The following is a 72,089-nucleotide window of genomic DNA, read 5'->3' as shown; positions in this document are numbered from 1 at the left end:
ACCAAAAGTGATAGAAAGTTCAAACATGGCCCAGAACGGCGTATAACGCCATAATATCACGTTTTGGGCACATTTTGTTTTTTATCTCCAACATGCTCCAAGATGACATTTGGCGCCGGAACATCACATATATGGTCGACAGAATTATCGGAACCAAAAGTGATAGAAAGTTCAAACATGGCTCAGAACGCCGTATAACGCCATAATATCACGTTTTGGGCACATTTTGTTTTTTATCTCTAACATGCTCCAATGTTACATTTGGCGCCTGAACATCACATATATGGTCGACAGAATTATCGGAACCAAAAGTGATAGAAAGTTCAAACATGGCTCAGAACGGCGTATAACGTCATAATATCACGTTTTGGGCACATTTTGTTTTTTATCTCCAACATGCTCCAAGATGACATTTGGCGCCTGAATATCACAAATATAGTCAACAGAATTATCGGAACCAAAACTGATAGAAAGTTCAAACATGGCTCAGAACGGCGTATAACCTCATAATATCACGTTTTGGGCACATTTTGTTTTTTATCTCCAACTTGCTCCAAGATGACGTTTGGCCCCTGAATATCACAAATATGGTCAACAGAATTATCGGAACCAAAAGTGATAGAAAGTTCAAACATGGCTCAGAGCGGCGTATAACGTCATAATATCACGTTTTGGGCACATTTTGTTTTTTATCTCCAACATGCTCCAAGATGACATTTGGCGCCTGAATATCACAAATATGGTCAACAGAATTATCGGAACCAAAAGTGATAGAAAGTTCAAACATGGCTCAGAACGGCGTATAACGTCATAATATTACGTTTTGGGCACATTTTGTTTTTTATCTCCAACATGCTCCAAGATGAAATTTGGCGCCTGGATATCACAAATATGGTCAACAGAATTATCGGAACCAAAAGTGATAGAAAGTTTAAACATGGCTCAGAACGGCGTATAACGTCATAATATCACGTTTTGGGCACATTTTGTTTTTTATCTCCAACATGCTCCAACATATCATTTGGCGCCTGAACATCACATATATGGTCGACAGAATTATCGGAACCAAAAGTGATAGAAAGTTCAAACATGGCTCAGAACGGCGTATAACGTCATAATATCACGTTTTGGGCACATTTTGTTTTTTATCTCCAACATGCTCCAAGATGACAATTGGCGCCTGAATATCACAAATATGGTCAACAGAATTATCGGAACCAAAAGTGATAGAAAGTTCAAACATGGCTCAGAACGGCGTATAACGTCACAATATCACGTTTTGGGCACATTTTGTTTTTTATCTCCAACATTCTCCAAGATGACGTTTGGCCCCTGAATATCACAAATATGGTCCACAGAATTATCGGAACCAAAAGTGATAGAAAGTTCAAACATGGCTCAGAACGGCGTATAACGTCATAATATCACATTTTGGGCACATTTTGTTTTGTATCTCTAACATGCTCCAAGATGACATTTGGCCCCTGAATATCACAAATATGGTCAAGAGAATTATCGGAACCAAAAGTGATAGAAAGTTCAAACATGGCTCAGAACGGCGTGTAACGTCATAATATCACGTTTTGGGCACATTTTGTTTTTTATCTTCAACATGCTCCAACATGTCATTTGGCGCCTGAACATCACATATATGGTCAACAGAATTATCGGAACCAAAAGTGATAGAAAGTTCAAACATCTCTCAGAACGGCGTATAACGTCATAATATTACGTTTTGAGCACATTTTATTTTTTATCTCCAACATGCTCCAAGATGACGTTTGGCCCCTGAATATCACAAATATGGTCAAGAGAATTATCGGAACCAAAAGTGATAGAAAGTTCAAACATGTCTCAGAACGGCGTATAACGTCATAATATCACGTTTTGGGCACATTTTGTTTTTTATCTTCAACATGCTCCAACATGTCATTTGGCGCCTGAACATCACATATATGGTCAACAGAATTATCGGAACCAAAAGTGATAGAAAGTTCAAACATGGCTCAGAACGGCGTATAACGCCATAATATCACGTTTTCGGCACATTTTGTTTTTTATCTCTAACATGCTCCAATGTTACATTTGGCGCCTGAACAGCACATATATGGTCGACAGAATTATCGGAACCAAAAGTGATAGAAAGTTCAAACATGGCTCAGAACGGCGTATAACGTCATAATATCACGTTTTGGGCACATTTTGTTTTTTATCTCCAACATGCTCCAACATGTCATTTGGGGCCTGAATATCACAAATATGGACAACAGAATTATGGGAACCAAAAGTGATAGAAAGTTCAAACATGGCTCAGAACGGCGTATAACGTCATAATATCACGTTTTGGGCACATTTTGTTTTTTATCTCCAACATGCTCCAACATGTCATTTGGCGCCTGAATATCACAAATATGGTCAACAGAATTATCGGAACCAAAAGTGATAGAAAGTTCAAACATGGCCCAGAACGGCGTATAACGCCATAATATCACGTTTTGGGCACATTTTGTTTTTTATCTCCAACATGCTCCAAGATGACATTTGGCGCCTGAACATCATATATATGGTCGACAGAATTATCGGAACCAAAAGTGATAGAAAGTTCAAACATGGCTCAGAACGCCGTATAACGCCATAATATCACGTTTTGGGCACATTTTGTTTTTTATCTCTAACATGCTGCAATGTTACATTTGGCGCCTGAACATCACAAATATGGTCAACAGAATTATCGGAACCAAAAGTGATAGAAAGTTCAAACATGGCCCAGAACGGCGTATAACGCCATAATATCACGTTTTGGGCACATTTTGTTTTTTATCTCCAACATGCTCCAAGATGACATTTGGCGCCTGAACATCACATATATGGTCGACAGAATTATCGGAACCAAAAGTGATAGAAAGTTCAAACATGGCTCAGAACGCCGTATAACGCCATAATATAACGTTTTGGGCACATTTTGTTTTTTATCTCTAACATGCTCCAATGTTACATTTGGCGCCTGAACATCAGATATATGGTCGACAGAATTATCGGAACCAAAAGTGATAGAAAGTTCAAACATGGCTCAGAACGGCGTATAACGTCATAATATTACGTTTTGAGCACATTTTATTTTTTATCTCCAACATGCTCCAAGATGACATTTGGCCCCTGAATATCACAAATATGGTCAACAGAATTATCGGAACCAAAAGTGATAGAAAGTTCAAACATGGCTCAGAACGGCGTATAACGCCATATCACGTTTTCGGCACATTTTGTTTTTTATCTCTAACATGCTCCAATGTTACATTTGGCACCTGAACATCACATATATGGTCGACAGAATTATCGGAACCAAAAGTGATAGAAAGTTCAAACATGGCTCAGAACGGCGTATAACGTCATAATGTCACGTTTTGGGCACATTTTGTTTTTTATCTCCAACATGTTCCAACATGTCCTTTGGGGCCTGAATATCACAAATATGGACAACAGAATTATGGGAACCAAAAGTGATAGAAAGTTCAAACATGGCTCAGAACGGCGTATAACGTCATAATATCACGTTTTGGGCACATTTTGTTTTTTATCTCCAACATGCTCCAACATGTCATTTGGCGCCTGAATATCACAAATATGGTCAACAGAATTATCGGAACCAAAAGTGATAGAAAGTTCAAACATGGCCCAGAACGGCGTATCACGCCATAATATCACGTTTTGGGCACATTTTGTTTTTTATCTCCAACATGCTCCAAGATGACATTTGGCGCCTGAACATCACATATATGGTCGACAGAATTATCGGAACCAAAAGTGATAGAAAGTTCAAACATGGCTCAGAACGCCGTATAACGCCATAATATCACGTTTTGGGCACATTTAGTTTTTTATCTCTAACATGCTCCAATGTTACATTTGGCGCCTGAACATCACAAATATGGTCAACAGAATTATCGGAACCAAAAGTGATAGAAAGTTCAAACATGGCCCAGAACGGCGTATAACGCCATAATATCACGTTTTGGGCACATTTTGTTTTTTATCTCCAACATGCTCCAAGATGACGTTTGGCCCCTGAATATCACAAATATGGTCAAGAGAATTATCGGAACCAAAAGTGATAGAAAGTTCAAACATGTCTCAGAACGGCGTATAACGTCATAATATCACGTTTTGGGCACATTTTGTTTTTTATCTTCAACATGCTCCAACATGTCATTTGGCGCCTGAACATCACATATATGGTCAACAGAATTATCGGAACCAAAAGTGATAGAAAGTTCAAACATGGCTCAGAACGGCGTATAACGCCATAATATCACGTTTTCGGCACATTTTGTTTTTTATCTCTAACATGCTCCAATGTTACATTTGGCGCCTGAACAGCACATATATGGTCGACAGAATTATCGGAACCAAAAGTGATAGAAAGTTCAAACATGGCTCAGAACGGCGTATAACGTCATAATATCACGTTTTGGGCACATTTTGTTTTTTATCTCCAACATGCTCCAACATGTCATTTGGGGCCTGAATATCACAAATATGGACAACAGAATTATGGGAACCAAAAGTGATAGAAAGTTCAAACATGGCTCAGAACGGCGTATAACGTCATAATATCACGTTTTGGGCACATTTTGTTTTTTATCTCCAACATGCTCCAACATGTCATTTGGCGCCTGAATATCACAAATATGGTCAACAGAATTATCGGAACCAAAAGTGATAGAAAGTTCAAACATGGCCCAGAACGGCGTATAACGCCATAATATCACGTTTTGGGCACATTTTGTTTTTTATCTCCAACATGCTCCAAGATGACATTTGGCGCCTGAACATCATATATATGGTCGACAGAATTATCGGAACCAAAAGTGATAGAAAGTTCAAACATGGCTCAGAACGCCGTATAACGCCATAATATCACGTTTTGGGCACATTTTGTTTTTTATCTCTAACATGCTGCAATGTTACATTTGGCGCCTGAACATCACAAATATGGTCAACAGAATTATCGGAACCAAAAGTGATAGAAAGTTCAAACATGGCCCAGAACGGCGTATAACGCCATAATATCACGTTTTGGGCACATTTTGTTTTTTATCTCCAACATGCTCCAAGATGACATTTGGCGCCTGAACATCACATATATGGTCGACAGAATTATCGGAACCAAAAGTGATAGAAAGTTCAAACATGGCTCAGAACGCCGTATAACGCCATAATATAACGTTTTGGGCACATTTTGTTTTTTATCTCTAACATGCTCCAATGTTACATTTGGCGCCTGAACATCAGATATATGGTCGACAGAATTATCGGAACCAAAAGTGATAGAAAGTTCAAACATGGCTCAGAACGGCGTATAACGTCATAATATTACGTTTTGAGCACATTTTATTTTTTATCTCCAACATGCTCCAAGATGACATTTGGCCCCTGAATATCACAAATATGGTCAACAGAATTATCGGAACCAAAAGTGATAGAAAGTTCAAACATGGCTCAGAACGGCGTATAACGCCATATCACGTTTTCGGCACATTTTGTTTTTTATCTCTAACATGCTCCAATGTTACATTTGGCACCTGAACATCACATATATGGTCGACAGAATTATCGGAACCAAAAGTGATAGAAAGTTCAAACATGGCTCAGAACGGCGTATAACGTCATAATGTCACGTTTTGGGCACATTTTGTTTTTTATCTCCAACATGTTCCAACATGTCCTTTGGGGCCTGAATATCACAAATATGGACAACAGAATTATGGGAACCAAAAGTGATAGAAAGTTCAAACATGGCTCAGAACGGCGTATAACGTCATAATATCACGTTTTGGGCACATTTTGTTTTTTATCTCCAACATGCTCCAACATGTCATTTGGCGCCTGAATATCACAAATATGGTCAACAGAATTATCGGAACCAAAAGTGATAGAAAGTTCAAACATGGCCCAGAACGGCGTATCACGCCATAATATCACGTTTTGGGCACATTTTGTTTTTTATCTCCAACATGCTCCAAGATGACATTTGGCGCCTGAACATCACATATATGGTCGACAGAATTATCGGAACCAAAAGTGATAGAAAGTTCAAACATGGCTCAGAACGCCGTATAACGCCATAATATCACGTTTTGGGCACATTTAGTTTTTTATCTCTAACATGCTCCAATGTTACATTTGGCGCCTGAACATCACAAATATGGTCAACAGAATTATCGGAACCAAAAGTGATAGAAAGTTCAAACATGGCCCAGAACGGCGTATAACGCCATAATATCACGTTTTGGGCACATTTTGTTTTTTATCTCCAACATGCTCCAAGATGACATTTGGCGCCTGAATATCACAAATATAGTCAACAGAATTATCGGAACCAAAACTGATAGAAAGTTCAAACATGGCTCAGAACGGCGTATAACCTCATAATATCACGTTTTGGGCACATTTTGTTTTTTATCTCCAACATGCTCCAAGATGACGTTTGGCCCCTGAATATCACAAATATGGTCAACAGAATTATCGGAACCAAAAGTGATAGAAAGTTCAAACATGGCTCAGAGCGGCGTATAACGTCATAATATCACGTTTTGGGCACATTTTGTTTTTTATCTCCAACATGCTCCAAGATGACATTTGGCGCCTGAATATCACAAATATGGTCAACAGAATTATCGGAACCAAAAGTGATAGAAAGTTCAAACATGGCTCAGAACGGCGTATAACGTCATAATATTACGTTTTGGGCACATTTTGTTTTTTATCTCCAACATGCTCCAAGATGAAATTTGGCGCCTGGATATCACAAATATGGTCAACAGAATTATCGGAACCAAAAGTGATAGAAAGTTTAAACATGGCTCAGAACGGCGTATAACGTCATAATATCACGTTTTGGGCACATTTTGTTTTTTATCTCCAACATGCTCCAACATATCATTTGGCGCCTGAACATCACATATATGGTCGACAGAATTATCGGAACCAAAAGTGATAGAAAGTTCAAACATGGCTCAGAACGGCGTATAACGTCATAATATCACGTTTTGGGCACATTTTGTTTTTTATCTCCAACATGCTCCAAGATGACAATTGGCGCCTGAATATCACAAATATGGTCAACAGAATTATCGGAACCAAAAGTGATAGAAAGTTCAAACATGGCTCAGAACGGCGTATAACGTCACAATATCACGTTTTGGGCACATTTTGTTTTTTATCTCCAACATTCTCCAAGATGACGTTTGGCCCCTGAATATCACAAATATGGTCCACAGAATTATCGGAACCAAAAGTGATAGAAAGTTCAAACATGGCTCAGAACGGCGTATAACGTCATAATATCACATTTTGGGCACATTTTGTTTTGTATCTCTAACATGCTCCAAGATGACATTTGGCCCCTGAATATCACAAATATGGTCAAGAGAATTATCGGAACCAAAAGTGATAGAAAGTTCAAACATGGCTCAGAACGGCGTGTAACGTCATAATATCACGTTTTGGGCACATTTTGTTTTTTATCTTCAACATGCTCCAACATGTCATTTGGCGCCTGAACATCACATATATGGTCAACAGAATTATCGGAACCAAAAGTGATAGAAAGTTCAAACATCTCTCAGAACGGCGTATAACGTCATAATATTACGTTTTGAGCACATTTTATTTTTTATCTCCAACATGCTCCAAGATGACGTTTGGCCCCTGAATATCACAAATATGGTCAAGAGAATTATCGGAACCAAAAGTGATAGAAAGTTCAAACATGTCTCAGAACGGCGTATAACGTCATAATATCACGTTTTGGGCACATTTTGTTTTTTATCTTCAACATGCTCCAACATGTCATTTGGCGCCTGAACATCACATATATGGTCAACAGAATTATCGGAACCAAAAGTGATAGAAAGTTCAAACATGGCTCAGAACGGCGTATAACGCCATAATATCACGTTTTCGGCACATTTTGTTTTTTATCTCTAACATGCTCCAATGTTACATTTGGCGCCTGAACAGCACATATATGGTCGACAGAATTATCGGAACCAAAAGTGATAGAAAGTTCAAACATGGCTCAGAACGGCGTATAACGTCATAATATCACGTTTTGGGCACATTTTGTTTTTTATCTCCAACATGCTCCAACATGTCATTTGGGGCCTGAATATCACAAATATGGACAACAGAATTATGGGAACCAAAAGTGATAGAAAGTTCAAACATGGCTCAGAACGGCGTATAACGTCATAATATCACGTTTTGGGCACATTTTGTTTTTTATCTCCAACATGCTCCAACATGTCATTTGGCGCCTGAATATCACAAATATGGTCAACAGAATTATCGGAACCAAAAGTGATAGAAAGTTCAAACATGGCCCAGAACGGCGTATAACGCCATAATATCACGTTTTGGGCACATTTTGTTTTTTATCTCCAACATGCTCCAAGATGACATTTGGCGCCTGAACATCACATATATGGTCGACAGAATTATCGGAACCAAAAGTGATAGAAAGTTCAAACATGGCTCAGAACGCCGTATAACGCCATAATATCACGTTTTGGGCACATTTTGTTTTTTATCTCTAACATGCTCCAATGTTACATTTGGCGCCTGAACATCACAAATATGGTCAACAGAATTATCGGAACCAAAAGTGATAGAAAGTTCAAACATGGCCCAGAACGGCGTATAACGCCATAATATCACGTTTTGGGCACATTTTGTTTTTTATCTCCAACATGCTCCAAGATGACATTTGGCGCCTGAACATCACATATATGGTCGACAGAATTATCGGAACCAAAAGTGATAGAAAGTTCAAACATGGCTCAGAACGCCGTATAACGCCATAATATAACGTTTTGGGCACATTTTGTTTTTTATCTCTAACATGCTCCAATGTTACATTTGGCGCCTGAACATCAGATATATGGTCGACAGAATTATCGGAACCAAAAGTGATAGAAAGTTCAAACATGGCTCAGAACGGCGTATAACGTCATAATATTACGTTTTGAGCACATTTTATTTTTTATCTCCAACATGCTCCAAGATGACATTTGGCCCCTGAATATCACAAATATGGTCAACAGAATTATCGGAACCAAAAGTGATAGAAAGTTCAAACATGGCTCAGAACGGCGTATAACGCCATATCACGTTTTCGGCACATTTTGTTTTTTATCTCTAACATGCTCCAATGTTACATTTGGCACCTGAACATCACATATATGGTCGACAGAATTATCGGAACCAAAAGTGATAGAAAGTTCAAACATGGCTCAGAACGGCGTATAACGTCATAATGTCACGTTTTGGGCACATTTTGTTTTTTATCTCCAACATGTTCCAACATGTCCTTTGGGGCCTGAATATCACAAATATGGACAACAGAATTATGGGAACCAAAAGTGATAGAAAGTTCAAACATGGCTCAGAACGGCGTATAACGTCATAATATCACGTTTTGGGCACATTTTGTTTTTTATCTCCAACATGCTCCAACATGTCATTTGGCGCCTGAATATCACAAATATGGTCAACAGAATTATCGGAACCAAAAGTGATAGAAAGTTCAAACATGACCCAGAACGGCGTATCACGCCATAATATCACGTTTTGGGCACATTTTGTTTTTTATCTCCAACATGCTCCAAGATGACATTTGGCGCCTGAACATCACATATATGGTCGACAGAATTATCGGAACCAAAAGTGATAGAAAGTTCAAACATGGCTCAGAACGCCGTATAACGCCATAATATCACGTTTTGGGCACATTTTGTTTTTTATCTCTAACATGCTCCAATGTTACATTTGGCGCCTGAACATCACAAATATGGTCAACAGAATTATCGGAACCAAAAGTGATAGAAAGTTCAAACATGGCCCAGAACGGCGTATAACGCCATAATATCACGTTTTGGGCACATTTTGTTTTTTATCTCCAACATGCTCCAAGATGACATTTGGCGCCGGAACATCACATATATGGCCGACAGAATTATCGGAACCAAAAGTGATAGAAAGTTCAAACATGGCTCAGAACGCCGTATAACGCCATAATATCACGTTTTGGGCACATTTTGTTTTTTATCTCTAACATGCTCCAATGTTACATTTGGCGCCTGAACATCACATATATGGTCAACAGAATTATCGGAACCAAAAGTGATAGAAAGTTCAAACATGGCTCAGAACGGCGTATAACGTCATAATATCACGTTTTGGGCACATTTTATTTTTTTTCTCCAACATGCTCCAAGATGTCATTTGGCGCCTGAATATCACAAATATGGTCAACAGAATTATCGGAACCAAAAGTGATAGAAAGTTCAAACATGGCTCAGAACGGCGTATAACGTCATAATATCACGTTTTGGGCACATTTTGTTTTTTTTCTCCAACATGCTCCAAGTTGTCATTTGGCGCCTGAATATCACAAATATGGTCAACAGAATTATCGGAACCAAAAGTGATAGAAAGTTCAAACATGGCTCAGAACGGCGTATAACGTCATAATATTACGTTTTGGGCACATTTTGTTTTTTATCTCCAACATGCTCCAAGATGACATTTGGCGCCTGGATATCACAAATATGGTCAACAGAATTATCGGAACCAAAAGTGATAGAAAGTTCAAACATGGCTCAGAACGGCGTATAACGTCATAATATCACGTTTTGGGCACATTTTGTTTTTTATCTCCAACATGCTCCAACATGTCATTTGGCGCCTGAACATCACATATATGGTCGACAGAATTATCGGAACCAAAAGTGATAGAAAGTTCAAACATGGCTCAGAACGGCGTATAACGTCATAATATCACGTTTTGGGCACATTTTATTTTTTTTCTCCAACATGCTCCAAGATGTCATTTGGCGCCTGAATATCACAAATATGGTCAACAGAATTATCGGAACCAAAAGTGATAGAAAGTTCAAACATGGCTCAGAACGGCGTATAACGTCATAATATCACGTTTTGGGCACATTTTGTTTTTTTTCTCCAACATGCTCCAAGATGTCATTTGGCGCCTGAATATCACAAATATGGTCAACAGAATTATCGGAACCAAAAGTGATAGAAAGTTCAAACATGGCTCAGAACGGCGTATAACGTCATAATATTACGTTTTGGGCACATTTTGTTTTTTATCTCCAACACGCTCCAAGATGACATTTGGCGCCTGGATATCACAAATATGGTCAACAGAATTATCGGAACCAAAAGTGATAGAAAGTTCAAACATGGCTCAGAACGGCGTATAACGTCATAATATCACGTTTTGGGCACATTTTGTTTTTTATTTCCAACATGCTCCAACATGTCATTTGGCGCCTGAACATCACATATATGGTCGACAGAATTATCGGAACCAAAAGTGATAGAAAGTTCAAACATGGCTCAGAACGGCGTATAACGTCATAATATCACGTTTTGGGCACATTTTATTTTTTTTCTCCAACATGCTCCAAGATGTCATTTGGCGCCTGAATATCACAAATATGGTCAACAGAATTATCGGAACCAAAAGTGATAGAAAGTTCAAACATGGCTCAGAACGGCGTATAACGTCATAATATCACGTTTTGGGCACATTTTGATTTTTTTCTCCAACATGCTCCAAGTTGTCATTTGGCGCCTGAATATCACAAATATGGTCAACAGAATTATCGGAACCAAAAGTGATAGAAAGTTCAAACATGGCTCAGAACGGCGTATAACGTCATAATATTACGTTTTGGGCACATTTTGTTTTTTATCTCCAACATGCTCCAAGATGACATTTGGCGCCTGGATATCACAAATATGGTCAACAGAATTATCGGAACCAAAAGTGATAGAAAGTTCAAACATGGCTCAGAACGGCGTATAACGTCATAATATCACGTTTTGGGCACATTTTGTTTTTTATCTCCAACATGCTCCAACATGTCATTTGGCGCCTGAACATCACATATATGGTCGACAGAATTATCGGAACCAAAAGTGATAGAAAGTTCAAACATGGCTCAGAACGGCGTATAACGTCATAATATCACGTTTTGGGCCCATTTTGTTTTTTATCTCCAACATGATCCAAGATGTCATTTGGCGCCTGAATATCACAAATATGGTCAACAGAATTATCGGAACCAAAAGTGATAGAAAGTTCAAACATGGCTCAGAACGGCGTATAACGTCATAATATCACGTTTTGGGCACATTTTGTTTTTTATCTCCAACATGCTCCAAGATGACGTTTGGTCCCTGAATATCACAAATATGGTCAACAGAATTGTGTTAACCAAAAGTGATAGAAAGTTCAAACATGGCTCAGAACGGCGTATAACGTCATAATATTACGTTTTGGGCACATTTTGTTTTTTATCTCCAACATGCTCCAAGATGACGTTTGGCCCCTGAATATCACAAATATGGTCCACAGAATTATCGGAACCAAAAGTGATAGAAAGTTCAAACATGGCTCAGAACGGCGTATAACGTCATAATATCACGTTTTGGGCACATTTTGTTTTTATCTCCAACATGCTCCAACATGTCATTTGGCGCCTGAATATCACAAATATGGTCAACAGAATTATCGGAACCAAAAGTGATAGAAAGTTCAAACATGGCTCAGAACGGCGTATAACGTCATAATATCACGTTTTGGGCACATTTTGTTTTTTATCTCCACATGCTCCAAGATGACATTTGGCCCCTGAATATCACATATATGGTCGACAGAATTATCGGAACCAAAAGTGATAGAAAGTTCAAACATGGCTCAGAACGGCGTATAACGCCATAATATCACGTTTTGGGCACATTTTGTTCTTTATCTCTAATATGCTCCAATGTTACATTTGGCGCATGAACATCACATATATGGTCGACAGAATTATCGGAACCAAAAGTGATAGAAAGTTCAAACATGGCTCAGAACGGCATATAACGTCACAATATCACGTTTTGGGCACATTTTATTTTTTATCTCCAACATGCTCCAAGATGACATTGGGCGCCTGAATATCGCAAATATGGTCAACAGAATTATCGGAACCAAAAGTGATAGAAAGTTCAAACATGGCTCAGAACGGCGTATAACGTCAAAATATCACGTTTTGGGCACATTTTGTTTTTAATCTCCAACATGCTCCAAGATGACATTTGGCCCCTGAATATCACATATATGGTCGACAGAATTATCGGAACCAAAAGTGATAGAAAGTTCAAACATGGCTCAGAACGGCGTATAACGACATAATATCACGTTTTGGGCACATTTTGTTTTTTATCTCCAACATGCTCCAAGATGACATTTGACGCCTAAACATCACATATATGGTCGACAGAATTATCGGAACCAAAAGTGATAGAAAGTTCAAACATGGCTCAGAACGGCGTATAACGTCATAATATTACGTTTTGGGCATATTTTGTTTTTTATCTCCAACATGCTCCAAGATGACGTTTGGCCCCTGAATATCACAAATATGGTCCACAGAATTATCGGAACCAAAAGTGATAGAAAGTTCAAACATGGCTCAGAACGGCGTATAACGTCATAATATCACGTTTTGGGCACATTTTGTTTTTAATCTCCAACATGCTCCAAGATGACATTTGGCCCCTGAATATCACATATATGGTCGACAGAATTATCGGAACCAAAAGTGATAGAAAGTTCAAACATGGCTCAGAACGGCGTATAACGACATAATATCACGTTTTGGGCACATTTTGTTTTTTATCTCCAACATGCTCCAAGATGACATTTGACGCCTAAACATCACATATATGGTCGACAGAATTATCGGAACCAAAAGTGATAGAAAGTTCAAACATGGCTCAGAACGGCGTATAACGTCATAATATTACGTTTTGGGCATATTTTGTTTTTTATCTCCAACATGCTCCAAGATGACGTTTGGCCCCTGAATATCACAAATATGGTCCACAGAATTATCGGAACCAAAAGTGATAGAAAGTTCAAACATGGCTCAGAACGGCGTATAACGTCATAATATCACGTTTGGGGCACATTTTGTTTTTATCTCCAACATGCTCCAACATGTCATTTGGCGCCTGAATATCACAAATATGGTCAACAGAATTATCGGAACCAAAAGTGATAGAAAGTTCAAACATGGCTCAGAACGGCGTATAACGTCATAATATCACGTTTTGGGCACATTTTGTTTTTTATCTCCACATGCTCCAAGATAACATTTGGCCCCTGAATATCACATATATGGTCGACAGAATTATCGGAACCAAAAGTGATAGAAAGTTCAAACATGGCTCAGAACGGCGTATAACGCCATAATATCACGTTTTGGGCACATTTGGTTTTTATCTCTAACATGCTCCAAGACGACATTTGGCGCCTGGATATCACAAATATGGTCAACAGAATTATCGGAACCAAAAGTGATAGAAAGTTCAAACATAACTCAGAACGGCGTATAACGTCACAATATCACGTTTTGGGCACATTTTATTTTTTATCTCCAACATGCTCCAAGATGACATTGGGCGCCTGAATATCGCAAATATGGTCAACAGAATTATCGGAACCAAAAGTGATAGAAAGTTCAAACATGGCTCAGAACGGCGTATAACGTCATAATATCACGTTTTGGGCACATTTTGTTTTTTATCTCCAACATGCTCCAAGATGACATTTGGCGCCTGAATATCGCAAATATGGTCAACAGAATTATCGGAACCAAAAGTGATAGAAAGTTCAAACATGGCTCAGAACGGCGTATAACGTCATAATATCACGTTTTGGGCACATTTTATTTTTTTTCTCCAACATGCTCCAAGATGTCATTTGGCGCCTGAATATCACAAATATGGTCAACAGAATTATCGGAACCAAAAGTGATAGAAAGTTCAAACATGGCTCAGAGCGGCGTATAACGTCATAATATCACGTTTTGGGCACATTTTGTTTTTTTTCTCCAACATGCTCCAAGATGTCATTTGGCGCCTGAATATCACAAATATGGTCAACAGAATTATCGGAACCAAAAGTGATAGAAAGTTCAAACATGGCTCAGAACGGCGTATAACGTCATAATATTACGTTTTGGGCACATTTTGTTTTTTATCTCCAACATGCTCCAAGATGACATTTGGCGCCTGGATATCACAAATATGGTCAACAGAATTATCGGAACCAAAAGTGATAGAAAGTTCAAACATGGCTCAGAACGGCGTATAACGTCATAATATCACGTTTTGGGCACATCTTGTTTTTTATCTCCAACATGCTCCAACACGTCATTTGGCGCCTGAACATCACATATATGGTCGACAGAATTATCGGAACCAAAAGTGATAGAAAGTTCAAACATGGCTCAGAACGGCGTATAACGTCATAATATCACGTTTTGGGCACATTTTATTTTTTTTCTCCAACATGCTCCAAGATGTCATTTGGCGCCTGAATATCACAAATATGGTCAACAGAATTATCGCAACCAAAAGTGATAGAAAGTTCAAACATGGCTCAGAACGGCGTATAACGTCATAATATCACGTTTTGGGCACATTTTGTTTTTTTTCTCCAACATGCTCCAAGTTGTCATTTGGCGCCTGAATATCACAAATATGGTCAACAGAATTATCGGAACCAAAAGTGATAGAAAGTTCAAACATGGCTCAGAACGGCGTATAACGCCATAATATCACGTTTTGGGCACATTTTGTTTTTTATCTCCAACATGCTCCAAGATGACATTTGACGCCTAAATATCACATATACGGTCAACAGAATTATCGGAACCAAAAGTGATAGAAAGTTCAAACATTGCTCAGAACGCCGTATAACGCCATAATATCACGTTTTGGGCACATTTGGTTTTTATCTCTAACATGCTCCAAGACGACATTTGGCGCCTGGATATCACAAATATGGTCAACAGAATTATCGGAACCAAAAGTGATAGAAAGTTCAAACATGGCTCAGAACGGCGTATGACGTCATAATATCACGTTTTGGGCACATTTTGTTTTTTATCTCCAACATGCTCCAAGATGACATTTGACGCCTAAACATCACATATATGGTCGACAGAATTATCGGAACCAAAAGTGATAGAAAGTTCAAACATGGCTCAGAACGGCGTATAACGTCATAATATTACGTTTTGGGCACATTTTGTTTTTTATCTCCAACATGCTCCAAGATGACATTTGGCGCCTGAACATCACAAATATGGTCAACAGAATTATCGGAACCAAAAGTGATAGAAAGTTCAAACATGGCTCAGAACGGCGTATAACGTCATAATATCACGTTTTGGGCACATTTTGTTTTTTATCTCCAACATGCTCCAAGATGACATTTGGCGCCTGGATATCACAAATATGGTCAACAGAATTATCGGAACCAAAAGTGATAGAAAGTTCAAACATGGCTCAGAACGGCGTATAACGTCATAATATCACGTTTTGGGCACATTTTGTTTTTTATCTCCAACATGCTCCAACATGTCATTTGGCGCCTGAACATCACATATATGGTCGACAGAATTATCGGAACCAAAAGTGATAGAAAGTTCAAACATGGCTCAGAACAGCGTATAACGTCATAATATCACGTTTTGGGCACATTTTGTTTTTTATCTCCAACATGCTCCAAGATGTCATTTGGCGCCTGAATATCACAAATATGGTCAACAGAATTATCGGAACCAAAAGTGATAGAAAGTTCAAACATGGCTCAGAACGGCGTATAACGTCATAATATCACGTTTTGGGTACATTTTGTTTTTTATCTCCACATGCTCCAAGATGACATTTGGCCCCTGAATATCACATATATGGTCGACAGAATTATCGGAACCAAAAGTGATAGAAAGTTCAAACATGGCTCAGAACGGCATATAACGCCATAATATCACGTTTTGGGCACATTTTGTTTTTTATCTCTAATATGCTCCAATGTTACATTTGGCGCATGAACATCACATATATGGTCGACAGAATTATCGGAACCAAAAGTGATAGAAAGTTCAAACATGGCTCAGAACGGCGTATAACGTCATAATATCACGTTTTGGGCACATTTTGTTTTTTATCTCCACATGCTCCAAGATGACATTTGGCCCCTGAATATCACATATATGGTCGACAGAATTATCGGAACCAAAAGTGATAGAAAGTTCAAACATGGCTCAGAACGCCGTATAACGTCATAATATCACGTTTTGGGCACATTTTGTTTTTTATCTCCAACATGCTCCAGGATGTCATTTGGCGCCTGAATATCACAAATATGGACAACAGAATTATGGGAACCAAAAGTGATAGAAAGTTCAAACATGGCTCAGAACGGCGTATAACGCCATAATATCACGTTTTGGGCACATTTTGTTTTTTATCTCCAACATGCTCCAGGATGTCATTTGGCGCCTGAATATCACAAATATGGACAACAGAATTATGGGAACCAAAAGTGATAGAAAGTTCAAACATGGCTCAGAACGGCGTATAACGTCATAATATCACGTTTTGGGCACATTTTGTTTTTTATCTCCAACATGCTCCAACATGTCATTTGGCGCCTGAATATCACAAATATGGTCAACAGAATTATCGGAACCAAAAGTGATAGAAAGTTCAAACATGGCCCAGAACGGCGTATAACGCCATAATATCACGTTTTGGGCACATTTTGTTTTTTATCTCCAACATGCTCCAAGATGACATTTGGCGCCTGAACATCACATATATGGTCGACAGAATTATCGGAACCAAAAGTGATAGAAAGTTCAAACATGGCTCAGAACGCCGTATAACGCCATAATATCACGTTTTGGGCACATTTTGTTTTTTATCTCTAACATGCTCCAATGTTACATTTGGCGCCTGAACATCACATATATGGTCGACAGAATTATCGGAACCAAAAGTGATAGAAAGTTCAAACATGGCTCAGAACGGCGTATAACGTCATAATATCACGTTTTGGGCACATTTTGTTTTTTATCTCCAACATGCTTCATGAAGTCATTTGGCGCCTGAATATCACAAATATGGTCAACAGAATTATCGGAACCAAAAGTGATAGAAAGTTCAAACATGGCCCAGAACGGCGTATAACGCCATAATATCACGTTTTGGGCACATTTTGTTTTTTATCTCCAACATGCTCCAAGATGACATTTGGCGCCTGAATATCACAAATATAGTCAACAGAATTATCGGAACCAAAACTGATAGAAAGTTCAAACATGGCTCAGAACGGCGTATAACCTCATAATATCACGTTTTGGGCACATTTTGTTTTTTATCTCCAACATGCTCCAAGATGACGTTTGGCCCCTGAATATCACAAATATGGTCAACAGAATTATCGGAACCAAAAGTGATAGAAAGTTCAAACATGGCTCAGAGCGGCGTATAACGTCATAATATCACGTTTTGGGCACATTTTGTTTTTTATCTCCAACATGCTCCAAGATGACATTTGGCGCCTGATTATCACAAATATGGTCAACAGAATTATCGGAACCAAAAGTGATAGAAAGTTCAAACATGGCTCAGAACGGCGTATAACGTCATAATATTACGTTTTGGGCACATTTTGTTTTTTATCTCCAACATGCTCCAAGATGACATTTGGCGCCTGGATATCACAAATATGGTCAACAGAATTATTGGAACCAAAAGTGATAGAAAGTTCAAACATGGCTCAGAACGGCGTATAACGTCATAATATTACGTTTTGGGCACATTTTGTTTTTTATCTCCAACATGCTCCAAGATGACATTTGGCGCCTGGATATCACAAATATGGTCAACAGAATTATCGGAACCAAAAGTGATAGAAAGTTCAAACATGGCTCAGAACGGCGTATAACGTCATAATATCACGTTTTGGGCACATTTTGTTTTTTATTTCCAACATGCTCCAACATGTCATTTGGCGCCTGAACATCACATATATGGTCGACAGAATTATCGGAACCAAAAGTGATAGAAAGTTCAAACATGGCTCAGAACGGCGTATAACGCCATAATATCACGTTTTGGGCACATTTTGTTTTTTATCTCCAACATGCTCCAAGATGACATTTGGCGCCTGAATATCACAAATATGGTCAACAGAATTATCGGAACCAAAAGTGATAGAAAGTTCAAACATGGCTCAGAACGGCGTATAACGCCATAATATCACGTTTTAGGCACATTTTGTTTTTTATCTCCAACATGCTCCCAGATGACATTTGGCCCCTGAATATCACATATATGGTCGACAGAATTATCGGAACCAAAAGTGATAGAAAGTTCAAACATGGCTCAGAACGGCGTATAACGTCATAATATCACGTTTTGGGCACATTTTATTTTTTTTCTCCAACATGCTCCAAGATGTCATTTGGCGCCTGAATATCACAAATATGGTCAACAGAATTATCGGAACCAAAAGTGATAGAAAGTTCAAACATGGCTCAGAACGGCGTATAACGTCATAATATCACGTTTTGGGCACATTTTGTTTTTTATCTCCAACATGCTCCAACATGTCATTTGGCGCCTGAACATCACATATATGGTCGACAGAATTATCGGAACCAAAAGTGATAGAAAGTTCAAACATGGCTCAGAACGGCGTATAACGTCATAATATCACGTTTTGGGCACATTTTGTTTTTTATCTCCAACATGCTCCAAGATGACGTTTGACCCCTGAATATCACAAATATGGTCAACAGAATTATTGGAACCAAAAGTGATAGAAAGTTCAAACATGGCTCAGAACGGCGTATAACGTCATAATATTACGTTTTGGGCACATTTTGTTTTTTATCTCCAACATGCTCCAAGATGACATTTGGCGCCTGAATATCACAAATATGGTCAACAGCATTATCGGAACCAAAAGTGATAGAAAGTTCAAACATGGCTCAGAACGGCGTATAACGCCATAATATCACGTTTTGGGCACATTTTGTTTTTTATCTCCAACATGCTCCCAGATGACATTTGGCCCCTGAATATCACATATATGGTCGACAGAATTATCGGAACCAAAAGTGATAGAAAGTTCAAACATGGCTCAGAACGGCGTATAACGTCATAATATCACGTTTTGGGCACATTTTATTTTTTTTCTCCAACATGCTCCAAGATGTCATTTGGCGCCTGAATATCACAAATATGGTCAACAGAATTATCGGAACCAAAAGTGATAGAAAGTTCAAACATGGCTCAGAACGGCGTATAACGTCATAATATCACGTTTTGGGCACATTTTGTTTTTTTTCTCCAACATGCTCCAAGATGTCATTTGGCGCCTGAATATCACAAATATGGTCAACAGAATTATCGGAACCAAAAGTGATAGAAAGTTCAAACATGGCTCAGAACGGCGTATAATGTCATAATATTACGTTTTGGGCATATTTTGTTTTTTATCTCCAACATGCTCCAAGATGACATTTGGCGCCTGGATATCACAAATATGGTCAACAGAATTATCGGAACCAAAAGTGATAGAAAGTTCAAACATGGCTCAGAACGGCGTATAACGTCATAATATCACGTTTTGGGCACATCTTGTTTTTTATCTCCAACATGCTCCAACATGTCATTTGGCGCCTGAACATCACATATATGGTCGACAGAATTATCGGAACCAAAAGTGATAGAAAGTTCAAACATGGCTCAGAACGGCGTATAACGTCATAATATCACGTTTTGGGCACATTTTATTTTTTTTCTCCAACATGCTCCAAGATGTCATTTGGCGCCTGAATATCACAAATATGGTCAACAGAATTATCGGAACCAAAAGTGATAGAAAGTTCAAACATGGCTCAGAACGGCGTATAACGTCATAATATCACGTTTTGGGCACATTTTGTTTTTTTTCTCCAACATGCTCCAAGTTGTCATTTGGCGCCTGAATATCACAAATATGGTCAACAGAATTATCGGAACCAAAGTGATAGAAAGTTCAAACATGGCTCAGAACGGCGTATAACGTCATAATATTACGTTTTGGGCACATTTTGTTTTTTATCTCCAACATGCTCCAAGATGACATTTGGCGCCTGGATATCACAAATATGGTCAACAGAATTATCGGAACCAAAAGTGATAGAAAGTTCAAACATGGCTCAGAACGGCGTATAACGTCATAATATCACGTTTTGGGCACATTTTGTTTTTTATCTCCAACATGCTCCAACATGTCATTTGGCGCCTGAACATCACATATATGGTCGACAGAATTATCGGAACCAAAAGTGATAGAAAGTTCAAACATGGCTCAGAACGGCGTATAACGTCATAATATCACGTTTTGGGCACATTTTGTTTTTTATCTCCAACATGCTCCAAGATGACGTTTGGCCCCTGAATATCACAAATATGGTCAACAGAATTATTGGAACCAAAAGTGATAGAAAGTTCAAACATGGCTCAGAACGGCGTATAACGTCATAATATTACGTTTTGGGCACATTTTGTTTTTTATCTCCAACATGCTCCAAGATGACATTTGGCGCCTGAATATCACAAATATGGTCAACAGCATTATCGGAACCAAAAGTGATAGAAAGTTCAAACATGGCTCAGAACGGCGTATAACGCCATAATATCACGTTTTGGGCACATTTTGTTTTTTATCTCCAACATGCTCCCAGATGACATTTGGCCCCTGAATATCACATATATGGTCGACAGAATTATCGGAACCAAAAGTGATAGAAAGTTCAAACATGGCTCAGAACGGCGTATAACGTCATAATATCACGTTTTGGGCCCATTTTGTTTTCTATCTCCAACATGATCCAAGATGTCATTTGGCGCCTGAATATCACAAATATGGTCAACAGAATTATCGGAACCAAAAGTGATAGAAAGTTCAAACATGGCTCAGAACGGCGTATAACGTCATAATATCACGTTTTGGGCACATTTTGTTTTTTATCTCCAACATGCTCCAAGATGACGTTTGGCCCCTGAATATCACAAATATGGTCAACAGAATTATCGGAACCAAAAGTGATAGAAAGTTCAAACATGGCTCAGAACGGCGTATAACGTCATAATATTACGTTTTGGGCACATTTTGTTTTTTATCTCCAACATGCTCCAAGATGACGTTTGGCCCCTGAATATCACAAATATGGACCACAGAATTATCGGAACCAAAAGTGATAGAAAGTTCAAACATGGCTCAGAACGGCGTATAACGTCATAATATCACGTTTTGGGCCCATTTTGTTTTCTATCTCCAACATGATCCAAGATGTCATTTGGCGCCTGAATATCACAAATATGGTCAACAGAATTATCGGAACCAAAAGTGATAGAAAGTTCAAACATGGCTCAGAACGGCGTATAACGTCATAATATTACGTTTTGGGCACATTTTGTTTTTTATCTCCAACATGCTCCAAGATGACATTTGGCGCCTGAATATCACAAATATGGTCAACAGCATTATCGGAACCAAAAGTGATAGAAAGTTCAAACATGGCTCAGAACGGCGTATAACGCCATAATATCACGTTTTGGGCACATTTTGTTTTTTATCTCCAACATGCTCCCAGATGACATTTGGCCCCTGAATATCACATATATGGTCGACAGAATTATCGGAACCAAAAGTGATAGAAAGTTCAAACATGGCTCAGAACGGCGTATAACGTCATAATATCACGTTTTGGGCCCATTTTGTTTTCTATCTCCAACATGATCCAAGATGTCATTTGGCGCCTGAATATCACAAATATGGTCAACAGAATTATCGGAACCAAAAGTGATAGAAAGTTCAAACATGGCTCAGAACGGCGTATAACGTCATAATATCACGTTTTGGGCACATTTTGTTTTTTATCTCCAACATGCTCCAAGATGACGTTTGGCCCCTGAATATCACAAATATGGTCAACAGAATTATCGGAACCAAAAGTGATAGAAAGTTCAAACATGGCTCAGAACGGCGTATAACGTCATAATATTACGTTTTGGGCACATTTTGTTTTTTATCTCCAACATGCTCCAAGATGACGTTTGGCCCCTGAATATCACAAATATGTACCACAGAATTATCGGAACCAAAAGTGATAGAAAGTTCAAACATGGCTCAGAACGGCGTATAACGTCATAATATCACGTTTTGGGCACATTTTGTTTTTATCTCCAACATGCTCCAACATGTCATTTGGCGCCTGAATATCACAAATATGGTCAACAGAATTATCGGAACCAAAAGTGATAGAAAGTTCAAACATGGCTCAGAACGGCGTATAACGCCATAATATCACGTTTTGGGCACATTTTGTTTTTTATCTCCACATGCTCCAAGATGACATTTGGCCCCTGAATATCACATATATGGTCGACAGAATTATCGGAACCAAAAGTGATAGAAAGTTCAAACATGGCTCAGAACGGCGTATAACGCCATAATATCACGTTTTGGGCACATTTTGTTCTTTATCTCTAATATGCTCCAATGTTACATTTGGCGCATGAACATCACATATATGGTCGACAGAATTATCGGAACCAAAAGTGATAGAAAGTTCAAACATGGCTCAGAACGGCATATAACGTCACAATATCACGTTTTGGGCACATTTTATTTTTTATCTCCAACATGCTCCAAGATGACATTGGGCGCCTGAATATCGCAAATATGGTCAACAGAATTATCGGAACCAAAAGTGATAGAAAGTTCAAACATGGCTCAGAACGGCGTATAACGTCATAATATCACGTTTTGGGTACATTTTGTTTTAATCTCCAACATGCTCCAAGATGACATTTGGCCCCTGAATATCACATATATGGTCGACAGAATTATCGGAACCAAAAGTGATAGAAAGTTCAAACATGGCTCAGAACGGCGTATAACGACATAATATCACGTTTTGGGCACATTTTGTTTTTTATCTCCAACATGCTCCAAGATGACATTTGACGCCTAAACATCACATATATGGTCGACAGAATTATCGGAACCAAAAGTGATAGAAAGTTCAAACATGGCTCAGAACGGCGTATAACGTCATAATATTACGTTTTGGGCACATTTTGTTTTTTATCTCCAACATGCTCCAAGATGACGTTTGGCCCCTGAATATCACAAATATGGTCCACAGAATTATCGGAACCAAAAGTGATAGAAAGTTCAAACATGGCTCAGAACGGCGTATAACGTCATAATATCACGTTTTGGGCACATTTTGTTTTTTATCTCCACATGCTCCAAGATGACATTTGGCCCCTGAATATCACATATATGGTCGACAGAATTATCGGAACCAAAAGTGATAGAAAGTTCAAACATGGCTCAGAACGGCGTATAACGCCATAATATCACGTTTTGGGCACATTTTGTTTTTTATCTCTAATATGCTCCAATGTTACATTTGGCGCATGAACATCACATATATGGTCGACAGAATTATCGGAACCAAAAGTGATAGAAAGTTCAAACATGGCTCAGAACGGCGTATAACGACATAATATCATGTTTTGGGCACATTTTGTTTTTTATCTCCAACATGCTCCAAGATGACATTTGACGCCTAAACATCACATATATGGTCGACAGAATTATCGGAACCAAAAGTGATAGAAAGTTCAAACATGGCTCAGAACGGCGTATAACGTCATAATATTACGTTTTGGGCACATTTTGTTTTTTATCTCCAACATGCTCCAAGATGACGTTTGGCCCCTGAATATCACAAATATGGTCCACAGAATTATCGGAACCAAAAGTGATAGAAAGTTCAAACATGGCTCAGAACGGCGTATAACGTCATAATATCACGTTTTGGGCACATTTTGTTTTTTATCTCCACATGCTCCAAGATGACATTTGGCCCCTGAATATCACATATATGGTCGACAGAATTATCGGAACCAAAAGTGATAGAAAGTTCAAACATGGCTCAGAACGGCGTATAACGTCACAATATCACGTTTTGGGCACATTTTATTTTTTATCTCCAACATGCTCCAAGATGACATTGGGCGCCTGAATATCGCAAATATGGCCAACAGAATTATCGGAACCAAAAGTGATAGAAAGTTCAAACATGGCTCAGAACGGCGTATAACGTCATAATATCACGTTTTGGGCACATTTTGTTTTTTATCTCCAACATGCTCCAAGATGACATTTGGTGCCTGAATATCGCAAATATGGTCAACAGAATTATCGGAACCAAAAGTGATAGAAAGTTCAAACATGGCTCAGAACGGCGTATAACGTCATAATATCACGTTTTGGGCACATTTTATTTTTTTTCTCCAACATGCTCCAAGATGTCATTTGGCGCCTGAATATCACAAATATGGTCAATAGAATTATCGGAACCAAAAGTGATACAAAGTTCAAACATGGCTCAGAACGGCGTATAACGTCATAATATCACGTTTTGGGCACATTTTGTTTTTTTTCTCCAACATGCTCCAAGATGTCATTTGGCGCCTGAATATCACAAATATGGTCAACAGAATTATCGGAACCAAAAGTGATAGAAAGTTCAAACATGGCTCAGAACGGCGTATAACGTCATAATATTACGTTTTGGGCACATTTTGTTTTTTATCTCCAACATGCTCCAAGATGACATTTGGCGCCTGGATATCACAAATATGGTCAACAGAATTATCGGAACCAAAAGTGATAGAAAGTTCAAACATGGCTCAGAACGGCGTATAACGTCATAATATCACGTTTTGGGCACATCTTGTTTTTTATCTCCAACATGCTCCAACATGTCATTTGGCGCCTGAACATCACATATATGGTCGACAGAATTATCGGAACCAAAAGTGATAGAAAGTTCAAACATGGCTCAGAACGGCGTATAACGTCATAATATCACGTTTTGGGCACATTTTATTTTTTTTCTCCAACATGCTCCAAGATGTCATTTGGCGCCTGAATATCACAAATATGGTCAACAGAATTATCGGAACCAAAAGTGATAGAAAGTTCAACATGGCTCAGAACGGCGTATAACGTCATAATATCACGTTTTGTGCACATTTTGTTTTTTTCTCCAACATGCTCCAAGTTGTCATTTGGCGCCTGAATATCACAAATATGGTCAACAGAATTATCGGAACCAAAAGTGATAGAAAGTTCAAACATGGCTCAGAACGGCGTATAACGTCATAATATTACGTTTTGGGCACATTTTGTTTTTTATCTCCAACATGCTCCAAGATGACATTTGGCGCCTGGATATCACAAATATGGTCAACAGAATTATCGGAACCAAAAGTGATAGAAAGTTCAAACATGGCTCAGAACGGCGTATAACGTCATAATATCACGTTTTGGGCACATTTTGTTTTTTATCTCCAACATGCTCCAACATGTCATTTGGCGCCTGAACATCACATATATGGTCGACAGAATTATCGGAACCAAAAGTGATAGAAAGTTCAAACATGGTTCAGAACGGCGTATAACGTCATAATATCACGTTTTGGGCACATTTTGTTTTTTATCTCCAACATGCTCCAAGATGACGTTTGGCCCCTGAATATCACAAATATGGTCAACAGAATTATTGGAACCAAAAGTGATAGAAAGTTCAAACATGGCTCAGAACGGCGTATAACGTCATAATATTACGTTTTGGGCACATTTTGTTTTTTATCTCCAACATGCTCCAAGATGACATTTGGCGCCTGAATATCACAAATATGGTCAACAGCATTATCGGAACCAAAAGTGATAGAAAGTTCAAACATGGCTCAGAACGGCGTATAACGCCATAATATCACGTTTTGGGCACATTTTGTTTTTTATCTCCAACATGCTCCCAGATGACATTTGGCCCCTGAATATCACATATATGGTCGACAGAATTATCGGAACCAAAAGTGATAGAAAGTTCAAACATGGCTCAGAACGGCGTATAACGTCATAATATCACGTTTTGGGCACATTTTGTTTTTTATCTCCAACATGATCCAAGATGTCATTTGGCGCCTGAATATCACAAATATGGTCAACAGAATTATCGGAACCAAAAGTGATAGAAAGTTCAAACATGGCTCAGAACGGCGTATAACGTCATAATATCACGTTTTGGGCACATTTTATTTTTTTTCTCCAACATGCTCCAAGATGTCATTTGGCGCCTGAATATCACAAATATGGTCAACAGAATTATCGGAACCAAAAGTGATAGAAAGTTCAAACATGGCTCAGAACGGCGTATAACGTCATAATATCACGTTTTGGGCACATTTTGTTTTTTTTCTCCAACATGCTCCAAGTTGTCATTTGGCGCCTGAATATCACAAATATGGTCAACAGAATTATCGGAACCAAAAGTGATAGAAAGTTCAAACATGGCTCAGAACGGCGTATAACGTCATAATATTACGTTTTGGGCACATTTTGTTTTTTATCTCCAACATGCTCCAAGATGACATATGGCGCCTGGATATCACAAATATGGTCAACAGAATTATCGGAACCAAAAGTGATAGAAAGTTCAAACATGGCTCAGAACGGCGTATAACGTCATAATATCACGTTTTGGGCACATTTTGTTTTTTATCTCCAACATGCTCCAACATGTCATTTGGCGCCTGAACATCACATATATGGTCGACAGAATTATCGGAACCAAAAGTGATAGAAAGTTCAAACATGGCTCAGAACGGCGTATAACGTCATAATATCACGTTTAGGGCACATTTTGTTTTTTATCTCCAACATGCTCCAAGATGACGTTTGGCCCCTGAATATCACAAATATGGTCAACAGCATTATCGGAACCAAAAGTGATAGAAAGTTCAAACATGGCTCAGAACGGCGTATAACGCCATAATATCACGTTTTGGGCACATTTTGTTTTTTATCTCCAACATGCTCCCAGATGACATTTGGCCCCTGAATATCACATATATGGTCGACAGAATTATCGGAACCAAAAGTGATAGAAAGTTCAAACATGGCTCAGAACAGCGTATAACGTCATAATATCACGTTTTGGGCACATTTTGTTTTTTATCTCCAACATGCTCCTAGATGTCATTTGGCGGGTGAATATCACAAATATGGTCAACAGAATTATCGGAACCAAAAGTGATAGAAAGTTCAAACATGGCTCAGAACGGCGTATAACGTCATAATATCACGTTTTGGGCACATTTTGTTTTTTATCTCCAACATGCTCCAAGATGTCATTTGGCGCCTGAATATCACAAATATGGTCAACAGAATTATCGGAACCAAAAGTGATAGAAAGTTCAAACATGGCTCAGAACGGCGTATAACGCCATAATATCACGTTTTGGGCACATTTTGTTTTTTATCTCTAATATGCTCCAATGTTACATTTTCGCATGAACATCACATATATGGTCGACAGAATTATCGGAACCAAAAGTGATAGAAAGTTCAAACATGGCTCAGAACGGCGTATAACGTCATAATATCACGTTTTGGGCACATTTTGTTTTTTATCTCCACATGCTCCAAGATGACATTTGGCCCCTGAATATCACATATATGGTTGACAGAATTATCGGAACCAAAAGTGATAGAAAGTTCAAACATGGCTCAGAACGCCGTATAACGTCATAATATCACGTTTTGGGCACATTTTGTTTTTTATCTCCAACATGCTCCAAGATGACATTTGGCGCCTGAATATCACAAATATGGTCAACAGAATTATCGGAACCAAAAGTGATAGAAAGTTCAAACATGGCTCAGAACGCCGTATAACGTCATAATATCACGTTTTGGGCACATTTTGTTTTTTATCTCCAACATGCTCCAATATGACAATTGGCGCCTGAATATCACAAATATGGTCAACAGAATTATCGGAACCAAAAGTGATAAAAAGTTCAAACATGGCTCAGAACGGCGTATAACGTCATAATATCACGTTTTGGGCACATTTTGTTTTTTATCTCCAACATGCTCCAAGATGACGTTTGACCCCTGAATATCACAAATATTGTCCACAGAATTATCGGAACCAAAAGTGATAGAAAGTTCAAACATGGCTCAGAACGGCGTATAACGTCATAATATCACGTTTTGGGCACATTTTGTTTTGTATCTCCAACATGCTCCAAGATGACATTTGGCCCCTGAATATCACAAATATGGTCAAGAGAATTATCGGAACCAAAAGTGATAGAAAGTTCAAACATGGCTCAGAACGGCGTATAACGTCATAATATCACGTTTTGGGCACATTTTGTTTTTTATCTTCAACATGCTCCAACATGTCATTTGGCGCCTGAACATCACATATATGGTCAACAGAATTATCGGAACCAAAAGTGATAGAAAGTTCAAACATGGCTCAGAACGGCGTATAACGTCATAATATTACGTTTTGAGCACATTTTGTTTTTTATCTCCAACATGCTCCAAGATGACGTTTGGCCCCTGAATATCACAAATATGGTCAACAGAATTATCGGAACCAAAAGTGATAGAAAGTTCAAACATGCCTCAGAACGCCGTATAACGCCATAATATCACGTTTTGGGCACATTTTGTTTTTTATCTCCAACATGCTCCAGGATGTCATTTGGCTCCTGAATATCACAAATATGGTCAACAGAATTATCGGAACCAAAAGTGATAGAAAGTTCAAACATAGCTCAGAACGCCGTATAACGTCATAATATCACGTTTTGGGCACATTTTGTTTTTTATCTCCAACATGCTCCAAGATGACAATTGGCGCCTGAATATCACAAATATGGTCAACAGAATTATCGGAACCAAAAGTGATAGAAAGTTCAAACATGGCTCAGAACGGCGTATAACGTCATAATATCACGTTTTGGGCACATTTTGTTTTTTATCTCCAACATTCTCCAAGATGACGTTTGGCTCCTGAATATCACAAATATGGTCAACAGAATTATCGGAACCAAAAGTGATAGAAAGTTCAAACATAGCTCAGAACGCCGTATAACGTCATAATATCACGTTTTGGGCACATTTTGTTTTTTATCTCCAACATGCTCCAAGATGACATTTGGCGCCTGAATATCACAAATATGGTCAACAGCATTATCGGAACCAAAAGTGATAGAAAGTTCAAACATGGCTCAGAACGGCGTATAACGCCATAATATCATGTTTTGGGCACATTTTGTTTTTTATCTCCAACATGCTCCCAGATGACATTTGGCCCCTGAATATCACATATATGGTCGACAGAATTATCGGAACCAAAAGTGATAGAATGTTCAAACATGGCTCAGAACGGCGTATAACGTCATAATATCACGTTTTGGGCACATTTTGTTTTTTATCTTCAACATGCTCCAAGATGTCATTTGGCGCCTGAATATCACAAATATGGTCAACAGAATTATCGGAACCAAAAGTGATAGAAAGTTCAAACATGGCTCAGAACGGCGTATAACGTCATAATATCACGTTTTGGGCACATTTTGTTTTTTATCTCCAACATGCTCCAAGATGACATTTGGCGCCTGGATATCACAAATATGGTCAACAGAATTATCGGAACCAAAAGTGATAGAAAGTTCAAACATGGCTCAGAACGGCGTATAACGGCATAATATCACGTTTTGGGCACATTTTGTTTTTTATCTCCAACATGCTCCAAGATGACATTTGGCGCCTGGATATCACAAATATGGTCAACAGAATTATCGGAACCAAAAGTGATAGAAAGCTCAAACATGGCTCAGAACGGCGTATAACGTCATAATATCACGTTTTGGGCACATTTTGTTTTTTATCTCCAACATGCTCCAACATGTCATTTGGCGCCTGAACATCACATATATGGTCGACAGAATTATCGGAACCAAAAGTGATAGAAAGTTAAAACATGGCTCAGAACGGCGTATAACGTCATAATATCACGTTTAGGGCACATTTTGTTTTTTATCTCCAACATGCTCCAAGATGACGTTTGGCCCCTGAATATCACAAATATGGTCAACAGCATTATCGGAACCAAAAGTGATAGAAAGTTCAAACATGGCTCAGAACGGCGTATAACGCCATAATATCACGTTTTGGGCACATTTTGTTTTTTATCTCCAACATGCTCCTAGATGTCATTTGGCGGGTGAATATCACAAATATGGTCAACAGAATTATCGGAACCAAAAGTGATAGAAAGTTCAAACATGGCTCAGAACGGCGTATAACGTCATAATATCACGTTTTGGGCACATTTTGTTTTTTATCTCCAACATGCTCCAAGATGTCATTTGGCGCCTGAATATCACAAATATGGTCAACAGAATTATCGGAACCAAAAGTGATAGAAAGTTCAAACATGGCTCAGAACGGCGTATAACGCCATAATATCACGTTTTGGGCACATTTTGTTTTTTATCTCTAATATGCTCCAATGTTACATTTGGCGCATGAACATCACATATATGGTCGACAGAATTATCGGAACCAAAAGTGATAGAAAGTTCAAACATGGCTCAGAACGCCGTATAACGTCATAATATCACGTTTTGGGCACATTTTGTTTTTTATCTCCAACATGCTCCAGGATGTCATTTGGCGCCTGAATATCACAAATATGGACAACAGAATTATGGGAACCAAAAGTGATAGAAAGTTCAAACATGGCTCAGAACGGCGTATAACGCCATAATATCACGTTTTGGGCACATTTTGTTTTTTATCTCCAACATGCTCCAGGATGTCATTTGGCGCCTGAATATCACAAATATGGACAACAGAATTATGGGAACCAAAAGTGATAGAAAGTTCAAACATGGCTCAGAACGGCGTATAACGTCATAATATCACGTTTTGGGCACATTTTGTTTTTTATCTCCAACATGCTCCAACATGTCATTTGGCGCCTGAATATCACAAATATGGTCAACAGAATTATCGGAACCAAAAGTGATAGAAAGTTCAAACATGGCCCAGAACGGCGTATAACGCCATAATATCACGTTTTGGGCACATTTTGTTTTTTATCTCCAACATGCTCCAAGATGACATTTGGCGCCTGAACATCACATATATGGTCGACAGAATTATCGGAACCAAAAGTGATAGAAAGTTCAAACATGGCTCAGAACGCCGTATAACGCCATAATATCACGTTTTGGGCACATTTTGTTTTTTATCTCTAACATGCTCCAATGTTACATTTGGCGCCTGAACATCACATATATGGTCGACAGAATTATCGGAACCAAAAGTGATAGAAAGTTCAAACATGGCTCAGAACGGCGTATAACGTCATAATATCACGTTTTGGGCACATTTTGTTTTTTATCTCCAACATGCTTCATGAAGTCATTTGGCGCCTGAATATCACAAATATGGTCAACAGAATTATCGGAACCAAAAGTGATAGAAAGTTCAAACATGGCCCAGAACGGCGTATAACGCCATAATATCACGTTTTGGGCACATTTTGTTTTTTATCTCCAACATGCTTCATGAAGTCATTTGGCGCCTGAATATCACAAATATGGTCAACAGAATTATCGGAACCAAAACTGATAGAAAGTTCAAACATGGCTCAGAACGGCGTATAACCTCATAATATCACGTTTTGGGCACATTTTGTTTTTTATCTCCAACATGCTCCAAGATGACGTTTGGCCCCTGAATATCACAAATATGGTCAACAGAATTATCGGAACCAAAAGTGATAGAAAGTTCAAACATGGCTCAGAGCGGCGTATAACGTCATAATATCACGTTTTGGGCACATTTTGTTTTTTATCTCCAACATGCTCCAAGATGACATTTGGCGCCTGATTATCACAAATATGGTCAACAGAATTATCGGAACCAAAAGTGATAGAAAGTTCAAACATGGCTCAGAACGGCGTATAACGTCATAATATTACGTTTTGGGCACATTTTGTTTTTTATCTCCAACATGCTCCAAGATGACATTTGGCGCCTGGATATCACAAATATGGTCAACAGAATTATCGGAACCAAAAGTGATAGAAAGTTCAAACATGGCTCAGAACGGCGTATAACGTCATAATATTACGTTTTGGGCACATTTTGTTTTTTATCTCCAACATGCTCCAAGATGACATTTGGCGCCTGGATATCACAAATATGGTCAACAGAATTATCGGAACCAAAAGTGATAGAAAGTTCAAACATGGCTCAGAACGGCGTATAACGTCATAATATCACGTTTTGGGCACATTTTGTTTTTTATTTCCAACATGCTCCAACATGTCATTTGGCGCCTGAACATCACATATATGGTCGACAGAATTATCGGAACCAAAAGTGATAGAAAGTTCAAACATGGCTCAGAACGGCGTATAACGCCATAATATCACGTTTTGGGCACATTTTGTTTTTTATCTCCAACATGCTCCAAGATGACATTTGGCGCCTGAATATCACAAATATGGTCAACAGAATTATCGGAACCAAAAGTGATAGAAAGTTCAAACATGGCTCAGAACGGCGTATAACGCCATAATATCACGTTTTAGGCACATTTTGTTTTTTATCTCCAACATGCTCCCAGATGACATTTGGCCCCTGAATATCACATATATGGTCGACAGAATTATCGGAACCAAAAGTGATAGAAAGTTCAAACATGGCTCAGAACGGCGTATAACGTCATAATATCACGTTTTGGGCACATTTTATTTTTTTTCTCCAACATGCTCCAAGATGTCATTTGGCGCCTGAATATCACAAATATGGTCAACAGAATTATCGGAACCAAAAGTGATAGAAAGTTCAAACATGGCTCAGAACGGCGTATAACGTCATAATATCACGTTTTGGGCACATTTTGTTTTTTATCTCCAACATGCTCCAACATGTCATTTGGCGCCTGAACATCACATATATGGTCGACAGAATTATCGGAACCAAAAGTGATAGAAAGTTCAAACATGGCTCAGAACGGCGTATAACGTCATAATATCACGTTTTGGGCACATTTTGTTTTTTATCTCCAACATGCTCCAAGATGACGTTTGACCCCTGAATATCACAAATATGGTCAACAGAATTATTGGAACCAAAAGTGATAGAAAGTTCAAACATAGCTCAGAACGGCGTATAACGTCATAATATTACGTTTTGGGCACATTTTGTTTTTTATCTCCAACATGCTCCAAGATGACATTTGGCGCCTGAATATCACAAATATGGTCAACAGCATTATCGGAACCAAAAGTGATAGAAAGTTCAAACATGGCTCAGAACGGCGTATAACGCCATAATATCACGTTTTGGGCACATTTTGTTTTTTATCTCCAACATGCTCCCAGATGACATTTGGCCCCTGAATATCACATATATGGTCGACAGAATTATCGGAACCAAAAGTGATAGAAAGTTCAAACATGGCTCAGAACGGCGTATAACGTCATAATATCACGTTTTGGGCACATTTTATTTTTTTTCTCCAACATGCTCCAAGATGTCATTTGGCGCCTGAATATCACAAATATGGTCAACAGAATTATCGGAACCAAAAGTGATAGAAAGTTCAAACATGGCTCAGAACGGCGTATAACGTCATAATATCACGTTTTGGGCACATTTTGTTTTTTTTCTCCAACATGCTCCAAGATGTCATTTGGCGCCTGAATATCACAAATATGGTCAACAGAATTATCGGAACCAAAAGTGATAGAAAGTTCAAACATGGCTCAGAACGGCGTATAATGTCATAATATTACGTTTTGGGCATATTTTGTTTTTTATCTCCAACATGCTCCAAGATGACATTTGGCGCCTGGATATCACAAATATGGTCAACAGAATTATCGGAACCAAAAGTGATAGAAAGTTCAAACATGGCTCAGAACGGCGTATAACGTCATAATATCACGTTTTGGGCACATCTTGTTTTTTATCTCCAACATGCTCCAACATGTCATTTGGCGCCTGAACATCACATATATGGTCGACAGAATTATCGGAACCAAAAGTGATAGAAAGTTCAAACATGGCTCAGAACGGCGTATAACGTCATAATATCACGTTTTGGGCACATTTTATTTTTTTTCTCCAACATGCTCCAAGATGTCATTTGGCGCCTGAATATCACAAATATGGTCAACAGAATTATCGGAACCAAAAGTGATAGAAAGTTCAAACATGGCTCAGAACGGCGTATAACGTCATAATATCACGTTTTGGGCACATTTTGTTTTTTTTCTCCAACATGCTCCAAGTTGTCATTTGGCGCCTGAATATCACAAATATGGTCAACAGAATTATCGGAACCAAAGTGATAGAAAGTTCAAACATGGCTCAGAACGGCGTATAACGTCATAATATTACGTTTTGGGCACATTTTGTTTTTTATCTCCAACATGCTCCAAGATGACATTTGGCGCCTGAATATCACAAATATGGTCAACAGCATTATCGGAAGCAAAAGTGATAGAAAGTTCAAACATGGCTCAGAACGGCGTATAACGCCATAATATCACGTTTTGGGCACATTTTGTTTTTTATCTCCAACATGCTCCCAGATGACATTTGGCCCCTGAATATCACATATATGGTCGACAGAATTATCGGAACCAAAAGTGATAGAAAGTTCAAACATGGCTCAGAACGGCGTATAACGTCATAATATCACGTTTTGGGCCCATTTTGTTTTCTATCTCCAACATGATCCAAGATGTCATTTGGCGCCTGAATATCACAAATATGGTCAACAGAATTATCGGAACCAAAAGTGATAGAAAGTTCAAACATGGCTCAGAACGGCGTATAACGTCATAATATCACGTTTTGGGCACATTTTGTTTTTTATCTCCAACATGCTCCAAGATGACGTTTGGCCCCTGAATATCACAAATATGGTCAACAGAATTATCGGAACCAAAAGTGATAGAAAGTTCAAACATGGCTCAGAACGGCGTATAACGTCATAATATTACGTTTTGGGCACATTTTGTTTTTTATCTCCAACATGCTCCAAGATGACGTTTGGCCCCTGAATATCACAAATATGGACCACAGAATTATCGGAACCAAAAGTGATAGAAAGTTCAAACATGGCTCAGAACGGCGTATAACGTCATAATATCACGTTTTGGGCCCATTTTGTTTTCTATCTCCAACATGATCCAAGATGTCATTTGGCGCCTGAATATCACAAATATGGTCAACAGAATTATCGGAACCAAAAGTGATAGAAAGTTCAAACATGGCTCAGAACGGCGTATAACGTCATAATATTACGTTTTGGGCACATTTTGTTTTTTATCTCCAACATGCTCCAAGATGACATTTGGCGCCTGAATATCACAAATATGGTCAACAGCATTATCGGAACCAAAAGTGATAGAAAGTTCAAACATGGCTCAGAACGGCGTATAACGCCATAATATCACGTTTTGGGCACATTTTGTTTTTTATCTCCAACATGCTCCCAGATGACATTTGGCCCCTGAATATCACATATATGGTCGACAGAATTATCGGAACCAAAAGTGATAGAAAGTTCAAACATGGCTCAGAACGGCGTATAACGTCATAATATCACGTTTTGGGCCCATTTTGTTTTCTATCTCCAACATGATCCAAGATGTCATTTGGCGCCTGAATATCACAAATATGGTCAACAGAATTATCGGAACCAAAAGTGATAGAAAGTTCAAACATGGCTCAGAACGGCGTATAACGTCATAATATCACGTTTTGGGCACATTTTGTTTTTTATCTCCAACATGCTCCAAGATGACGTTTGGCCCCTGAATATCACAAATATGGTCAACAGAATTATCGGAACCAAAAGTGATAGAAAGTTCAAACATGGCTCAGAACGGCGTATAACGCCATAATATCACGTTTTGGGCACATTTTGTTCTTTATCTCTAATATGCTCCAATGTTACATTTGGCGCATGAACATCACATATATGGTCGACAGAATTATCGGAACCAAAAGTGATAGAAAGTTCAAACATGGCTCAGAACGGCATATAACGTCACAATATCACGTTTTGGGCACATTTTATTTTTTATCTCCAACATGCTCCAAGATGACATTGGGCGCCTGAATATCGCAAATATGGTCAACAGAATTATCGGAACCAAAAGTGATAGAAAGTTCAAACATGGCTCAGAACGGCGTATAACGTCATAATATCACGTTTTGGGTACATTTTGTTTTAATCTCCAACATGCTCCAAGATGACATTTGGCCCCTGAATATCACATATATGGTCGACAGAATTATCGGAACCAAAAGTGATAGAAAGTTCAAACATGGCTCAGAACGGCGTATAACGACATAATATCACGTTTTGGGCACATTTTGTTTTTTATCTCCAACATGCTCCAAGATGACATTTGACGCCTAAACATCACATATATGGTCGACAGAATTATCGGAACCAAAAGTGATAGAAAGTTCAAACATGGCTCAGAACGGCGTATAACGTCATAATATTACGTTTTGGGCACATTTTGTTTTTTATCTCCAACATGCTCCAAGATGACGTTTGGCCCCTGAATATCACAAATATGGTCCACAGAATTATCGGAACCAAAAGTGATAGAAAGTTCAAACATGGCTCAGAACGGCGTATAACGTCATAATATCACGTTTTGGGCACATTTTGTTTTTTATCTCCACATGCTCCAAGATGACATTTGGCCCCTGAATATCACATATATGGTCGACAGAATTATCGGAACCAAAAGTGATAGAAAGTTCAAACATGGCTCAGAACGGCGTATAACGCCATAATATCACGTTTTGGGCACATTTTGTTTTTTATCTCTAATATGCTCCAATGTTACATTTGGCGCATGAACATCACATATATGGTCGACAGAATTATCGGAACCAAAAGTGATAGAAAGTTCAAACATGGCTCAGAACGGCGTATAACGACATAATATCACGTTTTGGGCACATTTTGTTTTTTATCTCCAACATGCTCCAAGATGACATTTGACGCCTAAACATCACATATATGGTCGACAGAATTATCGGAACCAAAAGTGATAGAAAGTTCAAACATGGCTCAGAACGGCGTATAACGTCATAATATTACGTTTTGGGCACATTTTGTTTTTTATCTCCAACATGCTCCAAGATGACGTTTGGCCCCTGAATATCACAAATATGGTCCACAGAATTATCGGAACCAAAAGTGATAGAAAGTTCAAACATGGCTCAGAACGGCGTATAACGTCATAATATCACGTTTTGGGCACATTTTGTTTTTTATCTCCACATGCTCCAAGATGACATTTGGCCCCTGAATATCACATATATGGTCGACAGAATTATCGGAACCAAAAGTGATAGAAAGTTCAAACATGGCTCAGAACGGCGTATAACGTCACAATATCACGTTTTGGGCACATTTTATTTTTTATCTCCAACATGCTCCAAGATGACATTGGGCGCCTGAATATCGCAAATATGGCCAACAGAATTATCGGAACCAAAAGTGATAGAAAGTTCAAACATGGCTCAGAACGGCGTATAACGTCATAATATCACGTTTTGGGCACATTTTGTTTTTTATCTCCAACATGCTCCAAGATGACATTTGGTGCCTGAATATCGCAAATATGGTCAACAGAATTATCGGTACCAAAAGTGATAGAAAGTTCAAACATGGCTCAGAACGGCGTATAACGTCATAATATCACGTTTTGGGCACATTTTATTTTTTTTCTCCAACATGCTCCAAGATGTCATTTGGCGCCTGAATATCACAAATATGGTCAATAGAATTATCGGAACCAAAAGTGATACAAAGTTCAAACATGGCTCAGAACGGCGTATAACGTCATAATATCACGTTTTGGGCACATTTTGTTTTTTTTCTCCAACATGCTCCAAGATGTCATTTGGCGCCTGAATATCACAAATATGGTCAACAGAATTATCGGAACCAAAAGTGATAGAAAGTTCAAACATGGCTCAGAACGGCGTATAACGTCATAATATTACGTTTTGGGCACATTTTGTTTTTTATCTCCAACATGCTCCAAGATGACATTTGGCGCCTGGATATCACAAATATGGTCAACAGAATTATCGGAACCAAAAGTGATAGAAAGTTCAAACATGGCTCAGAACGGCGTATAACGTCATAATATCACGTTTTGGGCACATTTTGTTTTTTATCTCTAATATGCTCCAATGTTACATTTTCGCATGAACATCACATATATGGTCGACAGAATTATCGGAACCAAAAGTGATAGAAAGTTCAAACATGGCTCAGAACGGCGTATAACGTCATAATATCACGTTTTGGGCACATTTTTTTTTTTATCTCCACATGCTCCAAGATGACATTTGGCCCCTGAATATCACATATATGGTCGACAGAATTATCGGAACCAAAAGTGATAGAAAGTTCAAACATGGCTCAGAACGCCGTATAACGTCATAATATCACGTTTTGGGCACATTTTGTTTTTTATCTCCAACATGCTCCAAGATGACATTTGGCGCCTGAATATCACAAATATGGTCAACAGAATTATCGGAACCAAAAGTGATAGAAAGTTCAAACATGGCTCAGAACGCCGTATAACGTCATAATATCACGTTTTGGGCACATTTTGTTTTTTATCTCCAACATGCTCCAATATGACAATTGGCGCCTGAATATCACAAATATGGTCAACAGAATTATCGGAACCAAAAGTGATAAAAAGTTCAAACATGGCTCAGAACGGCGTATAACGTCATAATATCACGTTTTGGGCACATTTTGTTTTTTATCTCCAACATGCTCCAAGATGACGTTTGGCCCCTGAATATCACAAATATTGTCCACAGAATTATCGGAACCAAAAGTGATAGAAAGTTCAAACATGGCTCAGAACGGCGTATAACGTCATAATATCACGTTTTGGGCACATTTTGTTTTGTATCTCCAACATGCTCCAAGATGACATTTGGCCCCTGAATATCACAAATATGGTCAAGAGAATTATCGGAACCAAAAGTGATAGAAAGTTCAAACATGGCTCAGAACGGCGTATAACGTCATAATATCACGTTTTGGGCACATTTTGTTTTTTATCTTCAACATGCTCCAACATGTCATTTGGCGCCTGAACATCACATATATGGTCAACAGAATTATCGGAACCAAAAGTGATAGAAAGTTCAAACATGGCTCAGAACGGCGTATAACGTCATAATATTACGTTTTGAGCACATTTTGTTTTTTATCTCCAACATGCTCCAAGATGACGTTTGGCCCCTGAATATCACAAATATGGTCAACAGAATTATCGGAACCAAAAGTGATAGAAAGTTCAAACATGCCTCAGAACGCCGTATAACGCCATAATATCACGTTTTGGGCACATTTTGTTTTTTATCTCCAACATGCTCCAGGATGTCATTTGGCTCCTGAATATCACAAATATGGTCAACAGAATTATCGGAACCAAAAGTGATAGAAAGTTCAAACATAGCTCAGAACGCCGTATAACGTCATAATATCACGTTTTGGGCACATTTTGTTTTTTATCTCCAACATGCTCCAAGATGACAATTGGCGCCTGAATATCACAAATATGGTCAACAGAATTATCGGAACCAAAAGTGATAGAAAGTTCAAACATGGCTCAGAACGGCGTATAACGTCATAATATCACGTTTTGGGCACATTTTGTTTTTTATCTCCAACATTCTCCAAGATGACGTTTGGCTCCTGAATATCACAAACATGGTCAACAGAATTATCGGAACCAAAAGTGATAGAAAGTTCAAACATAGCTCAGAACGCCGTATAACGTCATAATATCACGTTTTGGGCACATTTTGTTTTTTATCTCCAACATGCTCCAAGATGACATTTGGCGCCTGAATATCACAAATATGGTCAACAGCATTATCGGAACCAAAAGTGATAGAAAGTTCAAACATGGCTCAGAACGGCGTATAACGCCATAATATCATGTTTTGGGCACATTTTGTTTTTTATCTCCAACATGCTCCCAGATGACATTTGGCCCCTGAATATCACATATATGGTCGACAGAATTATCGGAACCAAAAGTGATAGAAAGTTCAAACATGGCTCAGAACGGCGTATAACGTCATAATATCACGTTTTGGGCACATTTTGTTTTTTATCTTCAACATGCTCCAAGATGTCATTTGGCGCCTGAATATCACAAATATGGTCAACAGAATTATCGGAACCAAAAGTGATAGAAAGTTCAAACATGGCTCAGAACGGCGTATAACGTCATAATATCACGTTTTGGGCACATTTTGTTTTTTATCTCCAACATGCTCCAAGATGACATTTGGCGCCTGGATATCACAAATATGGTCAACAGAATTATCGGAACCAAAAGTGATAGAAAGTTCAAACATGGCTCAGAACGGCGTATAACGGCATAATATCACGTTTTGGGCACATTTTGTTTTTTATCTCCAACATGCTCCAAGATGACATTTGGCGCCTGGATATCACAAATATGGTCAACAGAATTATCGGAACCAAAAGTGATAGAAAGCTCAAACATGGCTCAGAACGGCGTATAACGTCATAATATCACGTTTTGGGCACATTTTGTTTTTTATCTCCAACATGCTCCAACATGTCATTTGGCGCCTGAACATCACATATATGGTCGACAGAATTATCGGAACCAAAAGTGATAGAAAGTTAAAACATGGCTCAGAACGGCGTATAACGTCATAATATCACGTTTAGGGCACATTTTGTTTTTTATCTCCAACATGCTCCAAGATGACGTTTGGCCCCTGAATATCACAAATATGGTCAACAGCATTATCGGAACCAAAAGTGATAGAAAGTTCAAACATGGCTCAGAACGGCGTATAACGCCATAATATCACGTTTTGGGCACATTTTGTTTTTTATCTCCAACATGCTCCCAGATGACATTTGGCCCCTGAATATCACATATATGGTCGACAGAATTATCGGAACCAAAAGTGATAGAAAGTTCAAACATGGCTCAGAACAGCGTATAACGTCATTATATCACGTTTTGGGCACATTTTGTTTTTTATCTCCAACATGCTCCTAGATGTCATTTGGCGGGTGAATATCACAAATATGGTCAACAGAATTATCGGAACCAAAAGTGATAGAAAGTTCAAACATGGCTCAGAACGGCGTATAACGTCATAATATCACGTTTTGGGCACATTTTGTTTTTTATCTCCAACATGCTCCAAGATGTCATTTGGCGCCTGAATATCACAAATATGGTCAACAGAATTATCGGAACCAAAAGTGATAGAAAGTTCAAACATGGCTCAGAACGGCGTATAACGCCATAATATCACGTTTTGGGCACATTTTGTTTTTTATCTCTAATATGCTCCAATGTTACATTTGGCGCATGAACATCACATATATGGTCGACAGAATTATCGGAACCAAAAGTGATAGAAAGTTCAAACATGGCTCAGAACGGCGTATAACGTCATAATATCACGTTTTGGGCACATTTTGTTTTTTATCTCCACATGCTCCAAGATGACATTTGGCCCCTGAATATCACATATATGGTCGACAGAATTATCGGAACCAAAAGTGATAGAAAGTTCAAACATGGCTCAGAACGCCGTATAACGTCATAATATCACGTTTTGGGCACATTTTGTTTTTTATCTCCAACATGCTCCAAGATGACATTTGGCGCCTGAATATCACAAATATGGTCAACAGAATTATCGGAACCAAAAGTGATAGAAAGTTCAAACATGGCTCAGAACGCCGTATAACGTCATAATATCACGTTTTGGGCACATTTTGTTTTTTATCTCCAACATGCTCCAATATGACAATTGGCGCCTGAATATCACAAATATGGTCAACAGAATTATCGGAACCAAAAGTGATAAAAAGTTCAAACATGGCTCAGAACGGCGTATAACGTCATAATATCACGTTTTGGGCACATTTTGTTTTTTATCTCCAACATGCTCCAAGATGACGTTTGGCCCCTGAATATCACAAATATTGTCCACAGAATTATCGGAACCAAAAGTGATAGAAAGTTCAAACATGGCTCAGAACGGCGTATAACGTCATAATATCACGTTTTGGGCACATTTTGTTTTGTATCTCCAACATGCTCCAAGATGACATTTGGCCCCTGAATATCACAAATATGGTCAAGAGAATTATCGGAACCGAAAGTGATAGAAAGTTCAAACATGGCTCAGAACGGCGTATAACGTCATAATATCACGTTTTGGGCACATTTTGTTTTTTATCTTCAACATGCTCCAACATGTTATTTGGCGCCTGAACATCACATATATGGTCAACAGAATTATCGGAACCAAAAGTGATAGAAAGTTCAAACATGGCTCAGAACGGCGTATAACGTCATAATATTACGTTTTGAGCACATTTTGTTTTTTATCTCCAACATGCTCCAAGATGACGTTTGGCCCCTGAATATCACAAATATGGTCAAGAGAATTATCGGAACCAAAAGTGATAGAAAGTTCAAACATGCCTCAGAACGCCGTATAACGTCATAATATCACGTTTTGGGCACATTTTGTTTTTTATCTTCAACATGCTCCAACATGTCATTTGGCGCCTGAACATCACATATATGGTCAACAGAATTATCGGAACCAAAAGTGATAGAAAGTTCAAACATGGCTCAGAACGGCGTATAACGTCATAATATTACGTTTTGAGCACATTTTATTTTTTATCTCCAACATGCTCCAAGATGACGTTTGGCCCCTGAATATCACAAATATGGTCAAGAGAATTATCGGAACCAAAAGTGATAGAAAGTTCAAACATGGCTCAGAACGGCGTATAACGTCATAATATCACGTTTTGGGCACATTTTGTTTTTTATCTTCAACATGCTCCAACATGTCATTTGGCGCCTGAACATCACATATATGGTCAACAGAATTATCGGAACCAAAAGTGATAGAAAGTTCAAACATGGCTCAGAACGGCGTATAACGTCATAATATTACGTTTTGAGCACATTTTATTTTTTATCTCCAACATGCTCCAAGATGACGTTTGGCCCCTGAATATCACAAATATGGTCAAGAGAATTATCGGAACCGAAAGTGATAGAAAGTTCAAACATGGCTCAGAACGGCGTATAACGTCATAATATCACGTTTTGGGCACATTTTGTTTTTTATCTTCAACATGCTCCAACATGTTATTTGGCGCCTGAACATCACATATATGGTCAACAGAATTATCGGAACCAAAAGTGATAGAAAGTTCAAACATGGCTCAGAACGGCGTATAACGTCATAATATTACGTTTTGAGCACATTTTGTTTTTTATCTCCAACATGCTCCAAGATGACGTTTGGCCCCTGAATATCACAAATATGGTCAAGAGAATTATCGGAACCAAAAGTGATAGAAAGTTCAAACATGCCTCAGAACGCCGTATAACGTCATAATATCACGTTTTGGGCACATTTTGTTTTTTATCTTCAACATGCTCCAACATGTCATTTGGCGCCTGAACATCACATATATGGTCAACAGAATTATCGGAACCAAAAGTGATAGAAAGTTCAAACATGGCTCAGAACGGCGTATAACGTCATAATATTACGTTTTGAGCACATTTTATTTTTTATCTCCAACATGCTCCAAGATGACGTTTGGCCCCTGAATATCACAAATATGGTCAAGAGAATTATCGGAACCAAAAGTGATAGAAAGTTCAAACATGGCTCAGAACGGCGTATAACGTCATAATATCACGTTTTGGGCACATTTTGTTTTTTATCTTCAACATGCTCCAACATGTCATTTGGCGCCTGAACATCACATATATGGTCAACAGAATTATCGGAACCAAAAGTGATAGAAAGTTCAAACATGGCTCAGAACGGCGTATAACGTCATAATATTACGTTTTGAGCACATTTTATTTTTTATCTCCAACATGCTCCAAGATGACGTTTGGCCCCTGAATATCACAAATATGGTCAAGAGAATTATCGGAACCAAAAGTGATAGAAAGTTCAAACATGGCTCAGAACGGCGTATAACGTCATAATATCACGTTTTGGGCACATTTTGTTTTTTATCTTCAACATGCTCCAACATGTCATTTGGCGCCTGAACATCACATATATGGTCAACAGAATTATCGGAACCAAAAGTGATAGAAAGTTCAAACATGGCTCAGAACGGCGTATAACGTCATAATATTACGTTTTGAGCACATTTTATTTTTTATCTCCAACATGCTCCAAGATGACGTTTGGCCCCTGAATATCACAAATATGGTCAAGAGAATTATCGGAACCAAAAGTGATAAAAAGTTCAAACATGGCTCAGAACGGCGTATAACGTCATAATATCACGTTTTGGGCACATTTTGTTTTTTATCTCCAACATTCTCCAAGATGACGTTTGGCCCCTGAATATCACAAATATGCTCAACAGAATTATCGGAACCAAAAGTGATAGAAAGTTCAAACATGGCTCAGAACGGCGTATAACGTCATAATATCACATTTTGGGCACATTTTGTTTTGTATCTCTAACATGCTCCAAGATGACATTTGGCACCTGAATATCACAAATATGGTCAAGAGAATTATCGGAATCAAAAGTGATAGAAAGTTCAAACATGGCTCAGAACGGCGTATAACGTCATAATATCACGTTTTGGGCACATTTTGTTTTTTATCTTCAACATGCTCCAACATGTCATTTGGCGCCTGAACATCACATATATGGTCAACAGAATTATCGGAACCAAAAGTGATAGAAAGTTCAAACATGGCTCAGAACGGCGTATAACGTCATAATATTACGTTTTGAGCACATTTTATTTTTTATCTCCAACATGCTCCAAGATGACGTTTGGCCCCTGAATATCACAAATATGGTCAAGAGAATTATCGGAACCAAAAGTGATAGAAAGTTCAAACATGGTTCAGAACGGCGTATAACGTCATAATATCACGTTTTGGGCACATTTTGTTTTTTATCTTCAACATGCTCCAACATGTCATTTGGCGCCTGAACATCACATATATGGTCAACAGAATTATCGGAACCAAAAGTGATAGAAAGTTCAAATATGGCTCAGAACGGCGTATAACGCCATAATATCACGTTTTCGGCACATTTTGTTTTTTATCTCTAACATGCTCCAATGTTACATTTGGCGCCTGAACAGCACATATATGGTCGACAGAATTATCGGAACCAAAAGTGATAGAAAGTTCAAACATGGCTCAGAACGGCGTATAACGTCATAATATCACGTTTTGGGCACATTTTGTTTTTTATCTCCAACATGCTCCAACATGTCATTTGGGGCCTGAATATCACAAATATGGACAACAGAATTATGGGAACCAAAAGTGATAGAAAGTTCAAACATGGCTCAGAACGGCGTATAACGTCATAATATCACGTTTTGGGCACATTTTGTTTTTTATCTCCAACATGCTCCAACATGTCATTTGGCGCCTGAATATCACAAATATGGTCAACAGAATTATCGGAACCAAAAGTGATAGAAAGTTCAAACATGGCCCAGAACGGCGTATAACGCCATAATATCACGTTTTGGGCACATTTTGTTTTTTATCTCCAACATGCTCCAAGATGACATTTGGCGCCTGAACATCACATATATGGTCGACAGAATTATCGGAACCAAAAGTGATAGAAAGTTCAAACATGGCTCAGAACGCCGTATAACGTCATAATATTACGTTTTGAGCACATTTTATTTTTTATCTCCAACATGCTCCAAGATGACGTTTGGCCCCTGAATATCACAAATATGGTCAAGAGAACTATCGGAACCAAAAGTGATAGAAAGTTCAAACATGGCTCAGAACGGCGTATAACGTCATAATATCACGTTTTGGGCACATTTTGTTTTTTATCTTCAACATGCTCCAACATGTCATTTGGCGCCTGAACATCACATATATGGTCAACAGAATTATCGGAACCAAAAGTGATAGAAAGTTCAAACATGGCTCAGAACGGCGTATAACGTCATAATATTACGTTTTGAGCACATTTTATTTTTTATCTCCAACATGCTCCAAGATGACGTTTGGCCCCTGAATATCACAAATATGGTCAAGAGAATTATCGGAACCAAAAGTGATAGAAAGTTCAAACATGGCTCAGAACGGCGTATAACGTCATAATATCACGTTTTGGGCACATTTTGTTTTTTATCTCCAACATTCTCCAAGATGACGTTTGGCCCCTGAATATCACAAATATGGTCAACAGAATTATCGGAACCAAAAGTGATAGAAAGTTCAAACATGGCTCAGAACGGCGTATAACGTCATAATATCACATTTTGGGCACATTTTGTTTTGTATCTCTAACATGCTCCAAGATGACATTTGGCACCTGAATATCACAAATATGGTCAAGAGAATTATCGGAATCAAAAGTGATAGAAAGTTCAAACATGGCTCAGAACGGCGTATAACGTCATAATATCACGTTTTGGGCACATTTTGTTTTTTATCTTCAACATGCTCCAACATGTCATTTGGCGCCTGAACATCACATATATGGTCAACAGAATTATCGGAACCAAAAGTGATAGAAAGTTCAAACATGGCTCAGAACGGCGTATAATGTCATAATATTACGTTTTGAGCACATTTTATTTTTTATCTCCAACATGCTCCAAGATGACGTTTGGCCCCTGAATATCACAAATATGGTCAAGAGAATTATCGGAACCAAAAGTGATAGAAAGTTCAAACATGGCTCAGAACGGCGTATAACGTCATAATATCACGTTTTGGGCACATTTTGTTTTTTATCTTCAACATGCTCCAACATGTCATTTGGCGCCTGAACATCACATATATGGTCAACAGAATTATCGGAACCAAAAGTGATAGAAAGTTCAAACATGGCTCAGAACGGCGTATAACGTCATAATATTACGTTTTGAGCACATTTTATTTTTTATCTCCAACATGCTCCAAGATGACGTTTGGCCCCTGAATATCACAAATATGGTCAACAGAATTATCGGAACCAAAAGTGATAGAAAGTTCAAACATGGCTCAGAACGGCGTATAACGCCATAATATCACGTTTTCGGCACATTTTGTTTTTTATCTCTAACATGCTCCAATGTTACATTTGGCGCCTGAACATCACATATATGGTCGACAGAATTATCGGAACCAAAAGTGATAGAAAGTTCAAACATGGCTCAGAACGGCGTATAACGTCATAATGTCACGTTTTGGGCACATTTTGTTTTTTATCTCCAACATGCTCCAACATGTCATTTGGGGCCTGAATATCACAAATATGGACAACAGAATTATGGGAACCAAAAGTGATAGAAAGTTCAAACATGGCTCAGAACGGTGTATAACGTCATAATATCACGTTTTGGGCACATTTTGTTTTTTATCTCCAACATGCTCCAAGATGACATTTGGCGCCTGAACATCACATATATGGTCGACAGAATTATCGGAACCAAAAGTGATAGAAAGTTCAAACATGGCTCAGAACGCCGTATAACGCCATAATATCACGTTTTGGGCACATTTTGTTTTTTATCTCTAACATGCTCCAATGTTACATTTGGCGCCTGAACATCACAAATATGGTCAACAGAATTATCGGAACCAAAAGTGATAGAAAGTTCAAACATGGCCCAGAACGGCGTATAACGCCATAATATCACGTTTTGGGCACATTTTGTTTTTTATCTCCAACATGCTCCAAGATGACATTTGGCGCCGGAACATCACATATATGGTCGACAGAATTATCGGAACCAAAAGTGATAGAAAGTTCAAACATGGCTCAGAACGCCGTATAACGCCATAATATCACGTTTTGGGCACATTTTGTTTTTTATCTCTAACATGCTCCAATGTTACATTTGGCGCCTGAACATCACATATATGGTCGACAGAATTATCGGAACCAAAAGTGATAGAAAGTTCAAACATGGCTCAGAACGGCGTATAACGTCATAATATCACGTTTTGGGCACATTTTGTTTTTTATCTTCAACATGCTCCAACATGTCATTTGGCGCCTGAACATCACATATATGGTCAACAGAATTATCGGAACCAAAAGTGATAGAAAGTTCAAACATGGCTCAGAACGGCGTATAACGTCATAATATTACGTTTTGAGCACATTTTATTTTTTATCTCCAACATGCTCCAAGATGACGTTTGGCCCCTGAATATCACAAATATGGTCAAGAGAATTATCGGAACCAAAAGTGATAGAAAGTTCAAACATGGCTCAGAACGGCGTATAACGTCATAATATCACGTTTTGGGCACATTTTGTTTTTTATCTCCAACATTCTCCAAGATGACGTTTGGCCCCTGAATATCACAAATATGGTCAACAGAATTATCGGAACCAAAAGTGATAGAAAGTTCAAACATGGCTCAGAACGGCGTATAACGTCATAATATCACATTTTGGGCACATTTTGTTTTGTATCTCTAACATGCTCCAAGATGACATTTGGCACCTGAATATCACAAATATGGTCAAGAGAATTATCGGAATCAAAAGTGATAGAAAGTTCAAACATGGCTCAGAACGGCGTATAACGTCATAATATCACGTTTTGGGCACATTTTGTTTTTTATCTTCAACATGCTCCAACATGTCATTTGGCGCCTGAACATCACATATATGGTCAACAGAATTATCGGAACCAAAAGTGATAGAAAGTTCAAACATGGCTCAGAACGGCGTATAATGTCATAATATTACGTTTTGAGCACATTTTATTTTTTATCTCCAACATGCTCCAAGATGACGTTTGGCCCCTGAATATCACAAATATGGTCAAGAGAATTATCGGAACCAAAAGTGATAGAAAGTTCAAACATGGCTCAGAACGGCGTATAACGTCATAATATCACGTTTTGGGCACATTTTGTTTTTTATCTTCAACATGCTCCAACATGTCATTTGGCGCCTGAACATCACATATATGGTCAACAGAATTATCGGAACCAAAAGTGATAGAAAGTTCAAACATGGCTCAGAACGGCGTATAACGTCATAATATTACGTTTTGAGCACATTTTATTTTTTATCTCCAACATGCTCCAAGATGACGTTTGGCCCCTGAATATCACAAATATGGTCAACAGAATTATCGGAACCAAAAGTGATAGAAAGTTCAAACATGGCTCAGAACGGCGTATAACGCCATAATATCACGTTTTCGGCACATTTTGTTTTTTATCTCTAACATGCTCCAATGTTACATTTGGCGCCTGAACATCACATATATGGTCGACAGAATTATCGGAACCAAAAGTGATAGAAAGTTCAAACATGGCTCAGAACGGCGTATAACGTCATAATGTCACGTTTTGGGCACATTTTGTTTTTTATCTCCAACATGCTCCAACATGTCATTTGGGGCCTGAATATCACAAATATGGACAACAGAATTATGGGAACCAAAAGTGATAGAAAGTTCAAACATGGCTCAGAACGGTGTATAACGTCATAATATCACGTTTTGGGCACATTTTGTTTTTTATCTCCAACATGCTCCAAGATGACATTTGGCGCCTGAACATCACATATATGGTCGACAGAATTATCGGAACCAAAAGTGATAGAAAGTTCAAACATGGCTCAGAACGCCGTATAACGCCATAATATCACGTTTTGGGCACATTTTGTTTTTTATCTCTAACATGCTCCAATGTTACATTTGGCGCCTGAACATCACAAATATGGTCAACAGAATTATCGGAACCAAAAGTGATAGAAAGTTCAAACATGGCCCAGAACGGCGTATAACGCCATAATATCACGTTTTGGGCACATTTTGTTTTTTATCTCCAACATGCTCCAAGATGACATTTGGCGCCGGAACATCACATATATGGTCGACAGAATTATCGGAACCAAAAGTGATAGAAAGTTCAAACATGGCTCAGAACGCCGTATAACGCCATAATATCACGTTTTGGGCACATTTTGTTTTTTATCTCTAACATGCTCCAATGTTACATTTGGCGCCTGAACATCACATATATGGTCGACAGAATTATCGGAACCAAAAGTGATAGAAAGTTCAAACATGGCTCAGAACGGCGTATAACGTCATAATATCACGTTTTGGGCACATTTTGTTTTTTATCTCCAACATGCTCCAAGATGACATTTGGCGCCTGAATATCACAAATATAGTCAACAGAATTATCGGAACCAAAACTGATAGAAAGTTCAAACATGGCTCAGAACGGCGTATAACCTCATAATATCACGTTTTGGGCACATTTTGTTTTTTATCTCCAACATGCTCCAAGATGACGTTTGGCCCCTGAATATCACAAATATGGTCAACAGAATTATCGGAACCAAAAGTGATAGAAAGTTCAAACGTGGCTCAGAGCGGCGTATAACGTCATAATATCACGTTTTGGGCACATTTTGTTTTTTATCTCCAACATGCTCCAAGATGACATTTGGCGCCTGAATATCACAAATATGGTCAACAGAATTATCGGAACCAAAAGTGATAGAAAGTTCAAACATGGCTCAGAACGGCGTATAACGTCATAATATTACGTTTTGGTCACATTTTGTTTTTTATCTCCAACATGCTCCAAGATGAAATTTGGCGCCTGGATATCACAAATATGGTCAACAGAATTATCGGAACCAAAAGTGATAGAAAGTTTAAACATGGCTCAGAACGGCGTATAACGTCATAATATCACGTTTTGGGCACATTTTGTTTTTTATCTCCAACATGCTCCAACATATCATTTGGCGCCTGAACATCACATATATGGTCGACAGAATTATCGGAACCAAAAGTGATAGAAAGTTCAAACATGGCTCAGAACGGCGTATAACGTCATAATATCACGTTTTGGGCACATTTTGTTTTTTATCTCCAACATGCTCCAAGATGACAATTGGCGCCTGAATATCACAAATATGGTCAACAGAATTATCGGAACCAAAAGTGATAGAAAGTTCAAACATGGCTCAGAACGGCGTATAACGTCACAATATCACGTTTTGGGCACATTTTGTTTTTTATCTCCAACATTCTCCAAGATGACGTTTGGCCCCTGAATATCACAAATATGGTCCACAGAATTATCGGAACCAAAAGTGATAGAAAGTTCAAACATGGCTCAGAACGGCGTATAACGTCATAATATCACATTTTGGGCACATTTTGTTTTGTATCTCTAACATGCTCCAAGATGACATTTGGCCCCTGAATATCACAAATATGGTCAAGAGAATTATCGGAACCAAAAGTGATAGAAAGTTCAAACATGGCTCAGAACGGCGTATAACGTCATAATATCACGTTTTGGGCACATTTTGTTTTTTATCTTCAACATGCTCCAACATGTCATTTGGCGCCTGAACATCACATATATGGTCAACAGAATTATCGGAACCAAAAGTGATAGAAAGTTCAAACATCTCTCAGAACGGCGTATAACGTCATAATATTACGTTTTGAGCACATTTTATTTTTTATCTCCAACATGCTCCAAGATGACGTTTGGCCCCTGAATATCACAAATATGGTCAAGAGAATTATCGGAACCAAAAGTGATAGAAAGTTCAAACATGTCTCAGAACGGCGTATAACGTCATAATATCACGTTTTGGGCACATTTTGTTTTTTATCTTCAACATGCTCCAACATGTCATTTGGCGCCTGAACATCACATATATGGTCAACAGAATTATCGGAACCAAAAGTGATAGAAAGTTCAAACATGGCTCAGAACGGCGTATAACGCCATAATATCACGTTTTCGGCACATTTTGTTTTTTATCTCCAACATGCTCCAACATGTCATTTGGGGCCTGAATATCACAAATATGGACAACAGAATTATGGGAACCAAAAGTGATAGAAAGTTCAAACATGGCTCAGAACGGCGTATAACGTCATAATATCACGTTTTGGGCACATTTTGTTTTTTATCTCCAACATGCTCCAACATGTCATTTGGGGCCTGAATATCACAAATATGGACAACAGAATTATGGGAACCAAAAGTGATAGAAAGTTCAAACATGGCTCAGAACGGCGTATAACGTCATAATATCACGTTTTGGGCACATTTTGTTTTTTATCTCCAACATGCTCCAACATGTCATTTGGCGCCTGAATATCACAAATATGGTCAACAGAATTATCGGAACCAAAAGTGATAGAAAGTTCAAACATGGCCCAGAACGGCGTATAACGCCATAATATCACGTTTTGGGCACATTTTGTTTTTTATCTCCAACATGCTCCAAGATGACATTTGGCGCCTGAACATCACATATATGGTCGACAGAATTATCGGAACCAAAAGTGATAGAAAGTTCAAACATCTCTCAGAACGGCGTATAACGTCATAATATTACGTTTTGAGCACATTTTATTTTTTATCTCCAACATGCTCCAAGATGACGTTTGGCCCCTGAATATCACAAATATGGTCAAGAGAATTATCGGAACCAAAAGTGATAGAAAGTTCAAACATGTCTCAGAACGGCGTATAACGTCATAATATCACGTTTTGGGCACATTTTGTTTTTTATCTTCAACATGCTCCAACATGTCATTTGGCGCCTGAACATCACATATATGGTCAACAGAATTATCGGAACCAAAAGTGATAGAAAGTTCAAACATGGCTCAGAACGGCGTATAACGCCATAATATCACGTTTTCGGCACATTTTGTTTTTTATCTCCAACATGCTCCAACATGTCATTTGGGGCCTGAATATCACAAATATGGACAACAGAATTATGGGAACCAAAAGTGATAGAAAGTTCAAACATGGCTCAGAACGGCGTATAACGTCATAATATCACGTTTTGGGCACATTTTGTTTTTTATCTCCAACATGCTCCAACATGTCATTTGGGGCCTGAATATCACAAATATGGACAACAGAATTATGGGAACCAAAAGTGATAGAAAGTTCAAACATGGCTCAGAACGGCGTATAACGTCATAATATCACGTTTTGGGCACATTTTGTTTTTTATCTCCAACATGCTCCAACATGTCATTTGGCGCCTGAATATCACAAATATGGTCAACAGAATTATCGGAACCAAAAGTGATAGAAAGTTCAAACATGGCCCAGAACGGCGTATAACGCCATAATATCACGTTTTGGGCACATTTTGTTTTTTATCTCCAACATGCTCCAAGATGACATTTGGCGCCTGAACATCACATATATGGTCGACAGAATTATCGGAACCAAAAGTGATAGAAAGTTCAAACATGGCTCAGAACGCCGTATAACGCCATAATATCACGTTTTGGGCACATTTTGTTTTTTATCTCTAACATGCTCCAATGTTACATTTGGCGCCTGAACATCACAAATATGGTCAACAGAATTATCGGAACCAAAAGTGATAGAAAGTTCAAACATGGCCCAGAACGGCGTATAACGCCATAATATCACGTTTTGGGCACATTTTGTTTTTTATCTCCAACATGCTCCAAGATGACATTTGGCGCCTGAACATCACATATATGGTCGACAGAATTATCGGAACCAAAAGTGATAGAAAGTTCAAACATGGCTCAGAACGCCGTATAACGCCATAATATAACGTTTTGGGCACATTTTGTTTTTTATCTCTAACATGCTCCAATGTTACATTTGGCGCCTGAACATCAGATATATGGTCGACAGAATTATCGGAACCAAAAGTGATAGAAAGTTCAAACATGGCTCAGAACGGCGTATAACGTCATAATATTACGTTTTGAGCACATTTTATTTTTTATCTCCAACATGCTCCAAGATGACATTTGGCCCCTGAATATCACAAATATGGTCAACAGAATTATCGGAACCAAAAGTGATAGAAAGTTCAAACATGGCCCAGAACGGCGTATAACGCCATAATATCACGTTTTGGGCACATTTTGTTTTTTATCTCCAACATGCTCCAAGATGACATTTGGCGCCTGAACATCACATATATGGTCGACAGAATTATCGGAACCAAAAGTGATAGAAAGTTCAAACATGGCTCAGAACGCCGTATAACGCCATAATATCACGTTTTGGGCACATTTTGTTTTTTATCTCTAACATGCTCCAATGTTACATTTGGCGCCTGAACATCACAAATATGGTCAACAGAATTATCGGAACCAAAAGTGATAGAAAGTTCAAACATGGCCCAGAACGGCGTATAACGCCATAATATCACGTTTTGGGCACATTTTGTTTTTTATCTCCAACATGCTCCAAGATGACATTTGGCGCCTGAACATCACATATATGGTCGACAGAATTATCGGAACCAAAAGTGATAGAAAGTTCAAACATGGCTCAGAACGCCGTATAACGCCATAATATAACGTTTTGGGCACATTTTGTTTTTTATCTCTGACATGCTCCAATGTTACATTTGGCGCCTGAACATCAGATATATGGTCGACAGAATTATCGGAACCAAAAGTGATAGAAAGTTCAAACATGGCTCAGAACGGCGTATAACGTCATAATATTACGTTTTGAGCACATTTTATTTTTTATCTCCAACATGCTCCAAGATGACATTTGGCCCCTGAATATCACAAATATGGTCAACAGAATTATCGGAACCAAAAGTGATAGAAAGTTCAAACATGGCTCAGAACGGCGTATAACGCCATATCACGTTTTCGGCACATTTTGTTTTTTATCTCTAACATGCTCCAATGTTACATTTGGCACCTGAACATCACATATATGGTCGACAGAATTATCGGAACCAAAAGTGATAGAAAGTTCAAACATGGCTCAGAACGGCGTATAACGTCATAATGTCACGTTTTGGGCACATTTTGTTTTTTATCTCCAACATGCTCCAACATGTCCTTTGGGGCCTGAATATCACAAATATGGACAACAGAATTATGGGAACCAAAAGTGATAGAAAGTTCAAACATGGCTCAGAACGGCGTATAACGTCATAATATCACGTTTTGGGCACATTTTGTTTTTTATCTCCAACATGCTCCAACATGTCATTTGGCGCCTGAATATCACAAATATGGTCAACAGAATTATCGGAACCAAAAGTGATAGAAAGTTCAAACATGGCCCAGAACGGCGTATCACGCCATAATATCACGTTTTGGGCACATTTTGTTTTTTATCTCCAACATGCTCCAAGATGACATTTGGCGCCTGAACATCACATATATGGTCGACAGAATTATCGGAACCAAAAGTGATAGAGAGTTCAAACATGGCTCAGAACGCCGTATAACGCCATAATATCACGTTTTGGGCACATTTTGTTTTTTATCTCTAACATGCTCCAATGTTACATTTGGCGCCTGAACATCACAAATATGGTCAACAGAATTATCGGAACCAAAAGTGATAGAAAGTTCAAACATGGCCCAGAACGGCGTATAACGCCATAATATCACGTTTTGGGCACATTTTGTTTTTTATCTCCAACATGCTCCAAGATGACATTTGGCGCCGGAACATCACATATATGGTCGACAGAATTATCGGAACCAAAAGTGATAGAAAGTTCAAACATGGCTCAGAACGCCGTATAACGCCATAATATCACGTTTTGGGCACATTTTGTTTTTTATCTCTAACATGCTCCAATGTTACATTTGGCGCCTGAACATCACATATATGGTCAACAGAATTATCGGAACCAAAAGTGATAGAAAGTTCAAACATGGCTCAGAACGGCGTATAACGTCATAATATCACGTTTTGGGCACATTTTATTTTTTTTCTCCAACATGCTCCAAGATGTCATTTGGCGCCTGAATATCACAAATATGGTCAACAGAATTATCGGAACCAAAAGTGATAGAAAGTTCAAACATGGCTCAGAACGGCGTATAACGTCATAATATCACGTTTTGGGCACATTTTGTTTTTTTTCTCCAACATGCTCCAAGTTGTCATTTGGCGCCTGAATATCACAAATATGGTCAACAGAATTATCGGAACCAAAAGTGATAGAAAGTTCAAACATGGCTCAGAACGGCGTATAACGTCATAATATTACGTTTTGGGCACATTTTGTTTTTTATCTCCAACATGCTCCAAGATGACATTTGGCGCCTGGATATCACAAATATGGTCAACAGAATTATCGGAACCAAAAGTGATAGAAAGTTCAAACATGGCTCAGAACGGCGTATAACGTCATAATATCACGTTTTGGGCACATTTTGTTTTTTATCTCCAACATGCTCCAACATGTCATTTGGCGCCTGAACATCACATATATGGTCGACAGAATTATCGGAACCAAAAGTGATAGAAAGTTCAAACATGGCTCAGAACGGCGTATAACGTCATAATATCACGTTTTGGGCACATTTTATTTTTTTTCTCCAACATGCTCCAAGATGTCATTTGGCGCCTGAATATCACAAATATGGTCAACAGAATTATCGGAACCAAAAGTGATAGAAAGTTCAAACATGGCTCAGAACGGCGTATAACGTCATAATATCACGTTTTGGGCACATTTTGTTTTTATCTCCAACATGCTCCAACATGTCATTTGGCGCCTGAATATCACAAATATGGTCAACAGCATTATCGGAACCAAAAGTGATAGAAAGTTCAAACATGGCTCAGAACGGCGTATAACGTCATAATATTACGTTTTGGGCACATTTTGTTTTTTATCTCCAACATGCTCCAAGATGACATTTGGCGCCTGGATATCACAAATATGGTCAACAGAATTATCGGAACCAAAAGTGATAGAAAGTTCAAACATGGCTCAGAACGGCGTATAACGTCATAATATCACGTTTTGGGCACATCTTGTTTTTTATCTCCAACATGCTCCAACATGTCATTTGGCGCCTGAACATCACATATATGGTCGACAGAATTATCGGAACCAAAAGTGATAGAAAGTTCAAACATGGCTCAGAACGGCGTATAACGTCATAATATCACGTTTTGGGCACATTTTATTTTTTTTCTCCAACATGCTCCAAGATGTCATTTGGCGCCTGAATATCACAAATATGGTCAACAGAATTATCGGAACCAAAAGTGATAGAAAGTTCAAACATGGCTCAGAACGGCGTATAACGTCATAATATCACGTTTTGTGCACATTTTGTTTTTTTTCTCCAACATGCTCCAAGTTGTCATTTGGCGCCTGAATATCACAAATATGGTCAACAGAATTATCGGAACCAAAAGTGATAGAAAGTTCAAACATGGCTCAGAACGGCGTATAACGTCATAATATTACGTTTTGGGCACATTTTGTTTTTTATCTCCAACATGCTCCAAGATGACATTTGGCGCCTGGATATCACAAATATGGTCAACAGAATTATCGGAACCAAAAGTGATAGAAAGTTCAAACATGGCTCAGAACGGCGTATAACGTCATAATATCACGTTTTGGGCACATTTTGTTTTTTATCTCCAACATGCTCCAACATGTCATTTGGCGCCTGAACATCACATATATGGTCGACAGAATTATCGGAACCAAAAGTGATAGAAAGTTCAAACATGGTTCAGAACGGCGTATAACGTCATAATATCACGTTTTGGGCACATTTTGTTTTTTATCTCCAACATGCTCCAAGATGACGTTTGGCCCCTGAATATCACAAATATGGTCAACAGAATTATTGGAACCAAAAGTGATAGAAAGTTCAAACATGGCTCAGAACGGCGTATAACGTCATAATATTACGTTTTGGGCACATTTTGTTTTTTATCTCCAACATGCTCCAAGATGACATTTGGCGCCTGAATATCACAAATATGGTCAACAGCATTATCGGAACCAAAAGTGATAGAAAGTTCAAACATGGCTCAGAACGGCGTATAACGCCATAATATCACGTTTTGGGCACATTTTGTTTTTTATCTCCAACATGCTCCCAGATGACATTTGGCCCCTGAATATCACATATATGGTCGACAGAATTATCGGAACCAAAAGTGATAGAAAGTTCAAACATGGCTCAGAACGGCGTATAACGTCATAATATCACGTTTTGGGCACATTTTGTTTTTTATCTCCAACATGATCCAAGATGTCATTTGGCGCCTGAATATCACAAATATGGTCAACAGAATTATCGGAACCAAAAGTGATAGAAAGTTCAAACATGGCTCAGAACGGCGTATAACGTCATAATATCACGTTTTGGGCACATTTTATTTTTTTTCTCCAACATGCTCCAAGATGTCATTTGGCGCCTGAATATCACAAATATGGTCAACAGAATTATCGGAACCAAAAGTGATAGAAAGTTCAAACATGGCTCAGAACGGCGTATAACGTCATAATATCACGTTTTGGGCACATTTTGTTTTTTTTCTCCAACATGCTCCAAGTTGTCATTTGGCGCCTGAATATCACAAATATGGTCAACAGAATTATCGGAACCAAAAGTGATAGAAAGTTCAAACATGGCTCAGAACGGCGTATAACGTCATAATATTACGTTTTGGGCACATTTTGTTTTTTATCTCCAACATGCTCCAAGATGACATATGGCGCCTGGATATCACAAATATGGTCAACAGAATTATCGGAACCAAAAGTGATAGAAAGTTCAAACATGGCTCAGAACGGCGTATAACGTCATAATATCACGTTTTGGGCACATTTTGTTTTTTATCTCCAACATGCTCCAAGATGACGTTTGGCCCCTGAATATCACAAATATGGTCAACAGAATTATCGGAACCAAAAGTGATAGAAAGTTCAAACATGGCTCAGAACAGCGTATAACGTCATAATATTACGTTTTGGGCACATTTTGTTTTTTATCTCCAACATGCTCCAAGATGACGTTTGGCCCCTGAATATCACAAATATGGTCCACAGAATTATCGGAACCAAAAGTGATAGAAAGTTCAAACATGGGTCAGAACGGCGTATAACGTCATAATATCACGTTTTGGGCACATTTTGTTTTTTATCTCCACATGCTCCAAGATGACATTTGGCCCCTGAATATCACATATATGGTCGACAGAATTATCGGAACCAAAAGTGATAGAAATTTCAAACATGGCTCAGAACGGCGTATAACGCCATAATATCACGTTTTGGGCACATTTTGTTTTTTATCTCTAATATGCTCCAATGTTACATTTGGCGCATGAACATCACATATATGGTCGACAGAATTATCGGAACCAAAAGTGATAGAAAGTTCAAACATGGCTCAGAACGGCGTATAACGTCACAATATCACGTTTTGGGCACATATTATTTTTTATCTCCAACATGCTCCAAGATGACATTGGGCGCCTGAATATCGCAAATATGGTCAACAGAATTATCGGAACCAAAAGTGATAGAAAGTTCAAACATGGCTCAGAACGGCGTATAACGTCATAATATCACGTTTTGGGCACATTTTGTTTTTTATCTCCAACATGCTCCAAGATGACGTTTGGCCCCTGAATATCACAAATATGGTCAACAGAATTATTGGAACCAAAAGTGATAGAAAGTTCAAACATGGCTCAGAACGGCGTATAACGTCATAATATTACGTTTTGGGCACATTTTGTTTTTTATCTCCAACATGCTCCAAGATGACATTTGGCGCCTGAATATCACAAATATGGTCAACAGCATTATCGGAACCAAAAGTGATAGAAAGTTCAAACATGGCTCAGAACGGCGTATAACGCCATAATATCACGTTTTGGGCACATTTTGTTTTTTATCTCCAACATGCTCCAAGATGACGTTTGGCCCCTGAATATCACAAATATGGTCAACAGAATTATTGGAACCAAAAGTGATAGAAAGTTCAAACATGGCTCAGAACGGCGTATAACGTCATAATATTACGTTTTGGGCACATTTTGTTTTTTATCTCCAACATGCTCCAAGATGACATTTGGCGCCTGAATATCACAAATATGGTCAACAGCATTATCGGAACCAAAAGTGATAGAAAGTTCAAACATGGCTCAGAACGGCGTATAACGCCATAATATCACGTTTTGGGCACATTTTGTTTTTTATCTCCAACATGCTCCCAGATGACATTTGGCCCCTGAATATCACATATATGGTCGACAGAATTATCGGAACCAAAAGTGATAGAAAGTTCAAACATGGCTCAGAACGGCGTATAACGTCATAATATCACGTTTTGGGCACATTTTGTTTTTTATCTCCAACATGATCCAAGATGTCATTTGGCGCCTGAATATCACAAAAATGGTCAACAGAATTATCGGAACCAAAAGTGATAGAAAGTTCAAACATGGCTCAGAACGGCGTATAACGTCATAATATCACGTTTTGGGCACATTTTGTTTTTTATCTCCAACATGCTCCAAGATGACGTTTGGCCCCTGAATATCACAAATATGGTCAACAGAATTATCGGAACCAAAAGTGATAGAAAGTTCAAACATGGCTCAGAACAGCGTATAACGTCATAATATTACGTTTTGGGAACATTTTGTTTTTTATCTCCAACATGCTCCAAGATGACGTTTGGCCCCTGAATATCACAAATATGGTCCACAGAATTATCGGAACCAAAAGTGATAGAAAGTTCAAACATGGGTCAGAACGGCGTATAACGTCATAATATCACGTTTTGGGCACATTTTGTTTTTTATCTCCACATGCTCCAAGATGACATTTGGCCCCTGAATATCACATATATGGTCGACAGAATTATCGGAACCAAAAGTGATAGAAAGTTCAAACATGGCTCAGAACGGCGTATAACGCCATAATATCACGTTTTGGGCACATTTTGTTTTTTATCTCTAATATGCTCCAATGTTACATTTGGCGCATGAACATCACATATATGGTCGACAGAATTATCGGAACCAAAAGTGATAGAAAGTTCAAACATGGCTCAGAACGGCGTATAACGTCACAATATCACGTTTTGGGCACATTTTATTTTTTATCTCCAACATGCTCCAAGATGACATTGGGCCCCTGAATATCACATATATGGTCGACAGAATTATCGGAACCAAAAGTGATAGAAAGTTCAAACATGGCTCAGAACGGCGTATAACGTCACAATATCACGTTTTGGGCACATTTTGTTTTTTTTCTCCAACATGCTCCAAGATGTCATTTGGCGCCTGAATATCACAAATATGGTCAACAGAATTATCGGAACCAAAAGTGATAGAAAGTTCAAACATGGCTCAGAACGGCGTATAACGACATAATATCACATTTTGGGCACATTTTGTTTTTTATCTCCAACATGCTCCAAGATGACATTTGACGCCTAAATATCACATATATGGTCAACAGAATTATCGGAACCAAAAGTGATAGAAAGTTCAAACATTGCTCAGAACGCCGTATAACGCCATAATATCACGTTTTGGGCACATTTGGTTTTTATCTCTAACATGCTCCAAGACGACATTTGGCGCCTGGATATCACAAATATGGTCAACAGAATTATCGGAACCAAAAGTGATAGAAAGTTCAAACATGGCTCAGAACGGCGTATAGCGTCATAATATCACGTTTTGGGCACATTTTGTTTTTTATCTCCAACATGCTCCAAGATGACATTTGGCCCCTGAACATCACATATATGGTCGACAGAATTATCGGAACCAAAAGTGATAGAAAGTTCAAACATGGCTCAGAACGCCGTATAACGCCATAATATCACGTTTTGGGCACATTTTGTTTTTTATCTCCAACATGCTTCATGAAGTCATTTGGCGCCTGAATATCACAAATATGGTCAACAGAATTATCGGAACCAAAAGTGATAGAAAGTTCAAACATGGCTCAGAACGGCGTATAGCGTCATAATATCACGTTTTGGGCACATTTTGTTTTTTATCTCCAACATGCTCCAAGATGACATTTGGCCCCTGAACATCACATATATGGTCGACAGAATTATCGGAACCAAAAGTGATAGAAAGTTCAAACATTGCTCAGAACGCCGTATAACGCCATAATATCACGTTTTGGGCACATTTGGTTTTTATCTCTAACATGCTCCAAGACGACATTTGGCGCCTGGATATCACAAATATGGTCAACAGAATTATCGGAACCAAAAGTGATAGAAAGTTCAAACATGGCTCAGAACGGCGTATAGCGTCATAATATCACGTTTTGGGCACATTTTGTTTTTTATCTCCAACATGCTCCAAGATGACATTTGGCCCCTGAACATCACATATATGGTCGACAGAATTATCGGAACCAAAAGTGATAGAAAGTTCAAACATGGCTCAGAACGCCGTATAACGCCATAATATCACGTTTTGGGCACATTTTGTTTTTTATCTCCAACATGCTCCAAGAAGTCATTTGGCGCCTGAATATCACAAATATGGTCAACAGAATTATCGGAACCAAAAGTGATAGAAAGTTCAAACATGGCTCAGAACGGCGTATAACGGCATAATATTACGTTTTGAGCACATTTTGTTTTTTATCTCCAACATGCTCCAAGATGACGTTTGTCCCCTGAATATCACAAATATGGTCAACAGAATTATCGGAACCAAAAGTGATAGAAAGTTCAAACATGGCTCAGAGCGGCGTAAAACGTCATAATATCACGTTTTGGGCACATTTTGTTTTTTATCTCCAACATACTCCAAGATGACCTTTGGCCCCTGAATATCACAAATATGGTCAACAGAATTATCGGAACCAAAAGTGATAGAAAGTTCAAACATGGCTCAGAACGCCGTATAACGTCATAATATCACGTTTTGGGCACATTTTGTTTTTTATCTCCAACATGCTCCAACATGACGTTTGGCCCCTGAATATCACAAATATGGTCCACAGAATTATCGGAACCAAAAGTGATAGAAAGTTCAAACATGGCCCAGAACGGTGTATAACGTCATAATATCACGTTTTGGGCACATTTTGTTTTTTATCTCCAACATGCTCCAAGATGACGTTTGGCCCCTGAATATCACAAATATGGTCAACAGAATTATCGGAACCAAAAGTGATAGAAAGTTCAAACATGGCTCAGAACGGCGTATAACGTCATAATATCACGTTTTGGGCACATTTTGTTTTTTATCTCCGACATGCTCCAAGAAGTCATTTGGCGCCTGAATATCACAAATATGGTCAACAGAATTATCGGAACCAAAAGTGATAGAAAGTTCAAACATGGCTCAGAACGGCGTATAACGTCATAATATTACGTTTTGAGCACATTTTGTTTTTTATCTCCAACATGCTCCAAGATGACGTTTGGCCCCTGAATATCACAAATATGGTCAACAGAATTATCGGAACCAAAAGTGATAGAAAGTTCAAACATGGCTCAGAGCGGCGTAAAACGTCATAATATCACGTTTTGGGCACATTTTGTTTTTTATCTCCAACATACTCCAAGATGACATTTGGCCCCTGAATATCACAAATATGGTCAACAGAATTATCGGAACCAAAAGTGATAGAAAGTTCAAACATGGCCCAGAACGGCGTATAACGTCATAATATCACGTTTTGGGCACATTTTGTTTTTTATCTCCAACATGCTCCAAGATGACATTTGGCGCCTGAACATCACATATATGGTCGACAGAATTATCGGAACCAAAAGTGATAGAAAGTTCAAACATGGCTCAGAACGGCGTATAACGTCATAACATCACGTTTTGGGCACATTTTGTTTTTTATCTCCAACATGCTTCATGAAGTCATTTGGCGCCTGAATATCACAAATATGGTCAACAGAATTATCGGAACCAAAAGTGATAGAAAGTTCAAACATGGCTCAGAACGGCGTATAACGTCATAATATCACGTTTTGAGCACATTTTGTTTTTTATCTCCAACATGCTCCAAGATGACGTTTGGCCCCTGAATATCACAAATATGGTCAACAGAATTATCGGAAGCAAAAGTGATAGAAAGTTCAAACATGGCTCAGAACGGCGTATAACGTCATAATATCACGTTTTGGGCACATTTTGTTTTTTATCTCCAACATGCTCCAAGATGACATTTGGCGCCTGAACATCACATATATGGTCGACAGAATTATCGGAACCAAAAGTGATAAAAAGTTCAAACATGGCTCAGAACGGCGTATAACGTCATAATATCACGTTTTGGGCACATTTTGTTTTTTATCTCTAACATGCTCCAATGTTACATTTAGCGCCTGAACATCACATATATGGTCGACAGAATTATCGGAACCAAAAGTGATAGAAAGTGCAAACATGGCTCAGAACGGCGTATAACGTCATGATATCACGTTTTGGGCACATATTGTTTTTTATCTCCAACATGCTCCAAGATGACAATTGGCGCCTGAATATCACAAATATGGTCAACAGAATTATCGGAACCAAAAGTGATAGAAAGTTCAAACATGGCTCAGAACGGCGTATAACGTCATAATATCACGTTTTGGGCACATTTTGTTTTGTTATCTCCAACATGCTCCAAGATGACGTTTGGCCCCTGAATATCACAAATATGGTCCACAGAATTATCGGAACCAAAAGTGATAGAAAGTTCAAACATGGCCCAGAACGGCGTATAACGTGATAATATCACGTTTTGGGCACATTTTGTTTTGTATCTCCAACATGCTCCAAGATGACATTTGGCCTCTGAATATCACAAATATGGTCAACAGAATTATAGGAACCAAAAGTGATAGAAAGTTCAAACATGGCTCAGAACGGCGTATAACGTCATAATATCACGTTTTGGGCACATTTTGTTTTTTATCTCCAACATGGTTCAACATGTCATTTGGCTCCTAAATATCACAAATATGGTCAGCAGAATTATCGGAACCAAAAGTGATGGAAAGTTCAAACATGGCTCAGAACGGCGTATAACGTCATAATATCACGTTTTGGGCACATTTTGTTTTTTATCTCCAACATGGTTCAACATGTCATTTGGCTCCTAAATATCACAAATATGGTCAGCAGAATTATCGGAACCAAAAGTGATAGAAAGTTCAAACATGGCTCAGAACGGCGTATAACGTCATAATATAACGTTTTGGGCATATTTTGTTTTTTATCTCCAACATGGTTCATCATGTCATTTGGCGCCAGAATAACACAAATATGGTCAGCAGAATTATCGGAACCAAAAGTGATAGAAAGTTCAAACATGGCTCAGAACGGCGTATAACGTCATAATATCACGTTTTGGGCACATTTTGTTTTTTATCTCCAACATGGTTCAACATGTCATTTGGCGCCTGAATAACACAAATATGGTCAGCAGAATTATCGGAACCAAAAGTGATAGAAAGTTCAAACATGGCTCAGAACGGCGTATAACGTCATAATATCACGTTTTGGGCACATTTTGTTTTTTATCTCCAACATGGTTCAACATGTCATTAGGCTCCTAAATATCACAAATATGGTCAGCAGAAATATCGGAACCAAAAGTGATAGAAAGTTCAAACATGGCTCAGAACGGCGTATAACGTCATAATATCACGTTTTGGGCACATTTTGTTTTTTATCTCCAACATGGTTCAACATGTCATTTGGCTCCTAAATATCACAAATATGGTCAGCAGAATTATCGGAACCAAAAGTGATAGAAAGTTCAAACATGGCTCAGAACGGCGTATAACGTCATAATATCACGTTTTGGGCACATTTTGTTTTTTATCTCCAACATGGTTCAACATGTCATTTGGCGCCTGAATAACACAAATATGGTCAGCAGAATTATCGGAACCAAAAGTGATAGAAAGTTCAAACATGGCTCAGAACGGCGTATAACGTCATAATATCACGTTTTGGGCACATTTTGTTTTTTATCTCCGACTTGCTCCAACATGTTATTTGGCGCCTGAATATCACAAATATGGTCAACAGAATTATCGGAACCAAAAGTGATAGAAAGTTCAAACATGGCTCAGAACGGCGTATAACGTCATAATATCACGTTTTGGGCACATTTTGTTTTTTATCTCCGACTTGCTCCAACATGTTATTTGGCGCCTGAATATCACAAATATGGTCAGCAGAATTATCGGAACCAAAAGTGATAGAAAGTTCAAACATGGCTCAGAACGGCGTATAACGTCATAATATCACGTTTTGGGCACATTTTGTTTTTTATCTCCAACATAGTTCAACATGTCATTTGGCGCCTGAATAACACAAATATGGTCAGCAGAATTATCGGAACCATAAGTGTTAGAAAGTTCAAACATGGCTCAGAACGGCGTATAACGTCATAATATCACGTTTTGGGCACATTTTGTTTTTTATCTCCAACATGGTTCAACATGTCATTTGGCTCCTAAATATCACAAATATGGTCAGCAGAATTATCGGAACCAAAAGTGATAGAAAGTTCAAACAAGGCTCAGAACGGCGTATAACGTCATAATATCACGTTTTGGGCACATTTTGTTTTTTATCTCCAACATGGTTCAACATGTCATTTGGCTCCTAAATATCACAAATATGGTCAGCAGAATTATCGGAACCAAAAGTGATAGAAAGTTCAAACATGGCTCAGAACGGCGTATAACGTCATAATATCACGTTTTGGGCACATTTTGTTTTTTTTCTCCAACATGGTTCAACATGTCATTTAGCGCCTGAATAACACAAATATGGTCAGCAGAATTATCGGAACCAAAAGTGTTAGAAAGTTCAAACATGGCTCAGAACGGCGTATAACGTCATAATATCACGTTTTGGGCACATTTTGTTTTTTATCTCCAACATGGTTCAACATGTCATTAGGCTCCTAAATATCACAAATATGGTCAGCAGAAATATCGGAACCAAAAGTGATAGAAAGTTCAAACATGGCTCAGAACGGCGTATAACGTCATAATATCACGTTTTGGGCACATTTTGTTTTTTATCTCCGACTTGCTCCAACATGTTATTTGGCGCCTGAATATCACAAATATGGTCAACAGAATTATCGGAACCAAAAGTGATAGAAAGTTCAAACATGGCTCAGAACGGCGTATAACGTCATAATATCACGTTTTGGGCACATTTTGTTTTTTATCTCCGACTTGCTCCAACATGTTATTTGGCGCCTGAATATCACAAATATGGTCAGCAGAATTATCGGAACCAAAAGTGATAGAAAGTTCAAACATGGCTCAGAACGGCGTATAACGTCATAATATCACGTTTTGGGCACATTTTGTTTTTTATCTCCAACATAGTTCAACATGTCATTTGGCGCCTGAATAACACAAATATGGTCAGCAGAATTATCGGAACCATAAGTGTTAGAAAGTTCAAACATGGCTCAGAACGGCGTATAACGTCATAATATCACGTTTTGGGCACATTTTGTTTTTTATCTCCAACATGGTTCAACATGTCATTTGGCTCCTAAATATCACAAATATGGTCAGCAGAATTATCGGAACCAAAAGTGATAGAAAGTTCAAACAAGGCTCAGAACGGCGTATAACGTCATAATATCACGTTTTGGGCACATTTTGTTTTTTATCTCCAACATGGTTCAACATGTCATTTGGCTCCTAAATATCACAAATATGGTCAGCAGAATTATCGGAACCAAAAGTGATAGAAAGTTCAAACATGGCTCAGAACGGCGTATAACGTCATAATATCACGTTTTGGGCACATTTTGTTTTTTTTCTCCAACATGGTTCAACATGTCATTTAGCGCCTGAATAACACAAATATGGTCAGCAGAATTATCGGAACCAAAAGTGTTAGAAAGTTCAAACATGGCTCAGAACGGCGTATAACGTCATAATATCACGTTTTGGGCACATTTTGTTTTTTATCTCCAACATGGTTCAACATGTCATTAGGCTCCTAAATATCACAAATATGGTCAGCAGAAATATCGGAACCAAAAGTGATAGAAAGTTCAAACATGGCTCAGAACGGCGTATAACGTCATAATATCACGTTTTGGGCACATTTTGTTTTTTATCTCCGACTTGCTCCAACATGTTATTTGGCGCCTGAATATCACAAATATGGTCAGCGGAATTATCGGAACCAAAAGTGATAGAAAGTTCAAACATGGCTCAGAACGGCGTATAACGTCATAATATCACGTTTTGGGCACATTTTGTTTTTTATCTCCGACTTGCTCCAACATGTTATTTGGCGCCTGAATATCACAAATATGGTCAGCAGAATTATCGGAACCAAAAGTGATAGAAAGTTCAAACATGGCTCAGAACGGCGTATAACGTCATAATATCACGTTTTGGGCACATTTTGTTTTTTATCTCCAACATAGTTCAACATGTCATTTGGCGCCTGAATAACACAAATATGGTCAGCAGAATTATCGGAACCATAAGTGTTAGAAAGTTCAAACATGGCTCAGAACGGCGTATAACGTCATAATATCACGTTTTGGGCACAATTTGTTTTTTATCTCCAACATGGTTCAACATGTCATTAGGCTCCTAAATATCACAAATATGGTCAGCAGAAATATCGGAACCAAAAGTGATAGAAAGTTCAAACATGGCTCAGAACGGCGTATAACGTCATAATATCACGTTTTGGGCACATTTTGTTTTTTATCTCCGACTTGCTCCAACATGTTATTTGGCGCCTGAATATCACAAATATGGTCAGCAGAATTATCGGAACCAAAAGTGATAGAAAGTTCAAACATGGCTCAGAACGGCGTATAACGTCATAATATCACGTTTTGGGCACATTTTGTTTTTTATCTCCAACATGGTTCAACATGTCATTTGGCTCCTAAATATCACAAATATGGTCAGCAGAATTATCGGAACCAAAAGTGATAGAAAGTTCAAACAAGGCTCAGAACGGCGTATAACGTCATAATATCACGTTTTGGGCACATTTTGTTTTTTATCTCCAACATGGTTCAACATGTCATTTGGCTCCTAAATATCACAAATATGGTCAGCAGAATTATCGGAACCAAAAGTGATAGAAAGTTCAAACATGGCTCAGAACGGCGTATAACGTCATAATATCACGTTTTGGGCACATTTTGTTTTTTATCTCCGACTTGCTCCAACATGTTATTTGGCGCCTGAATATCACAAATATGGTCAGCAGAATTATCGGAACCAAAAGTGATAGAAAGTTCAAACATGGCTCAGAACGGCGTATAACGTCATAATATCACGTTTTGGGCACATTTTGTTTTTTATCTCCAACATGGTTCAACATGCCATTTGGCGCCTGAATAACACAAATATGGTCAGCAGAATTATCGGAACCATAAGTGTTAGAAAGTTCAAACATGGCTCAGAACGGCGTATAACGTCATAATATCACGTTTTGGGCACATTTTGTTTTTTATCTCCAACATGGTTCAACATGTCATTAGGCTCCTAAATATCACAAATATGGTCAGCAGAAATATCGGAACCAAAAGTGATAGAAAGTTCAAACATGGCTCAGAACGGCGTATAACGTCATAATATCACGTTTCGGGCACATTTTGTTTTTTATCTCCGACTTGCTCCAACATGTTATTTGGCGCCTGAATATCACAAATATGGTCAGCAGAATTATCGGAACCAAAAGTGATAGAAAGTTCAAACATGGCTCAGAACGGCGTATAACGTCATAATATCACGTTTTGGGCACATTTTGTTTTTTATCTCCAACATGGTTCAACATGTCATTTGGCTCCTAAATATCACAAATATGGTCAGCAGAATTATCGGAACCAAAAGTGATAGAAAGTTCAAACATGGCTCAGAACGGCGTATAACGTCATAATATCACGTTTTGGGCACATTTTGTTTTTTATCTCCGACTTGCTCCAACATGTTATTTGGTACCTGAATATCACAAATATGGTCAGCAGAATTATCGGAACCAAAAGTGATAGAAAGTTCAAACATGGCTCAGAACGGCGTCTAACGTCATAATATAACGTTTTGGGCATATTTTGTTTTTTATCTCCAACATGGTTCATCATGTCATTTGGCGCCTGAATAACACAAATATGGTCAGCAGAATTATCGGAACCAAAAGTGATAGAAAGTTCAAACATGGCTCAGAACGGCGTATAACGTCATAATATCACGTTTTGGGCACATTTTGTTTTTTATCTCCGACTTGCTCCAACATGTTATTTGGCGCCTGAATATCACAAATAGGGTCAACAGAATTATCGGAACCAAAAGTGATAGAAAGTTCAAACATGACTCAGAACGGCGTATAACGTCATAATATCACGTTTTGGGCACATTTTGTTTTTTATCTCCGACTTGCTCCAACATGTTATTTGGCGCCTGAATATCACAAATATGGTCAGCAGAATTATCGTAACCAAAAGTGATAGAAAGTTCAAACATGGCCCAGAACGGCGTATAACGTCATAATATCATGTTTTGGGCACATTTTGTTTTTTATCTCCAACATGGTTCAACATGTCATTTGGCGCCTGAATAACACAAATATGGTCAGCAGAATTATCGGAACCAAAAGTGATAGAAAGTTCAAACATGGATCAGAACGGCGTATAACGTCATAATATCACGTTTTGGGCACATTTTGTTTTTTATCTCCGACTTGCTCCAACATGTTATTTGGCGCCTGAATATCACAAATATGGTCAGCAGAATTATCGGAACAAAAAGTGATAGAAAGTTCAAACATGGCTCAGAACGGCGTATAACGTCATAATATCACGTTTTGGGCACATTTTGTTTTTTATCTCCAACATGGTTCAACATGTCATTTGGCTCCTAAATATCACAAATATGGTCAGCAGAATTATCGGAACCAAAAGTGATAGAAAGTTCAAACAAGGCTCAGAACGGCGTATAACGTCATAATATCACGTTTTGGGCACATTTTGTTTTTTATCTCCAACATGGTTCAACATGTCATTTGGCTCCTAAATATCACAAATATGGTCAGCAGAATTATCGGAACCAAAAGTGATAGAAAGTTCAAACATGGCTCAGAACGGCGTATAACGTCATAATATCACGTTTTGGGCACATTTTGTTTTTTTTCTCCAACATGGTTCAACATGTCATTTAGCGCCTGAATAACACAAATATGGTCAGCAGAATTATCGGAACCAAAAGTGTTAGAAAGTTCAAACATGGCTCAGAACGGCGTATAACGTCATAATATCACGTTTTGGGCACATTTTGTTTTT

Source organism: Onthophagus taurus, chromosome 1 (genome assembly GCF_036711975.1).
Source record: "Onthophagus taurus isolate NC chromosome 1, IU_Otau_3.0, whole genome shotgun sequence".
Taxonomy (NCBI): domain Eukaryota; kingdom Metazoa; phylum Arthropoda; class Insecta; order Coleoptera; family Scarabaeidae; genus Onthophagus; species Onthophagus taurus.
Note: the sequence above shows the minus strand (reverse complement) of the source record.